The 72089-nt window shown below is 37.3% G+C and overlaps 1 long non-coding RNA gene across 1 annotated transcript; it reads left to right on the plus strand.

Annotated features, from left to right (window-relative positions):
• The first annotated feature begins 13932 nt into the window (after positions 1-13932).
• LOC121674056 lies at positions 13933-60110 on the plus strand. Its single transcript, XR_006019429.1, has 3 exons — positions 13933-14118; positions 16625-16697; positions 57851-60110. It is a non-coding gene; the product is annotated as an uncharacterized LOC121674056 (long non-coding RNA).
• The last annotated feature ends 11979 nt before the right edge of the window (positions 60111-72089 follow it).

A 72089-nucleotide genomic window follows, 5' to 3' on the forward strand; every position in this document is an offset into this window, starting at 1 on the left:
GACAAGAGTGTCTTTGTCACATGTCTAGGAGAACACAAAGCTCATTTCCTTTTGCCAGGGGCAAGTGTGCTAAGAAAAGATGAAGAAATGCCTGAGACACATTTATTTTGTACAAACCAGCTGGGTCTGGTCAAGGTTTGCCAGCTTAGGTGGGGCACCAGGCTGATGCAGCCAGCCCCCAGCTAGGCTGGGCTAGTTCCTGCCTTGTATTTCTAGTTTCTTGTGCACATAGAGTCTGGCTGTACTAGCAAAATACACATGAATATGACTCTGATTCCTGACAGTGAAATACCATGGGGGCTTTTGCTTGTTTGCATGCAAACTGAATCAGCAGAATTACTGAACTTGGTTGAGCATGGGACTCACCCATTTTGACTCCAGGGCCCACAACAGTCAATGCCACTTTGTATGGACTCCAAATCTTGTGGTTCCTTTTTAACTTGGAGTTTAAATGAGCTCAATATTCAAGCAAAACACTAAGAAAGACATCGAGTGTCACATGGTTTCATGTGGTTTTGATAAAACTCTCTCAACAGGACCAGGCTTACTCAAAACTTACACAAGGATTTTCCTTAAGGTTTTTCTAATGGCAGCTGAGTTTTGAATTCATGACTAATTCAAGGCCAACCTAGTTTCACAGATGCTTAGAGTCTGCAAAGAAATTTTCTGAAGCTGTGATTCCAATCTCTGTTAATTTATTATGAGAAAACTGATGACAGTGGCAATGGTCAGTTGTGGATAAGGTTTCAATATGGAGAAGAGGCTGCTGTTTTGCAGAATGTGCTGTTGGTCAAAAGTGCATTTTCAGTCCCATTTTGCAACTTAGCACATCCTTCCTTTCTCTTCTGTCTTGATGCTTCCTGTACAGAAATAGGCTGATACTGAACAGTTCTCCCTACCTGCTGAAGTGGACAGCTCTGTTTTGACTTTGTGCAATCACAGGTGGAGAGACTGCTTTAATTAATGAGCCAACTTTCTCATGAGGCAAGCAGCTATCTGATTCATGATTTTATCTAAACTCAGGTCAGTCTGTACCTATATGTGAAAGTAGTTTTAGTCTTGGTTTCTGTCTCTCCTTATCAGTTCCTTTCTCTATCTCTCCCAAAACTGGATTATGGTTTAGACTTGAGGTGTTAATTTCATCCATTATAGAGCAATTATGCTTAGGAGTGACCTCTGATGCTGTTTCGGTAAGGGAGGGTAGAGGACAGCTCAGGATAGACTGCAGAGGGATGCAAATAAACACCTGAAAGGATTACTTTTCCCTCCTACATTGAGGAAGAATGATGATAGGAATTGTAAGTGCCCTGTTTACTAGTACTCTTAAATTATATTTGTTTTAGTGTTTCAGTTATAGCTTCCCTTCCTCCTTCCCTCTCACAAACCTACTCCAAACTGCCCAACATGGAATTAACACATGTAGAAAGCTCCTCTTTCACAAGAGTCAGCCAAAATCCTACTAGCGACCTGTACCACTAGGTGTATTCCCTCCACTCCTTCAGCTCTCTAATGAGTCATCACGTCCTGCTGAGACTGTGCTCAGTGACTGGCAGCAGTGACTGGTCTGCCAGAGAGCCACTGTAGAAGCCCATGTCTGTCATTAAGCTATTCTTAAAATAAAAAGAGATTTTGTTGTTGTTCCTTATTGTATGTTACGCTTACATAGCTCTTGCCCTAAGCTTAGATTTCAAAATAGTAAATAGACAAAACAACTTTTAAACTGCTGTTTGCTCTTGCCCTGGGAAAAAAGGTTATGCTACTGCCTGACAGAGAACAAGAAGCCTAAACATTGTTCACAGAGGCTTTAAAGCTGCTTAAATAAGCAAAACCAGTTTTAATATCTTTTTCTTAAGCTATCTGATTTTCACTAAAATTCTCCAGGACGTGATGATCTTGTTGGTATACTTTCAAGATTTGGCAATTGAATAGTTTTAAACAGTTTTAAACTGTTATTACTGCTTTCCATTTACAGTAGCAATACATCAATTTTCTTAGAGGTTTTAAGACAGATTTGTTAGCCAGCCATATTTTATAGATTGCTTTTCACTGAGAAAATCTCATCATATTTTGGGGGAGAATTACAAATTTGGAAGAAAATTGAAATAAGAAGAAAACATTTTTTTCCTATATATGCAATGCATTTGATTGTAATCTATGGGTTTAAGCCAGGGGTTTATGACTTTTCCTGTTTTTGTTCCAATCCTTTGCTAACACCAAATTTCGGATTTTGCTGGTAGGCCTAAAGAGTATATTTAATTCTCATGTCACCAGTGAGCATAGGAATTAGGGAGGAACATTAAGCCCACTGTTGCCCACCAGAGAGACTTGAAGATTCCTTCTCTAGAAGAATATTTAAAAGTCACAGATCACTGAAAAATCAAGACAGAGATTGACAGACACCTTGACATTAGCATAATTATTATGGCATTCTGAAGCAAATGAATAAATAAATTTTTGCCATTTAGCTTCTATGGAGTTTTCCGTGTAGACGGGCAAGCTCAGAGCTCCTTATTTTCAATAGGAAAGTGAGGTTCTCACTGAAGACATTTAAATCCAGAAGGTATGGGTTTTGTACAAATGCCAGATATTATGTAACTTTACAGTAAAGTGATGAGTCAGTGACATCATTGACATGTGTTTTAAAAATAGTGTCTAATTCATAGAAAGTGAGCTACTGAAGTCTCTAATCACTCGTCAAATCCTTGTCATTTTTGTAGACTACTGAAAATTGATTTCTTTGCAGCTTGTGCTATCTTGACTTACTACAAGAGAAATGTCATTTGATATATTTGCGTACGCATTATAAGCAATTATATCTCCTCATGGTTAGTGGGGACAATAAGGAAAGAGGTCAAATGCACTTCAGGTGCATATATAGCACTGTAATTAAAACATTTTTCAATTCTGGTGATTAGAATAGAGAAGGCAGACTTCTAAAATGCTGTAAACCATAACTGGTGTCAAGTAGATAATTTGGAAGCATATGAAGCAGTTCAGATTTACCTCATCATACAACTGCTATTTTTCTTCAGTGCTTTTGCATTTTCAGTTAATACATAATTCTTTTTTTAAATGAAGAAGCAAAATGATGGACAGGAGATGATCAAGAACTTTTAAAATTTTCTGAGGAAAATTCAAGTACATAGTATTTTTGCTTAGATGAAAGAAAGCAGATTTGAGATAAGAATTCAAAAAAGGTAAATGGGACATATAAAAAGCAGATGATCTCTGTGGAGTAGAAGTGGTTAGAAGGCAATTTCTATGGGTTTCACAGAATGCCAGGATGTCCAGGAAGCTTATGTAGGTGACAGGGCAAATTACCTCATGTGTGGGTAGGACAGTCTGACCAGAATCCAAAACTAACCAACCTTAAAGCTTACTGTCCTTCAAATTCGACTTACTATGTAATGTTTACTCTACTGAAAGTCATTAAGACCTACAGTCTTTTTCATTATTCAAATAAGTAACTCTTATAAGCAGCTCTATGAGCAGCTATTCATAGGCTATGGAAAGTATGTTCTGAAATCAAACCTGAATTTGCCCTTAAGAAATATTCAAAGCCTCACCACTTTGTCATAAAGAACTGGACTGACGCCTTCTGAGTCCATGTTTATTGACAAGTCAGGTGATAACTTTGTTTAGATGGCCCATCATGGACTTTTCAAAACACTTTTATGTTTCAAACATTAATGTAGCAATCAACATCATCAACCAAGTCATTTCAAGTTAATAAGACTGAGGGTCTCAGAAAATATTTAGGAGTACCAATGAATAAAACAGGACCCACAGAAAAGAGGAGATACCAGATGAAAAGCTTTATCTCAAATTGGGATTTTTGTTTAGAGACAGTGTGCTTAAAAGATGTGTCCAGGATGCCAGAGGTCTGTTGGTCATGAAAATGGTGTTGCCACTCCTGCTTTTCATGCCTGGTATCTTCTGGCTGAATGAAACACAATCAGGATCCAAAATTAAAACAAAGCTGCATATTATAAAAAAGTACATTATTGGTTTTGTTCTTTGTTTTTGGATCTAGAGATTAGCTTTTTGTCAACCCTTTCCTGGAACTAAAAGTAATTTCATGAAGGTTGAGCAAATACAGGGTGCTTTTCTGCAAAAATGGTATGTAATTACAAAATATTATATCATTTTCCACACAGGTTTAAAAGCCCCTGTGAGGCTTCAGTTTTCACTAAAATGCAATGGTCTAGTTGTAAGCTAGGATACAAAATACAAATTAAAAGAAAAATCTTGAGGCAAACATTAACCAAGGCCTCTGTAAGGGGCATGAAGTCCAGGACTCAGGTTTCACTCCAGACTTGTCATTCAGAGACTCATTACTTATTTTTTTGTTTAGAATCCTCAAAACCAAATTGCAGGTCTGTGCTGTTGGGATACTGAGAAAATACTAGTGGAAAGAAACCACAAAAAGGTTGCATCCTAAAAATAAAGCATAGGTAAACAAGGCTTAAATACTGTCATAGGCTAGTGGTTGGTGACACCATGTGAATCCTTTCAGAATACAAAGTTTGTATTACTACTGAGTATTTAAATCCTAAATGTTTTGAATAAAAGGTCAGTGGGGTTTAGAAAAAAACATATGAATGGGGATGTTTCTCATGCCTTACTAATCTGAGAATATTACTACTTTGTTGGAGGTCAAAAACTGTCTGGGGATGATTTCGGAGCAAAGTGGGTGCTACAGGGCACTGGAAGCAGAGGAGTACTTTATCCAGTCCCTCTTCCTCATTCAGTCCTTGTCTGTGACTCACATATCCCATATATGTGGCAACTCTAAAGGAGTGCTGATTGACAGAGGAAGGGAAATAGAGCATGACCAAACTGGTTCCTTTCCCTCTCAGTGCTATAAAACCACATGAGTAACATTGGGGATCTCTGGATGTGATAGAGAACAAAAACAGAATTAGAGCAGGGTGCAGAGTAGATTCACTGCTTGCCACTGTGGGGAGAAAATTCATATGGCTAAAGCTCAACTGAAGTTGAAGCTGGCCAGAATTGTGGGGGACAATAAAATGAGGTATTTTCAAGTATATTAATGGCAATAGGCAGTGTAAAAATAGTATTGTCCCATTACAGGATGATGATGGTCACCTCACAAACAGGGACTTGAACAAGGCAGAGGTGTTTAACACATTCTTTGCCTTTGTCTTCAACATGGATGATGGACCAAAGGGCTCTCAGAGCCCTGAACTGGCTGACCATGACCACAAGAATCATTAACTCCCAGTCAACCCTGAAATTGTGTGGGATCTGCTGCTCCAGCTAGATCCCGACAAATCTATGGGGCCTAATGGGGTTCATCCAAGAGTCCTCAAAGAGCTAGCTGATGTCATTGCAAAACTTCTCTTGATGATTTTTTTAGCAGCCTTGGGAATTCGGAGTTGTCCCAGGTAACTGGAAGCTGGCAAACATCCTGATTTTCAAGAAGGGCAAGAATAAGAAGCCCAGAAACTACAGACCCGTCAGTCTCACTTCAGTGCCTGAAGAAGTTATGAAGAAGATTATTCTGGGAGGTATTGAAAAACACCTGAAAGACAAAGTGGTCATCGGTCACAGCCAGCACAGCTTCATGAGAAGAAAGTCCTGCTTATCAAACCTGATTTCTTTTTATGACAAGACAACCCACCTAGCTGATCAAGGGATGCCAGCTGATGTAATCTTTTTAGATTTAAGTAAAGCTTTCAATACTGTCTCTCACAGTATCCTTTTGGATAGAATGTCCAGCACACAGCTGGATAAACACATCAAATGACGGGTGAGCAGCTGGTTCATGGGTTGGGTGAAAAGGGTTATAGTGAATGGGGTGACATCAGACTGGGGACCAGTCATTACTGGGGTTCTGCAGGGCTCTATCCTAGGCCCTGTGCTCTTCAGCATCTTCCTTAATGACCTGGATGCAGGACTAGAAGGGATACTAAGCAAATTAATGGATGATACAAAACTGGGAGGAGCTGTTGGCTCTCTCAAAGGCCTGGAGGCCCTACAGAGAGACCTCAACAAATTGAGGCTCGGCAATCACCAGTGGTATGAAATTCACCAAGGGAAAGTGTTGGATTCTGCACCTGGGATGGGCAACCCTGGATGTACGGACAGACTGGGGGATGAGAGGCTGGGAAACACTGACATGGAAAGGGACCTGGGGATCCCGGCTGACAGAAAGTTGAAAATGAATCAGCAGTGCTCTGGCAGCCAGGGGGGACAACCGTGTCCTGGGAGGCATTGGGCACAGCTTCACCAGCCGGGCAAGGGAGGGGATTGTCCCACTCTGCTCTGCACTTGGGCAGCCTCAACTTGGATACTGGGGGCAGTTTTGAAAGCCACAGTATAAGAAAGATAGTAAACTATTAGGGACTGTCCAAAGGAGAGCAACAAAGATGGTGACGGGCCTTGAGGGGCACCTGTATGAGGAGCAGCTGAGGTCTGTTTGGCCTGGAAAAGAGGAGACTGAGAGGAGACTTCATTGCTGTCTACAACTTCTTCATGAGGGGAACAGGAAGGGCAGGCACTGATCTCTTCACTGTGGTAACCAGTGACAGTATCCAAGGGAATGGCATGAAGTTGTGTCAAGGAACGTTTTGTTTGGATATTAGAAAAAGCTTTTCCACCCAGAGGGTGGTTGGGCACTGGAACAAGCTCCCCGGGGAAGTGGTCACAGCCCCAAGCCTGACAGAGCTCAAGAAGCCTTTGGAGAATATCCTCAGGCACGTGTGATATTCTGTGATACTGGGATTCTGTGAAAAGTGAATGCCGTGGCTAACTCCATTAATTACAACACCGGTATCGACACATTATGTATGATATGGTATATATCTTCAGAATCACAGAAGAGGGTGTTTTATGGGTATGCAATCCATCCCTGTGCTTGGCCCAAGAGTGACTATTTCAGTACTATAGGGACCCATCAGTAGCCACAGACTACACTACAATGAGCAAATGTGCTTAAACTGGGTGAAAATTCAAGTTGGCTCTATGGTTCATGGTGCCATTCAGGAACAGACAGCAACTTAGAAATCCAACTTGATAAAGTGTTCTAGCTTCCTTAAATTAAAATTTTTGTACGGAAAAATGTGAAGATATAAAGCACATTTTGAAAAGTTTTTTGTCCAGCACTGATTTAAGTTTTGAAGTTACCAAACTGAACATTTTATTTAAGTAAAATGAATGTGCTTCAGAGATCTAAAATAATAGAGTATTTGCTTAATAGGCTTCCCTGACTCTCTTACTCATCATGTTAAGTCTCCTGTCAATAGCTGTTTTTATTCCTAGAAACAGTGATTTTAGTTAATGGTATCCATTTTCCATTTGATATTACTTGTCTTTTACAGAATATAACATAAAAATGGAAGCTCAACTAGCCCCAAAATGCACGTTCATCTGCATGCTCATCTGCATGCTACAGAAAAGATTATATATGTAGAAATCTGTAAAGTCAGAAATTCTTCCATAATCACTTAAAGGTATAAATAAAAGATATTAATAATTACCAGTATAGAAGTCCAAACAAGGAAAGAAATAAAAAACATTACATCTAAAACTTTTATTTAAAAGTAATTATTTTTAAAAAACCTATTTTCATCTACCCTGATTAACTTACACCCTTAGTAGCCACCGGCCACATGTATACAGAAGCTCTGCAGTAACTTTTCTCATACCAAATATACACACTTCCTCAAAAAATGGAGAAATGACTACTGATAGAAGTCAGAAAAAGTTTAAAATGCAGAAATATTTTCAGGCTCAGAAGTAGCTTACAGCCATGCAGTTAATAAATGAGAAGCTTGCAATTTCTTTACACTGTCTGAATTAGCAGGTGCAGAGGGAGTCAGATGGAATGGTAGATTTTTTAGAATCAGAGACAATCTAGCAAATAATACTACTCAAAATGCTGTAATCCAGTCATATTGTTTTAATTGGGCAACATGGTATTGTGATAACAGATGGCAACCCATGTGAACAGATTCAGCCAGACTGATAGCATTCTGCCCCAGCTCCTCTGAATGAACAGCTATGTGCTTCCAGTTTATTTTGCAATAGCTTCATTCAGATTTCACACTTGCATAGACACTGTGCCATTATGAAAGCAAATACCATTTAAGGCTCTATGCATTAGTGTATGGAGATTTCACGGTAGCTTCCATTACTGAAATTTCAAGTTGGTTGGAGCTGTAATAGTCACTCAAGACATGACTGGTATCTGTCTACCCCTGGCCAAAGGTTACTATTACTGGGTTCCCTGCTGGCTCCGTGGCTCACATGCATGAGCACACAGACACAGGGATGGCTTCAGTAATATTAAGCCAACAGCAAGGATTTGAGAAGGGTCCTTGCTTAGAGTTCCACAGAAAGCAGTTTATTGCTGTAACTTGCAAAGGGTTCTAGAGGCAAATGACCCCGACCACATGACAGCTCAAGCTTAAGTACAGGGGTGTGGCTAACACCAGGAGCCAACCGGGGAATCAGAACTGGGGTACATTACCATAACTGAACAAGGCATCCTGAGAGAGGCTTCTGTCCCTCACCATAACCAGTAAGTCTTTGGCACCAGAGACTGTCTTACCAAGAACTCTCTCTGTCTCTTGTACCACAGGTCAATCGACCACCGCAGGTTACAGTTCCTGGCTTGAAGTTAGCAGAAACAACATATCTAAATCTTAACTACTCCATCTAGATGGTGCCAGCTGACATCTGTCTTCCACAGTGGTTTATCCTAGGACACCAGGCATTTTCAGTGGAAGTGCTACACATGTTCCCCTCTACTGACTCTGTGGTAACTCCTGGCAGAGAAATGGGATGGACAGCTGGAGGCAGAAACATCTTTAATTTCAGAGGAAGGATTTGCCAGAACTTGCTTCTCAAAATTCTAAATGTTAATAGCTTCCTTCTACAGAGATAAGAGCAGTTTCTAGGTCAGTGGACAGCTAATGTAGTGCTGCCACTTTGGAGAGGGAAATATGTTAATGGGGCACTTTGTCAAAAGATGCAGAAGCATCAGCTACTATGTTCTCCATAACACTCTTCATATCTGTGCACTACACAAAGCAGCAAAATATGGGAGGGGTGGAACACAAGTCAATTGTCTTACCCAACCCGTAGGGCATTACATCCTTTGGGATATGAGAGCCTCAGCCATTTGCTTCCTTCTATCAGTAATGTTCCAGGGGTGGGGGAGGAGAAAGAAACCAAATGTGAACAGACTCTGGCTGGCTCCTGTGCTCTGTGTGCTTTCTCACTCCCTGCAAACTCTCTCAAGAACAATTGTAATCCAGCTGAAGTTTTTCCTGGCTCTTGCCCGATTTAACAGATGTTTAATAATGGTTCTGGATCACTATTTACATGCTGAACAGTTTTCTGTTAATCTGAAAAATTTTTAGTGAAAAAAGACTATGTTGGGGAGGTGGTTGGAAAAAAACCCCAACAAAACAAACAAGAGGAACCCCAAAAATATAAAAAATATTTTATTTCTCAGGATGTATATATCTGATCAGCAACAATTTAGCTGCTTCCAGAGTGACTTTCTTAATGCCCCAGTACTTGAAATGATTTTGTAGTACATTTGGCAAGCAATCCTACGAGAAGATCATGATGTACAAAACCATATTAATTCCAAACAGCAGGCTTTATCTATCTCAGCTGGCCCTTATATGACCTGTCACATTATAGTAGCTAAGCTCCTCACAATCTTTCGGGTATTTCTCCTTAATGCTTTAATGAAACACAGAAGTGCTATCTTCTGCATGTTCTATAAGAATGGTCTCAAGCATTGCTATGAACATGACACTCACCCTTTTCCCATATCTTCAGAGCTAACTTGTAAAGCTGTGAAGCTTCAGGCAGCTGCTGACAGCTTTGTTGGCTGTAACAAGCCACAGAATTAAAGCAGTTAGGTGACACACCATGTACTTTTAAAGTGACTATCCAGGTATTCCAGGAGCCACACTTTCAGACCTGCTGCCCACAGCCTCTTATCCAGCTAGAGGTGACTATACTGAAGACTGGAGTTCCTTACTAGACAAAGGAGAGTCATAGACAATTTTAGGACATGAATCATCTGCTTGAAGAACAGATGAATCACACTCTTCAGTGCCCGTGTCTCTTCATTTGCCATAGAAAACCCAGACAATTATTGGGCTAGAGAACTCTACATTTGTTCAGACATTCTCATGCCCTAATCTGGTCATGAAAACTGTCATTGCAAGATCCACTGAGGTTGTCAGTCACCTGAAGTAAACTACAGTCAGTAGGTATGCCTAGGTATTTGTGAAGGTATCTATGTCAAAGTGATTTGTTTGAGGTCTCACACAGTACAGACACAAAGTCTGCATCTCACAAGCCTCGGATCAAAATGTTGTCTATTGATCTGTCTTACCAGTCGGGTGGAAATGAATAACCATTATAATGGCCACAAATTCAAAAGTTGCATATAGAAGGTCTTTTTGTTCAATAAAAAATGTCTTAATGATTAATTGCAGGAAGGAAGTGAAATCATGCATGTCTCTACCCTATGGAGCAGTCTGAAAAGAGTTTGAGCTATCCTTGTGTTTCACTGTCCTATGAAAACATCTTTAAAACTTCCTTAAAGATTACTCTCCTAATGAGAGGAGGCCATATGTAGGCTAGTGGAGACACAAATGTAGGTTTTACTCCGCTTCTCATTTTGTGTGTCTTATACTTTGTTTGAAATGGGGATTTCATTGGGTTGTTATGGGACATCTCAGATGTCTTCCCCATTGAACATAGAGTTTTTCCACTTGAAGCTCATAAACTACCATACCTCCTTTTTTTTTTTTTATTTGCAAAGGTGCAAGGAAGGCACATACACGAGAAACAAGGAAAAAAAATACTTTTATGACATAAGGAAAAAAGAAAAAATTTAAACTGCTATTTAGACACTCAGTTTTCACTTAAAGAAGAAAATAATCCTCCAAAAGCTGTGGTCTTGAGGAAGATCATCAAAATGTGAAGGGAGTGTTACAGATGCAGAAATGCTTGTATTTACTTAAAGCCTGGAGCTCCAGCTCTGAGAGATTAACTGTCCCATTTGCTCTTGCCTCATGCTGAAGAAAAGGTTTTTAAAGGATTGTTATTTCATCACTTATCAAAGTAACAAAAGCAACAACAGCAACAACAACAAAAGAAAGAAAAAGAAAAGGAATAATTTATTACTGTGGTGACATGTCAGAAATATTCCTGGGCACCAAGAGTGGGAAGGAGGAAGAGATGAGAGTGAGATAGAGTACAAAGACAGATTGCCAGAGCTGGATCTGAGCATGTTCTTAGTTAGGAGAGATCAATGTATTGCTGACTTAAATGTTATGAAACAGTCAAAAGAAAATCAGTTTGATTCCTATTTCATAGTTTCTAATTCTCATTCAGCTAGTTTTCCATTGTGGATCTTCTACCAGTTCAGCTCAAAAGAAAAGAACTTCACCTGGACTTTTAGGCCCTTTTGGCTTTGGCACAACCTTTGGCACAACCACGAAGAGCCAGGAAGATGCAGTTGGATATGAGCTCATAGGCAGCCCTATATCTATTACAGGTAATTGTAAAAAGGCCAGAAAAAAAATAAAGCCAATAATTAAACATTGCAGGATCGTAAGGTAAAAGCGGGGCTTTCACCCTTTATAACACCCTAAAGATTGCAGCTACCAGCTTGTAGAGAACAGTTAAATGTTTGACTCAAACACCTGAAGGGGTCTCAGGCCCAAAGGTGGGAGCCTGGCATTTAGAACACCAGGTCCTGTGAACTCTTTGCTGAACTCTTCCTAGAAGATGCCATGTTTTTGAAATAAGGAAAAGGAGATGCATTTTACTACATATCACATCCAGCTTACGTTTGTAGGAAAGGATATTAACTCTTCCTCCTTAATTGACAATGTAGTTATACAGTAAAATGGAGAACATTTTTAAGCTTTTGTTGGTATCTCCATTCAGTTGGTTAAATTTACTTCAGACTAAGAAAAAAGGCCCCCCTATCTTTCTTTGCTGGTTAGCAGAAAATGAAATATTAATTAATTTTTCCTCAGATTTATCCCAGTGAAAGTAGAATCTAGACATCATATATTAGGCACCTAAAACCCAAAGAGATTACATAAAACTGACATGAACTTATTTTTTGTTGTTTTAATTTTTCTGACTCCAGAAAATATTCATGGAGGTAGAAGGGAAGAGGATCAGTCTTCTCCTTAAAATGCGAGAAAATAACAGTGCATGAATTGTAATTTGCACTACCTAAAATTAACCATAAACAACTATATACTTTTCTAAAATATGCAAGAAAGAACAAGTTTAGCTTCTCTGTTGTAAAAAAAAAATGAAAGTCAATTAATTTTCCATCCTACTCTTTCGAAAGAAAATATTAAAGGTCTATGGAAAAAAATGAACAGGCATTTGGCAAAACCTGGCTTCTAACTGGCAGCAGTTATTGCATTACTGAAACCCATTCATAAATGCTGGCTGCTTCTTCCCTGGAAGAATGCCAGGGAATTACCCACCCTGGTGTCTCTCTTTCCAGATACACCAATCCGTACTCTTAAGTCTTGCTGACATGCATCAAAATTCATTCTAAAGTAGGCCTTTTGTGCCACTCCAACTAACTCTAAAACAGGGCAAGTAAGGACCACACCAGTCCATCTAGCTTGTATCTGTGGCTTAAGGTATCGGACAGATATATTTTGGTCTTCAGCTATGTTTGCAGCATATATTAAAAAAGCACAAGGCAGTAAAGCACAGTAAACACTAGCATTTGTCAAATGCATATCATCTGAAGAGCTCAGTATTTCTTTACAATCAGGGGGAGCAGCCTCTATTCCTTAACTAGTTAATTTTACTTCAATGCATTCGTGTTATTCCAATCATATGCTCATGTAAATTACAGCAAATTTAAAGCTTTAGTAAAGACAGGCAATAATGTGAATTTCCATAAGCCTAATTCTAATCCTTTCTAGTACTCTAATGTATCAGTAAACATGGACAGCTGTTGATACATATAGACTCATTCCACCCACACTCTGAGCAAATCAGATGTTGAGTAGCTCCCATTTGGGAGTTCAAGCTAACAGGCACAATGCCTAAGTTAACAAACTTTGCTTCTCTTTCTGGCATGTATGCTCTCCTCACTACCACATCCTGATGTATTTTCCCCACCCCCTTTAGGAGTTTATCCTGAACAAGCAGGAGTTTGTGTGGTGTAAGAAATTCATAAAGCTTTGCACCTTCACCAAGTACTTTTTCTGTTGGAAAGAATGATCGTTGTTGTTGTTGTTGTTATTCTTGTTGTTATTGCTGATTTTGCAGTAAGGTTTGGTAGACCCACTAAGAATCATGGCCGTGGCATAGGGCGGCTTTATGTTATAAAGAAACAAAGCTACATACCCGGGAATTCTTAGGGTACATCGACATCTCGTGGACAAAAAGAATATAGCACATCAATTCCAGGCAGGATATGGCAATTTTAACACTATATTTGAGAACATATATAAGCTCAAGATACCTATCTTGACATTGAGAAGATTGAATAATATGCACATCTTCTGAAGGAAAACTTCTGTGTATTTATCTCTCGAGTTTGTTTGGATACCTTTGCAGTCTGCAATGATTTCTGTGCTGCTGCAGTTACACTGCTACTGGTACCTCTAAGTTGTACACTATTATACAAGATGGTTCCAGTACTAGTGGAAGTATACAGGTGAAATATATAGCATAAAGTGTGCAGGAGCCCAAGAAAATGCACAATTGTGGCATCTTCATGATGGAATAGCCAGATAAGGCAAAGACCTCAGTTCAACCCCTGTGGAAGGGCAGACTACTATTGCTGTTTACAAATAAGTCATTTTACTTACAGAAATTAGGTTTTTTCCCTGTCATTATTATTTCTTTCCTCTGATGCATCCATTCCTTTCCTCTCTGTGAAGGATATCTCCAGGAAATAGAAGGGGACAGTGCAAAGCAGATTCCTGTGGCTCCACATTGGCTGCATTTGCACGTCTTCACTTTAAAGAATCACCAGAATGACTTATCTGATCTCACGATTAGCAAGCCAGCCTTGAGTTGCTGTATGAAGATAGTGGAGCTTCTGAATCTTCTGCCATGACAGAACCTAGAGTAAGAATTTTTTAAATTTTTATTTTTTCCAGATGACTGGTTGACAATCTGTGGCCTGGGAGAAAATGTTACACAGTGATGGCTCTTTGTTTCTCTTTGCATCTCTAGATTAAAAATAACTAAAACTAAGTTTAGTGCTTTCTTAACAAAACCTCTCCATAGGATTAATTGCTGGAGTGGTAAACAATTGGTGGGAAAAGCAGATTGCAGCGTCACCAGAGAACCTCTGTAAGAACAATTGTATCATAAGATCGTAAGATTTGTTTGTATGAAAACCAAGAGGAAAACATAGGTCTTGCATACAGCTTTCACTGGCAAAAAAAATTATCTCAAAACATTTTGATCCACAGCATTTTATCAGGGTTATTACTGAGACCACCATTGAGTTATAGATCTCGAGAGTAAACATAGAGACATGGTGATTTGCCTAGAATCATCCAGAACATTTGTGTCGAAGAGAAATATCATCCACAGCATCTCATGGCGTCTAAGTGCTCTTTTATACTTGTTGATGGCCTTTCAATGCCACGTCTTGCATGGGAAGCATAAATTACTTGTTTTGGCCCCCACATGATACTTCACAACCATTGCACCTGCATTTTACATATTTGCGGTGTATCTCACTGTAGTCTGAGTTCTCATAGGCCAAGCACAAATAGCCAGCAGATCTATGATTCTCAGTAGAAGACTGGTGTTGGCAGCTGGGGAACATGATAAATTCCATGTGCTAGCATCTTAATCAGGTTTTTTTGTATTATATAATCTGAAAGTCCAGAGCCATATTTATCCAAGACTTTAGCATCCTTATAATCTCCCCTCTGTCCTGTGATCTGATGCTGTCACACCATACAGTGAAGATGCCTTCATCACAACAGAAATGTATTCAGTTGTGTTCTGAAGTGCTCATGTTTTCATGAACTTTACATGAGTTTTGCTGAGTAACCATTTTTGGTGCTGTTTTCACTGAATTACTGACACTGTTGGGGCTGCCCAAGGCAGCACCGCGTCCAGCTGCAAACGTCCTTGGCTTCAGCTGCTGCAGGCAGGGGTTGGCTGCAGCAAGGAGGGAAAGCTGTCAGCTGCAGCTTGCAGGGAAAGCTGGCTCCTTCGCAAGGAGCGAGCTCCGAACAAAGGTGGTGTAAAAGCATCGGCATAGGCAAAGGACGAGAGAGGGGTCTTTGTGCAGGTTCCCACTCGTTTGTTGCCTGCAGAGGGTCCAGGAACAAAGACTAAGAAATGAGAGAGAGCGCAGTGTTTTATACGGGGGTGGAACTAGGGGAAACAACCAATGGGGATCGACTGAGAAGGAGGGGACAACAGGGGAATATCCAATAGGGATAAGTTAAAGGAAGGAGTTACATGAACCAACCAATGGGGCATCGAAGAAGGGAGAACTTTCCAGAACTAATACATAGGCAATTAAGGGAAATGCATAAACATGAACTTATACATAAAACTGGGTGGAGAACTCCTGAACATGTAACTTAGAATATGTAAACTAAGAACCACTAGGTACGTGGGCACTCACCGTAACCAGTGAGAGTCAGACCTCTGTGTTCTGGAGGCCTGTCCACCAGTCCTCTGAATGCTCTGCTGCAGTGGCCACTGCTACATGCGCTGCAATAAATTGCTAAGTTAACTCAGATACTAAAATTGAAGGAAAGCTTGAGAACATAGCATAGTGTGGAATGTAAGTTTCAAAGGTTTGCTGAGTCATGAAAGCTACATAGTTTTTTTGCAAAGCAAAATTTCAGAATTTCCAACTCTATTGTACAAAACCTGGGGAAAAAGGAAACTAACCCCCAAATAAACTAGCTTTTAAGGGTTCAAAATAAGAATCGTATTTCTTGGTCGCTGCTGGTTACTATTGCATTGTCTGTATGACTAAAACAAACAGAAATATTTACCAAAAGAGGCTGAAGTTAACATTATACCAAAAAGGCTGAATTAGACTATATTAGGTCAAGGTTTATTACAGAGTTACTAAATTTATTTTTAACATTATTATGGCTAATTAATCTATGCATAATACTAAACTGATAAATTACTTTTAGGATCTGAAATTATGTCTTTTAATGGTGCTAGAGCATACCACATAGCAAAACAAAATGCTACTAAAGTGTTTTCTACTGTGGGGAATGAACAAGTTTTTAAGATGTTATAGTAACTAGCAACTATCTGAGTAGTTCCCACCAAAAATCAACCTACTGTAATTCTGAGATTACTTTTGGAACATGCCACTGCCTCAATCACCAGCATGTTTTTGATTTTTATGTTTGTTTGTTTGTTTGTCTGTAAAGGTTTTAAGTGTTTTTCAGTTTGGATTTGAAGATTTTGGTAGGAGACTTGTAAAACACCTGTTATGCTAATTTGCAAAAGCACAGGAACAGTCAAATAGTTATTTAAAGCATTTTTTAAACATTAAACCAATTAATTTAAAACACCTTTTATTGTCTTTTGCATCTTTCACTGTTCAATTTTTTTAATTTTTATTTTTAATCTCCAGGTGGGAAAGCTAAGAGCTGGCAATATCATAATTGTCCATGGTGTACAGAAGCTGTCCTGGAATAATAGCAAAGGTAGGACAAGTCCTTTGGGGTAAGGATGATACAACAGGACAGATGCTCACTTTAAGAACACTGCCTGATGTTCATATCTTTTGGGGCTGGGTCTGCACTCTCCATGACAGTGACTTCCCCCCAAGCTGTTGGTGTTTGGTAAGCAGTTTAGCTTTCTAAACAAATGAGGCCGATGTGATAACACACTGCACCCATCTGCAAGGTTTTCTTCTTCCAGCAACTTTGTAAAGGCATAATGACACAAGGCCATGCAGCTGAATGGAGCAGTAGAGGAACGAGACCTAAACCAGTGCATCCACTGAGAGAAAGGCAGGCAGAATCCAGTCCATTGTAGAGAGTATCAGCAGCTATACAATGCACACTTACAGGGAGCTTTGAAACAACATTAATAGATGTGGCTATTAGAATCCCTCAGAAGGAGCTCAGTAGGGCAGGAGGTGAACAAATACCATGGGAAGTGGAAGGAGCTGAGAAGAGGGCAGATCTCATATGAGTGGTACAGACTGTGAGGAAGCAAGGCTTCTTTTGTTTCCCTGATTGAATAACTGACTGGTTTTGCTTCCACTCCATATAAATGATGTGAAGTTTTGTGGCCTGTGCTACTGCTGAGATCAGAGGTGACCAGAGGTGATGATGGCTTTCCCTGCTGTTAAAAGCTCATGAATTGTGGCTGTTTGGTCTTTTGCAGTTGCATGGAAGACATAAGAAAGCAAAACTTGATTTTTGCTTGGATTAGTCTTTGCTTGTACTTCCATAATAGTGAAAGATGTTATGTCAGAGCGAGTGCTTTGGGGTAATTTGTTTTTTGCTTGCTCTAGAAGGCCTCACTAGTGTACCTTAGCGACAATGTTCTTTGCAAAGGAAAGGCAATGCTAACACCATGATGTTAGCCTTACTAGAACTGACAGGCATGCCAGTTAGCACCATATGGGATTTTGTGAGGAAGACAGCTGTTATCACTGAGAAGTGTATTGAGATTACTAAACTCTCCTCCAAACAACCATCAGTGAGTAAAGACTATTGGCACTCAAACTTGCATGGACAACTGGATTTTTATTGGATAGAGCAAGACAGACATAATGATAAGGAATAATTCATCCTTAATTTCTCACTTTCAAATGTCCAACCTTTTGTCTCACAACCAATCACACTAATTATTAAAAAAGAAGTGGCATTTTAAGTAAAACAGAACCATTATCTGATAGGCAATTTTAGGCACTCTTAATGACTGCAGTCTGTATATGTCCAGTCTGTACCAAATGTAAATAGATTTTGAACTGATCCAAGCTGCAAATTTCAGCTAACATACTCTGATTTCAAATGAGAAACTTATTGATACTCATTGTCTAAGAGTCAAGAATCAGACTTAGATCAGCCTTTCTACCTTATAGAAGGTTCATGTCATGAGCAGCTGAATGTAGTGCCTCTGTCCGCTACCTGGATGCATGTCTGAAAGTAAGGGAATCCTGAAATGCTAAGTCAGCCCTCCAGCAAGTAAATAAGAATACAACCCTACATCAGAGATTAAAGAAAGATCCAGGAAGTCATATGCCTATCAGTCTTACTTCAGTCCTGGGGAAAGTTATGGAACAAATCCTGCTGGGTCCTACCACAAGTTGGTTGAAGCATGTGGTTAGGAAACACCACATGGGTTAGGGTTCACCAAGGGCAAATCCTGCTTGCCAAACCTTTTTGCATTCTGCAACAAAGTAACCTGCTTGGCTAATGTGGGGTGAGCAGTGGACACCGTCTACCTGGATTTCTCCAAGGCTTTTGGTACAGTCTCCCACAGCCTCCTTCTAGAGAAACAGATGTGTTAGGGTTCTGGACAGGTGGTATCTGTGGTGGGTGGGGAATTGACTGACAGAGCCACCCTGCAGGAAGACCTGGATAGGCTGAAAGAGTGGACTAGCAAGAACCTTAAGAATTTTAACAAGGACAAGTGTAAGTTCTTGTACCTAGAAAAACATGGTACAGGAATTTAGCAGAGGCTGGGATCTACTTGGCTAGGGAGCAGCTCTGTGGAAAGGGACCTGGAGGTCCTAGTGGGTAGCAAGCTCACTATGAGTGAACAGTGTGCTGCTGAGGCAAAGAAAGGCAACTGGATGCTGGCTTGCATCAATAAGGGCATCACCAGCAGAGATAAAGAAGTCACTAGCCCACTCTCTTCCACACCTGAAATGTTGCATGCAGCTTGGGTCCCCACTATGCAAAAAAGCTGTGGACAGGCTGAAGAAGGTTCAGAGAAGGGCCACAAAGATGATCCAAGGACTGGGAAGCCTGCTGTATGGGGAATGGCTGAGAGAACTGGGTTTGTTCAGCCTTGAGAAAAGAAGGCTTAGGGGACACCTCATCACTGTGTTCCAGTATTAGAAGGATGACTACATAGAAGATGGAGACTCCCTTTCATATAAGGAGTCACACAGAAAAGGCAAGGGGTAATGGGTACAAGTTACTCCTGGGGAGATTCTGATGGACCCAAAAAAACCCTTTTCACACCGAGAACAAAAAGAATAATCTCCCAAGAGAAGGGGTGGTTTCCCCACCATTTTAATATTTGGCTAGACAAGGCATTGGTCCATCTTGTCTAGACAGTGCTTTTGCCAAGAAAGGTTGGACCAGATGATTCTTGAGGTCCCTTCCAATATGGTATTCTATGATTCTGTGATTATGTTTTGTATTTCTGGACATTAAGGTGGGTATGTCCATAGTCTCCCTAAATTTCTGCTCTAGCCTCAAGTCTCTGGAAGGAAAATTGGTCTGCTGCTATGTAAAAATGCAAAACAGTTTAGAGTCAAAGTTTATTCCTGGCATTAACACAAACTCCGTACTTAACCCATATCTAGCAAATCAGGTATTTATTTCTTTTTGCCTCAACTTCCCTGCCTATGAAAATAAAGCTACTATCTCCTTACCCATTATCAAAGTACCTACAGAACTAATTTACATCTAAAGTGCTTTGAGCTCCTGTGACAGGAATCATTACAGAAATATGAAATGTTCTTGTTATTTTTCCCGGGGAATAAAAGTATCCAGTCAGTCAGCCAATTTACAAGATGCTTCAGATGCTTTTCACTGTGGGTATCTCTGTTTTCCAGGCTTCAGGAGAGTATGTCCAACACCTGATAGGTTTGGTTTCCCTTCTCTAAAATGAATGATAGCTGTATTTTGAAACAGAGATAAGGGAAAAGGGGACAGTGAAGGATAATGGCAGCAGTTTGGGCTGTCTCTTTTGGCATGGCCTCAATCCTCTTATCTCACCTAATGGCAGAGTGAGTGCCAATGTTTATTTGGCCATTCTCATTCACCAGCTGCTCCTGTACCATGGTGTTTTTCTTCCCAGATGGCAGCACGATGTTCCATGATAAAACTGACACAAAAAACAATGCAAAATTTGTCTAAGAGAGGTTCAGCAAGGATGAGAAAAACAGCTGATATCTTTCAGAGCTAGCCAAGTTTCCTGACCTTGATGCCAGAGCAATTAAGGTTTGATTTGAACAGGGGGTAAGAAAAGAAAGGCCACCACCAGATTTATCAGGTATGTTTTGGGAAGAGGGAAAAAATATTACTACTCTTCTCCACTTTCTGGCTCTGTGACAAAATCAATTGCTGCAGTCTGAAAAAGCTCCCAGAAGTCCTGTATATTAGCAGGTCTTGTAAACTATTACATGCTCCCTAATTAATGCCCTTCTAGATACATATATTGTGATATAATTCAAGTCAACACTGTGATGATATAAACAGCTGTATTTTCCTGAGTTTAATATTTCATTAGTCAATATTTAGTAGTATTAAATAGAGATATAATATTCAAATGATATTTATGATTTTTAAAACATATTATCTCCGAACTTTTATTTAAATTATTGCAGAAAAGATGTAATGAAATTGTTTTGTTTATTACTCTAATCTCTATGAAAGCAATATTTTTTCCCTACAGACTGTACACATATGTTTACAGTATTTTTTGTTCTGCCTTAAGATCTAATAATTTAAAAATCTAGTAAGTTTAGAATTGCACCATTTAATGGTCCTTTAAAATACCCAAAAATATTACTTCACTTATATGATGAATCCTTTCAAAAGTCTCCATCTTCCATCTTGCAGTGGCAATTACAAATTACAAGATTTTTTTTTTCTTGTGGATTTCTAGTTTTCTTGTGTCCTGTGTTCTGATCTTAAAGCCAAGTAAATAATGTTAAATTCTGAATATCTATAGATATACATCAGAGGATCCATCTGTGAGCCTAGGATTTTTGATTAAGTTTCTACACATGTGAGACATCCTCATGCCAGATGCTAAGCCACTTCACTCATGCTGCTTCCTGCAGGAGCCGGCACTTGGGATACACTGTTCCTATCTCAGAAGTTAGAATCGTAAACTCATAAAATATCCTGAGTTGGAAGGGACCCACAAGGATCATCGAAGTCCAGCTTCTGGCCCTGCACAGGACACCTCAAGAATCACACCATGTGCCTGAGACCACTGTCCAAACATTCCTTGAGCTCTTGCACTGAGGTTCTTGCTGGCTCTGGCAGCTGGCAGCATGGGTGGGGGCACCTACACCCTGCTCTGAGTCCAGTAGCTGTCACCAAATCCACTCTAAGGTCTGTTTCACCAGTAGCTGCCCCTTAGCCTTTACAGCACACACACACCCTCACAGGTCACAGAGTGCTACTAAACAGAGAGATAGTTTAAAAAGTATTTAATACTTTTTAAAGGACAGACTAACAGAGCAGCAACAATTTTCATGTGGCAGTCCCCTTTTATACCCATTTTGGTCTACTTTGTTTTTCTCTAGACCTCTTCCCTTAAACTTTCTTGCATTAATTTTGCATAGTCTCAGAAAACCCTCTCAAACATCCCAAATCCTCGTGGTCATCTTTTTTCCTCCTCCTCCTCAGCTGCAACATCCAGGTTGTCTCTTTCTAATGTGATACCTGGTAGATGCTTAATAGCCCTCAATTAGTGACCGGACAATTTCTGTCTTTGGTACTGCCTTGTTAGACCTTGTCTACTAGGTCTGTGTCTCTTTGAGTTCTTGTTATATCTTTTTGCATTGAAAAGTACTGAATAATCTTAATGAAGCAGATGCTCTCACATAAACCCCAGTTATTCTGGTAACTTAAAGACCCTCACTCAGTTTTTACATAATGTAGTCCAAACCCCTCAAGTTTATACTATTAACCTCTTCTGCTTTACCTACAAATCAGTAATGAGGTATGCTGAAGAGGACTGCGCAAGTAGCAAGCCTGCAGAAGACCAAGATCACGCTCTGCCAATCACTCCACGGGTGCTTGTCAGACAGCAGTGGAGTGGTTCAGTGTTTTGGTTTCTGCTCATGGCAGGTTGCAGTTTAGTGGCTACAGACAGCGCAGCTAAATGTCATGTGCTCATGTTTGGTTCACAGGTGGTGCCTGAGCTAGGCATCTCTAAATGAGAAACTCCAATGTTGTTTGAGTGAAAGAGCCAGAATTTTTGTTGTGGAATTGATAGCAGTTGCACAACTTCTGGTGTAGCCTAACCTTCATGAGAATGACAGAGAAGCTTGTACCATGTCTTCTGCTAGAAAAAGAAATGGTCATTCCCACCTGATAATCACTGCCCTCCCCTGATGACCCCCATCATCAGATCTGCCAAGAGGGTACTCTAGAGCACCTGCTGTTCCCCTTAGAACGAGTTAGCTAATCCTGGCATGTGAGGGAATCCTCATATGAGTAATTTAAATGAGAGATCCGAGGGACAGGTAACATGCAATATGAGATAATAATGAAGAGACTGTATCACTCTTCTACTGACACTTGGAAAAGATTGGTTTTGTCAGTGTGGGTTGCAGGAAGACTGCATTTACTGTTATGGCAAAGGGGATGAGGTTACCTCAGCTGTGCAAAAGCTTTCAGCATTGTACGGCCCAGAGCTAGGTACTGAATATATCAAACCCTTAGCAAAAGTTTTCGTAAGGCACTAGGGTAACAGTTCCTGGTTCTTGGCTTTTCAATTTATTGAATGTTCCCTGGGCTGGAAAGAAGTATGTGGGAAATCATTATTCTCTCTCTTTCAGTCTTCTCCAGTCCGTTTATTTGCAGCAAATGCCAATCAAACCACAAAAATTACCACATGAACCTCTTTACCATTCCAAATCTGAGCTTTCATGAAGAGAAGCAGCACAGATAGATCACTGCAGAAATCACCCTCCCTGCAGCATGGTTTCTCTACATTCCCTTTAAAAAAAAGCATTCACTTTGCAGATACTTTCCTTACAACCTCTGTACCATTAACTCTTACAAAATTTCTCTTAAGAATCGGCAAAACCATTCCAGGACCTGACTGGAGCACTGCTAGCCTCAGTCAGGTGTGTTTGAGCACAGCCACCCTGTTATGTACCACTTTGATCACTAACACCTAAGTAAAATGGTATGGATAGAAAATACTGAATATTTACAGAAATCTGTGATTCAAGTACAGAGATAGGGAAGAAAATTAAGATAAAATCTGTGAAATAATTGGATCATCACATAAATTTGTGTGTCACCTTATATAGTAAAGATCAATGTACTAGTAAGGAAAAAGACTAAATTCATTAGATAGATTATATGTTTTTTCTTCCATTCTGTTGCAGGGCTCTTTATGGTTTGGTGACATGTAAGAGCAAATTCTTGGCAAAAAGAAAAATCTCCTTTATACATTCTCTAGCTGTACTATTTCAACATAATGGTGATATAAGCCAATGTTAATGTTTTGGACAACTTTTTGCCTAGACTCTGGACAGAATATTTTTAGCAAGACATTGCAAGCTTTTAATCTTGGATATCTTCATCAAGGGAACACAATAAAATAATGCAGTGTCAGCAGAGGAACTGAAGAGCAGTTTCAGACCATTTGATGTACAACAGTCTTTCCTGGCTTACTATCCTCAAGTAGAGGTGTTTTACCATGTGGTAAAGTCTATATCAACTCTCTCTCTAAAAGCAAATTCTTCTTTGGAGGGCTGACAAAGATCACTTATCTCGTGCTATAATTCTGTATGTACTGTATTCATAAATGAAGTGATATTTCACTGAGTGAGGGAGCTACATGTACTTTCCTGGAAGAAAATAAAATATCCTAAAGCAATGAAAGAGTTAAGAAGGTCACAGGATTTGCCAAGTATCATGATGTAATTCTTTGAGTCTACTCATCTCAGAATAACTTAAGACTCTGGACAATGTCCTTTTACTTGAGATTCCAAAAGGATCAGAAGACTGTCTCTATAAACAAGTGGTAGCTGACTGAATGAAAACTTGGTGCTTAGTCAGGAAGTCATTCTAAATTACTGTGGATTACCTAGATTCCGATTTTCTTCCAATACAAATGAAAATATTTTAACTAATATTGTGGCTTAGAGCACATTTAGGCTTAAAAAACCCACTGTGTAAAAACAATTTCTTAATTGATCTACTCACTGGAGTGCTGAAAATACAGTTTTCCCCTCTTTTGAAGCCTCTTTCAAAAGTGCTCAGGAAAGGAAAAGAATCATAGCAGCTATTGTGTCTCGTGCATCATTGGAATTGTCAAGCAGGACCTGAATTTAACTGGCATATTAAAAAAATGCCTACTAATAATAACATTTAAATAATCTTTAAAAATGCATATAAAGCAAAGACCATTTTCTAGACTGGTCAGACAAAAGATTTCTTTCATATCAACATTAATAAACATTGATTTTTAAAAAAAAAATACATCAAATTAATCACTTTTCTGTTAAATTCAGATACGTAACAAAGGAGATTCCCTTCTAAACAAGATTTCCTTTTCCCTTTTTCTGGAAGACCTTTCCTGACTTATATTGCATTAGCACCTTTTGTCATAAGATGTGCTGAGGAAAAGAGTTTATATATAGAAATAATTATTTTTATATTTTTATACTCTTTTGTGTTCACACATGAATGCCCACTGTAAATGCAGTCCCATATTTTGAAGGTAAAATTACTGATTATGCAAGCAGGAAGTTATTATAAAGACAGTTCAAGGTCCAGAAATATCTGGTAGTTTATCTTAACCCCACATGGGTGTTTTTGTCTTAATTTTTACATCTCCACTTTGATTCCATGCAAAAGGGCTTTCTTTTGTTTTTTTTTGTTTTTTTTTTTAATTTCACAAGGAGCACTTAACTGGCTAGAACTGCAAATAATCTCAGACCCCTGTAGGAATCCAAAAATCTTGAAATACTCCCTTAGGTCAACTTCTGAATGTGTAACTCACAACTCCTGGACTTTTCATCATGCACAGTATATACTCACAGAAACTTAATTCAGTTGTCAGAGATCAGGATTTCTGAGTCATGGTAGTAATTACCTTTCTGAGCCCATATAGCAAAATGAATGAGACATAACATCTGTTTTCTGGTTTCTTAAGTAAACATCTATTGAGTGAATTCAATCATTGATTAACTGTTCAAGCCAATGAGACATCACATTTTTCAAAGTCAGAAATTATTACAATTTCCATTGAGCCTATGATGTAATTAGAACTGAGTGGAAAACAATTTACTCAGCCTGTTAAAATGTTTGAGATTTCGAGAATTTTCCTCATATCAAGGAAACCTGTAACACCTTCCCAGTGGCTGGAACCTCCAATCTACTGTATGAGAGGTCAAAACTCTGCTACCCTTAATTCAAAACAAGAATGTGCGTTTCTCACATCTTTTTAAAAGCCAAACCACTAGGAGGTTGGCTATGACTCTGCTGGTTTTGATCTGAAATGGCATCATAATGATAGGAATGAGTCATGACTGATGTGGGGTCTGGGAAGCAGGATTCATTTTGAGGTTTGAAGGTGGAGCAATACTAATAACTGGACAAGATTATTCAAATCACTGTACTAATTTACTATAGGGATATATGAAGGGACTAAAGTGATTACATCTTTGCTGAAAATAAGGGTTTGTAACAAAGCCACTATTTCTGTGTTATAACTACCACACATCTATATTTTCTAGGAATCATTCATTCCTAGCTCCAACATAGTTTTCTAGAGATGGATTTCTGATACATACATCCCAATTCTTTAAGAAACCCCTGCAAAAAACATTCTGATTCCACAGGATGATCTTGCATCTCATTGCAGATGAATTAGAGAGGTAACGTTGGAAGAATGGGGAAGGTCTACAGGATGAATTAGAGGCTCAGAAACCATAGACAGGAAAGAGTAGAAGTCAAATGTGGAAAGACTGGGGACTAAGAAAGATGTAGGATGTATCAAATAAAGTAAGTGTGTAGGAGAGGCTGGTAAAGGGTAGGGGCAGTATGACAGCAGAACAACTTTGGATGCATGATTTCTGTTGAGTAGGTAAAATCTAAACTGGGAATATTGATATAGTATTGCTAAGTACTGGGGATCTCTGAAGCTCTGATCCAGGATAGTTAGAGTTGCAAAGGAGGACTGTTGCATTACAATACCATCAGCCCTGACTGAGACGTGTGACTGATGCCTTCTCACTTCCATCATTTTCCTTCTTAGGTTGTATTGCACTGTTCTCTTTCTTGACTTGATAAAATACTAAGTACAGTTTTCTCTCACTCTCTCATCATTACGAGATAAAACAGAACAAATTCAGAGTATTGAGTCCTCCTGTTTCCTCTTAAGTGTCCCTCCTTCCTTCTTGTCATCAGATCCTTTATAATCCCTGCTGCAGGTAGCAGTATCCTTTCTTAGGATGCATAAAACCTGTAGTCCCGCTTGGATGAACCCTGAAGTCAGGTATTTAGGTATGTCATTCTCTTGCCTGGCTAGAAATCTTTCTCAATACAAGGTAAAATATCTTCCCAGCTAATGCTATATAACAAATACATATTCACTCTCTAAGACATGCTCACCTCTAGGTAAATCTATTGCTCTCTTTAGAATTTACACCAGATGAGAATTCTGCTCTTCATTAGTAATTCACTGAAATACATTACAGAACCCCAAGAACCCCGTGCTTCAATGCAGGCAACTGAGTCATAGAAACTGCAGAGAACAGCAACTAATCTGCCTTTAACCCCAAACTTTTATCTTCAGTCAGTTTTTCCAGTTTTGTAAATTCCTCACAATTCTGATGGGCTAATTCTGATGGTCTCTTGTCCAGTGAGACATTAGTGTCAAATTCCTCCTGGACTTCACCAAAATCAAAATTTCATTTTATTGTTTTATTAAAAGGTCTGATTCTGGAAACTGTGATTTAAATGAGATTCTTGGCTTTCATTCACTCCAACAAAAATTTTTTAGGCTTCACAGTTGCCAAAATAGATTGAGAATGTGAAGTCTTAAAACTCTGAACCAGAAGGTAAGTAACCCTCCAAATATAGTGTAAATGTAATTCCCAATTTTGTGAGTGACTCATCGAGACATTTAAATTTTTGGAGTAGCCAACACTGGCAAATTAATTGCAAAGGGCAAGAAGAACGGGTGATGTATCTAAACACTCAGTACTAATCATGACTTAGTCTTTTGAGAATATTAACCAGTGTAGATGAAACTAATACTGCTTCCAAAAGAGTGAATATAAGTTTTGCTAGCTTCACAAAATCAGCAGATTTGACCCCCAAACCTTGTAATTTTGGCAGACACTCAGGAAAATTTGCGATATACTTCTATCTGTGGGATCCAATGAGTCAGGTCTCTGACACTGAATTGGAAACTATCAAGAATTTTGCATTTTCTGAAATATAGAAGGAAGCACATCTAGTCCACCTAGCTTTAAGTTGTCAATTCTAGATTATTTCTCATTTCAGGGTAACAATTTATAGATAAATACAGATTCTTCTGAACAACTTCATGCTCTTCCTCACAGGAAGAAGTAATTTGAAAAATACTAATGAGAAATGGGATTATAATTCTGAATGGCTAAATGAAATAAACTCACAATGAAAACATGTATGCTTAAAAAATTTTCAGTTGATGTTAGACTAAAACTCGGGACCACCTTTATTCCTGTTTTTTTTGTCTTCACAGTTAGTGGCTGAAACATGCTGGTCTTGGTCTGCAGGCAAATATTCCTGTTATTATCATTTTTAATGGCTGAAGTCTGTTGAGAATACAGATCTAAACTAGTAGCCAACATATCTAAAAAATTCATGCTAGTCTCTTAACTTTAGCATTTCTAGGGTGTTTTCGTTCTGAATAAAAGTATTTTTAAAATGCTAGTGTACTCATAAATAAATCTCTAGGTAGGCATCAGCAAATTTGACTTATCAAAACTACTATCTTTATTCTTTCCTAGTTTCTGCCTTGCTTGAGGAACTTTTAAGTCCCTGTCACATCCCTGATAGTATCATTACTTCTCTTTCCAGCTCTTGCCCATAATACGGAATGGTCATACTTAATATTTTCTGGTTTATCTAACACATGATAATGTTGCCATCTAATAGTCTTCTCATTCTCTGCTTAATTAGTGTGCAAAGCCAAGGAAGATTTTGAAAATTGGCAATATACTAACTACTTGGAAATAGTATGCTCCAAAATGTTATAAATAACTTTTGTTTAAAATAGAAAAAGCCATGTCACATCTAAATGACAGAAGGGGTATTGAAATTCCTTGCTATAATACAGTATGATATAATACTTCTTGCTTAGCTAAAAATGATATTACAAATGACTCCTCTGTCTCCTACCTGCTTACAAAACTCTACCTTTTTTTACTCCATACTACCTGACTCTTCATTATATTATGAATAATACATTGCATCCCACATTATAGGAAATGTATTTACAAATGGAGCCTAACTGCATCATCAGATGTGCAGTTTGGAACTTTGCATTTTAGAAAGAGCTAAATGATTGAGAGCACTTGAAAGCAGCTTCCATTATTTATGTTACAGTCATCCTGAATTTGGCTATCCTCTAAATCTGTCGATTTGAGCCAAGTACCAAGCTTTAGTGTATTATTGACTTTTAAACAGTACAGTCCATTGATTTAATTGGAGAATCCTGATTAAAAATTGATGTGACAATTTGCCCTATTGCCCTCAGTCTGCACATAAAGCTAGTACTGATGTAAGTCTGTAAAGTTATAGTCATTCATATTCAACTGCTGTTCAGCTAGTTCTAGGTAAAATTGCAGCTCATGCTTTTAGAGATAATACCAACAGCAGTAACTAGATACAAAGACAGTTTCTTTTATGAGGAAGGGCTGGAAAATGATGTTGTGAGCCATACTCACTTCCTACTAAAATCTTCATATCTGTTTGAAAAAGATTTTTGATTCAAACGTCTCTCACAAGAACAGAAATTGGTACTCCATAGGGTCATCTGCTAAGGTTGAATCATCTGTCTCTGCATCAGTGCTGATGTGATCAGAGAAACAGAGGTTGCCCTCTGTAGAAGGATATAAGACTATCTGTGAAGAATGTCTAGGGCCCAGTACAAAACTCATAAAGCACTCCCTTGTAGTTTCTTGCTGTATTTGTTGAGCATGTACTTTCAGTGCACCTGTTCTTTCCTTCAGTAACAGTGTTCCTTTAGCTGAAAGGTAAAATTTAAAGATAAGACAATTGCCCTACTGATGCCATCTAAATCAACAATTTCTACTGATTTTCTTATTGAACTTGATAGAAAATTTAAACATTACTTAAAACTGAAATTAACTACATTTTTAACTACGTCTGAGATTCATTCTCAGCACAAATTTGGAGTTAACTGCCAGCAATAACTGAATATATTTCAAATTATCATAATAGGAAGTGTTATGGAGGAAGAGCAGTTGAGAAGATGTATTTTTTTTTTTGGTTTTAAGAATTATTTTAACAGATTAAGGACCCAAAATAAAACCAAAGAGAACCAATGGAAAGGAAATTTGCACAGATTAAAGTATGACTGGTCTAGACGGTCACCTGGATAGAATATTACATATAGCAAGATGGCCCAACACAGACATATCAGCTAAACTTGTACAATCTCCACATTTTTAACTGTATATAACATATAAAAGAAATGAATTTGACCTTTTACTGCATTGTAGATGTTGGAACGAGAACTTAGCTGGTGTTACTTGAGTCTCCGTGCCACTGAAAGCCACAGAGAGAGTATGATATAACTAAAATGTTCAGTTCAGCAGAAATTATTCTGTGAACTATAATTCTTCTTTCCCTGTGCATATACATTCCAGGTATAATGCCTTTAAGTATAAATACTTCTTGAGGCATCACAATTGAAGCCCAGCATTTTGAGAATTTAATGTCAAGGCATGAATGGGTTGTACACACAATATGAATACTGAAGCAAACCATATACTAGGATCTCATACGAAATAAAATGCGGTTTTGTTTTGTTTGTTTGTTTGTTTGTTTTTGGTGGGGAAATTAAGTTTGTATAACATTCAACACAGGATTCCTGTAAGTGGAGATTTGTGCTTCCCCAAAAGGTTATTTGGTTTAAAAAAGCCTGCATGCAATTCCTGCGGCATACCAAAAGAGGGCACCTAAAGCTTTCGGTATAAAGCCCAGGAAATCTGCCGGAACTTGGATTACTTTCCAACAATATTGAAGGAATCTTCTCCCACTTTACAGCATACTAAGCAGAAATATAAAGTCTGTCGCTATACAATGAAATATAACATGCAAAATTTATACAGCTACTTTTAAGGGAAAACAACATTTCGATATATTCACATATCCACAAAAAATAATGTAAATCATGGAAGAAGAGCAAACATGCAGTTTATGAAAACTGCGATAAAATTCACTAGAAGTAATTGGTGCCAGGAGACAGAAGAGGTGACTGAACGCCATAGCTGTGCAGACTTTTTCCTAGCAGAGAAGAGTGGACTGTCGGGAGGCAGCAGATCCCCATTGCAGTTAGCGCTGCTGTGGAGTCAGGCTTAAACATGAAAGGCTGTGTGATGAGCCCACAAGTTTGAGTTGGCAAACAGAAAGTACATTCTAGAGGTGCATATCTTGTGCTTGCACATAGATAGCAAAAGACTCATTTCAGAGGAGGCATTAGGCACAGGCACTTGCTCACAAATCTTTCTTGAGTCAGATTCCAAACTTTGATATGATTCCGTAATTGTCCTCTGAGAGTTGTGTGTTTGATGAGTTTCAGCAATTATTTTTTTACCTACCTGTCTATGATACATATTTTCCTATTTTCTAAAATTAAGAACACTTGAATAATAAACTTCCTTAAGTCGTAACAAAGATGTTTGAAGTGCAACAATTTCATTTGCAACAATGTATAATAGCAAACATTACCAAGGTACAAGAGTGTATTTGTTGTAATTGTATATACATTAGTTACAAGAATTTGCATTTAACAGAAGTCCTCAGTTATAAGTAGCTTTTCACCAGCTCTGGTCTACCAGGGGATTGTGAAGGTATTTCTGCTTCACAGAGATGTTTATTTCAGATGCAAAAAAAAAAAAGCAAACCAAAAACCAACCAAAAAACCTCCAACTTAATTCAAAGGCAAAAAATTAAATTAAAAACCCCAGACATTTTATTTTCCACTTGCCTTTAATATGTACAAATGTGTATATATCTCAGGAAACATGGACACAGCAAATATTCAACTGTTGCTTTAGTGTAGATGTTTAAATGTCTCACCATTTGCTTCTATAATTGCCTTCCTATGCCTGCTTTATGAGTAACAGAAAGGAGATTTTCAACTGTAAAAATGTGAAATTGAATCCCCTATTTAATGATTGTACATATTCTCTGTTCTTTGGAATGTGATTAGTGATAATTGACTGCATGACAGGGAATGAAAGAAAGAAAATAATTGTACCCCTTAAATATTTATTTAATCCAACCAGAGTTATTTGCCCTAAAATATCAAGCAAGAGCTCCAAAAAGAACATAAAGGAGTCTAGAAGATACGTGATTAGAAAAGGGGAATAAAATCCAGTTGCTTTTGACATTTCTAATTTCATATGTCTTGGGTATTTTTACTGTTGTTTTTTTTTTTTTCTGTAGCTTAAGAGTCTGTCTGCTGGACACTGCTGTATGTTTTTCAGTTTATTTTTAAAAATTCGAGAATGTATGAAGGTATTTCATAAAGTTGCAGTGATAGTTTTGCTTTGTTACTTTTATAGCTCAGGTGGATTATACTGTTACATTCAGTGAATGAAGATGTGAGTAGGAAAATTGAGAAATAGATAATTTTAAAGTAAAATATTTTGTTATTAGTTCTTCCAGATATATTCAGAATAAAATATCTTATTATTACTGCTTATGCAGTTTGACAAGGATTTTTTGCATTTCCTTTCAGTGCCAGTACCCTTTGCAGGTAAGCAGCTATGGCATGCTCAGGGGATTCACAATGCTGAAAGGTGGGCTACTCTGGAGGCTACAGACTTGACCATCTAATTTTTCAGCTACAGGAATAAAAAGAACTTTTCATTTGGGTTACCTGAAATCTAGATTGTGTTCACAGACCTAAATGGAGCAGAACAGAGGGAGGAGCGTAGGAGGGTTGCAGGGAATGTATGCCTTTCAGCAGTGCCAGGGAGTGCATATATAGTGGTGCAACATGCTCAAACATATGGGCCTACATTTGGATGCATCTGTTTTGGGCACCCAAGCTGAGAGACCTAGAGAGCTGAAACTTCAGCAGACCTTGGGAACTAGCCTCTGAATATCAGGCCTTTCTATGCTGTCTCAACTCTTGTAAAAGTAGTCACTAATAATCACCAATCATGTTTGAAAATACATGTTGGGGAATATTCTCCACTCTGCACTTAGAAAAATAAATGACTAAAAAACCAGAGGTTAGAGTTCTAGGTTTTCTTCGAATCTCACGCAAAGTCTGAAAAGAAATACTTAGTAACTGGAATAGCTGTATCTCAAAGGTTTAACCTGGCTTTGGTTCGGTATGCTGAAGAGTATTGTGCTTTAATGGCAAGGGACAGATACAGAGGAATTTTTAATGCTTTTCTTTGCTAGTTTTGATTACCTCTAACAAAATGCTCAAGATAAAAACTTTCTCCCTTGCAAGCCATTTCATATGTTAATTAAACCAGTTCATAAACCACAATCATATTAACTAGAATACTGTTCCAGTACAAGATATGTATGATCCTAAGAGCAGCTGTCTGAACACCCTTCTAATACAGCCATATACGATAGCTCAAGTAATATAAAACTGTTCCAGATTTTTCCTCAGTGATGTGTGCTCAATATAAATTAGTTTGCTATGAAAAATAAAATGACAGCTTTAGCTAGATTCAGGATTTCTTTCCCACAGATTCAGTTCTTTGATCAAAAACTACAGTAGATTGAAGTTTGCTATTGTCAACATATTGTACATACACAGTGTGTTTATTTTTGTGCACTTTTAATGTATTTAACCTTACTGTCTGTTCCTTTAAAGCAAAGAAACTGTGGCTCAGCATCTTGAATTGTCAAAGCAACCTATTGCAGATTTCTTTTTATAGATGAAAAGAAGCGTCCAGATGATGAATGCTATTCACAAAGTGATTGCTGTGGCAGTCATATCATGTCTCAAAGTACACATGGCTGTGTAAATAGAAACTACTGAAACTTGTTCTGACATGTAAAACTTTTTCAATGGCATATGAACTTTTATGTCATCTAAGCAGATTCAGCTGGAGCTCTTACTAAAAATGCAAGTGCTTTTATTTGCTTTTTAAATGTTGTTTTTTTTTTTTTTTTTTTATTTTAATATCACTTCATTGGATGGGCCAAAAGTCAGATATTCCTCTCCCCCATGAGACCCTCAAGTTTAACATTAGAAGAAGTTTTGTGACAGTCTAGTAAACCTTTAATGAGAATTCTTTTTGTGACAGACAGATGTAAATGTATCCCTCTAATCCTATTCTTTCAGGATTTGTCTGCAGATGAATGTTAATAATTAGTAGTTGCTTTCTCCCTCCTCCTTCCTTCATAAAATTGTATTCTTCATAAATTCATCGTCTTTTTTTCCCCCTGTTTTCTCAAAGTACCAGCAGCTCTGACAGCCTCCCTTTGTTCTTATGTTTATAAATAATTTATAATGTAGAAATATCTCTTCTTAGTCTTAAAAAATAAACTAATGGTTGAACATAACATACTGCCAGGAGCAGATCTACCACTAGCTTTAGAAAAAAAATAAAAAAGGAAGGAGAATAAGCTTCATAATTAACAAAGACAGAAAGAAGAAACGTCACATGGAAATCTATTTATCTGAGTGAATGCTGATTTTTGTTTGCAGATGCTAAATGCATCTGAGCTACCCTCATTTTATGCTCTGTTTCTTTTCTTTTCCAGACTGCACACCTCAATTCATTCCTTAAAAACATAGCTTCTTTTAAATGTTCTGAACAAACAAAAGGCTACAACATGGACTAAGTTATCAGCATAAATGTGTTTACACTGGTGTAGGTGGTTCTCTTGAGGAATATACCAGCCCTTATACTGACACTTCGTTGACTACTGCTGTCCATGTTGTAGATGCACTGCTAACAAAAGTCACACATTTAGCCAAGACATTCAGTCTATTGTCAGCTGCATATGAAACAGCTGTTGGTGTTGGGATTCTTGCAAAAGAATTCCAAAGGCTGTACTGCAGTAGCCTATACTTTGTCAAGAACACTCTCACATGCAACCTCAAACTACAAAGAACCAGCACTCAAATTAGAATTGAAATATACTGAGTTTCAACACCTACTGAACACAGAGGAGTGATCCTGTTTCCAAATGTTTGCATGGCTCTATTATTGTTGTTTTATGCAGTCACAGCAGGAGCAGTGACCACAGAAATGACTAGAATTATTGTTAATTAAGGTAAATACGAGTGAACTTGATATTGCATTGTCTAGCCTAATTCTAGGAAGGAATCTTTATTTTGCTGCAGGTTAGCATATCTCAAAGGAGATGGCTTAAAAGTCACTATGTGATAAAGTGGATATATATTCAAGTAATTTTAAAAACAATCCTAGCACACAATTTAGATAGGGATCTCGACATTACCTCTCAATGGCTGCCAAGATTTTTAACCAAAAGTGAGGTACCATATAATGTCCTGCCTCAAAATGCTCCACATGGTGGTGACATCAGTGAGTACATGACTTACTATTAAACTACAGAACCTATATCCAGACTCCATAATTACACAGGAAAGTAATTTGGGTGCTATGTTGCTGTACAAGAAGTGAGTGTAGATCTATTTTAACATACTTCATTTTAAATTCCCCACCAGGTGCTAATTCGAGTCTTGTGTGCAGGCTACACTCAGTATTCACCTACTCTTCAAGCATATTATCCCAAATAGCTATAATTGAATCAATAGCACTACATAATTTAAGGATAGGAAGTGAGAGGAAAAAGAATGCCTTACCTAAGGTACACACACAGTAGAAGGTGGGGAATTTAGGCAGATATGCAAACCCAGTGTAGAAATAGTTATGACCTGCAGGGCTTAGCTTTGGATCTGAAGGAGGGTTGGAGCCAAGACTAGTTTGATTTTGCAAGAACCAGGCCAGCTGCCCTTTGTAAATTATTCATTCTTGCTTTTGGCTTGTTTCTGACTTTGGAGAGTGGAGTGAGTTTTGGCCATAAAGAACACTCATGTAAAATCTTTTGAAATAACTGGTATGGGAGCTTTCTGAATAAAAGAAGACGTCACTCCAAGCAACTCAGACATGAATCTGTTTGCACAAAAACGGCTTGGAAAGAGTGAGTTTAAATCTCCGTCAGGTGTTCAAAATCAATCTGAACCCCCTTTTAAGGAGTTTGATCTTCTAATCCTCTACCTTTTCTCACCCCTTGCCTTTAACACTACATAACAGGATTCTCAGCTTCTGTTAAAATACATTTTGTGATAGTCTGTAAATCTCTGCTGAGATTGTGGATGCTTTCAGATCTTACAGGGTGTGATGCGAGGATTCAATGTTTTTCAGGAACTCTACATTCAGAACAGAATCCTGCTTGAAAATCCCTGGGTGCACACATTGTAAAGAAAGCAGGAAGACAGACCTAAAATAGAGTATGCATCAAGACCAGAATTTCATCCAAAGGTAGCATGCTTCTGAGGAGACATTTGAAAGCTCAGTGCAATCTTTTAAAGGAAACTTTTTCAGGTTCCCAAAGGCTGCTCAGGATCAAGAGAGAAACAAGTGTCATGGGAAGGGAGGATGACGTTGGAGGGAATGAAACATTTGATTGCAAAGAAGAGGAAAACAGAGAATGAGACTGGTATAAAAGCATCTCAGACAAGCATTTGACAGTGGTAACTTCATCTTTTCAATACTGTGATGCCAGCACACAAATTAACCCTTAAATGCTTTTGCATTTAGCTTTCACCTATCACGTCTTCATGGTAAAATGTCTGCCTAATGACGCTAACACATTACTTTTCAAATTTTCACTAAACATCTTTCATGACTATATAAAGCATTGTAGTTGCAACACTACTTTCTCATATAAATATAAATATAAATATAAATATAAATATAAATGTAAATATGTATAAATTATTCCCTAGTACACAGGTAAACCCACTTCCAATGCATTCATAACCTCTGCTTTGTTCCACTCCAAACCTTAGCTTGAATGAACACCTTGAGACCCTAATGCCGGAAAAAGAGATCAGGACCCAAACATATATCCAAATCTATTTCTCTCCCTGCTCAGATTATAAAATGGACTAATCAAAACTTTAGCTGAACACCCCTGATTTTTGTTGGTGTCAATTCTTGATCAAAAATTTTTAGCTGAGACCCTTTGCTGCCTACAGCAATGTGTCTTTATAGAACAGAAACAGCCTGGCTCCCTGGCATTATTAAGAAAATACAGTATACAAAAGCTTTAAGCTTCAAACCATACAGCATGATTATTATGATAGCAGGAGATGTCAGGTGGAGACAAAGACACATGGATAGAATTGACTTAAGGCACGTCATCAGAAAGTAAGGGTGATGTGATCACAGTACTTATAGCATATGCAGCAGCTGTACAATTCTACATGGCAGCTTCCATCATACCCTTCACATGAAAAAAAAAACCAGAGAAGATTCTGAGTAAATGATGGTTGAATACACAATAAATTGTAGTGTATGACAAGACACTTTCTTTTTTGTTTAATATATAAATCAGGAGCACTTATGAATTAATATCAATTAAAATAATGTATTTGCTTTCTTTCGACAGTTATGTCAGCCTCATTAAAAGCCAAGTGCTAAATCTTCATTAGATTTTTCAATATTAAAATACTTCCATGAAATATAAATTAACATTTAACTTGTTGCTGGTCATATTAAGAAAAAAGGAGGGAGCAAAACCCTTTGGGATTGAAATCCTGACTCAGTTAAATCAATGGGACTTTTGTTTCTGAACTCAGTGGGGCCAAATAATTCCCTCCCTGTTGACAAGCGGCAATACCTTTAAATCTGGCAGAGAAGCAGGCCTCAGGAAGTATTCTGTTTCGGTCTATATTCCTGACTAACATGATGATGGTTAAAATTTTCAGAGTATCCTTGGTGACATAGGGAGAACATGTGCCTGAATAAGAGTAAAAATGTTTAGATTCCTGGGTAGCTTCAGTGTTTTAGGAAACCTTATGGTGTGCCTAGAATTTTAACAATTCTACCTCATAAAACGACACAGTGGTGTTCTCCCTAGAATGATGCAAAATCTACTTCTCAGTAGATGAAACCCGCAAAGCAATGAGCAGTTCACATGTGAACACTGGAATTTCTATCAGAGAGCAGACTGTCACTGGTGCGCATCTGGAGGGACGTGCCCTGTCTGATGAACACCCCAGAGCACTGAGTGGTGTGTGAGGCTGTCTCACAGCTCCGTGTTGTGAATCTTCCCAGGTCTCAGCTCACTACGCAGCTTGTGCAAGATTTCCCAGCGGATATGAAGCTTAGGAAGACGGATAGGTCAGGAAGGGAGAGAAGCTGAGTAGCTGCAATCAAGTTGAAAGAAACCACCATAATGTGCATATTTTCATAGCTGTGATAAGTGACTACCCCTCCTTTTCCAATAGCTGGAGTCTTGAATCAGAGCAAACCTACCTGGAAAACTGGCCAAGAATCCTTTGAAATTGCCAGGCCACCTTTCAGAGGTATAGTGCTTGCTGAAGAAGCTGGCGAGCTTTTCGCCGTTCAAAAAGAAAGGAGATATATTAACTGTGCTTCATCTGAGTGTAGCGTGTGTGGAACTGGGAGCGCAGCGCTCTCCTCCCTGGGCCTCTGCATCACCAAGCCACAAGGTGGTGGTATGGTGTCACTTTTTTTTAGGCGACAAAAAGAGGTTTTGTTTAATGAGCTTGAACTCACAAGCCTGCTCATCTAGTGAACTGTGACTTTTCAAATACCAACCTATTAATGTCAAAGGCAATACTGAAGGGAACAGTTCTGTTTGATTTAAAAAATACAGACAATGTGAAGTCCACTATGCTCTAATATCTATCACCTATGGGGCTCCATTCATGCCTAATGCTTTATTCAAGCTAAGACCTAGTTTTTATATATCAGATTAATACATATCTACAGCTTTGCACCTTTCTATTTTGATTTTTTTATTATCAGGGCTCGCCGGGGCCATTTTCATTCCCTTACTATAGCATCTGCAAGCAGGTGGATTAGAGATAACTCTCATTGTGCTTTGTTTTCTCCTGACACTGTCATTAATCATTCCTTAAGCCACACTTCAACTTATAGTAATCAGGACTGGCTGTTCCCAAGCTGCACAAGAATTGCCTTTCACAATGTAATGTGAAATTGGAAGCGAATGGCTGAAGCCAGACGCTTCTTCTGCATTCCCCATCTATCTCATCATTTAGGTATTTATCCATCTCAGGCTTGTACAGGGAGCATCTCTCTCCTTCCCATGAGGACACAGATTGCAACAGAGGATCAGATTTGTTACCCAGGCTTTGGGCTTTGATTGTCCTCTTATAAGTTTGGGATTAAAGTGAAATTTCCCACAGGGCTATGCAGGATTTGCTAGCATTTAACTGTTTAACCTGGCTGTTTGTGAATGAGAATCCTGTGGTCAACTATTCCATAGAGAATATTATGGTAAGCCAGCTCTGAATGGCAGATATTTTGGTAAATTCCTGTAAAGACTGCTACAGTTGATTCCAATTAAGTTCATACCTGATAACAATTGTTTTCTTGTACATGATGAACAGTAATCTTATGATAAAAAAAAAATTGTCTAGTCTCTTGTGAAATACTCTTGTCAGCTTCAGAAAAAATGCAGACCTTCAAAAAGTTGCAGTCATCTATTTATGCTTCTAGAATCACTGTGCACTAATTTGTCTTGAACTAGGTCATATCACTCACTATGTAAAAGAGCTGTATTCCCTTCTTTTTATCCAATTTTAGTAATAAGTATAAGGTAATAATATCTGTAGTAGCACAGCAGTGGAATGGACAAACATTTTAAGCAAACTGCACTTGATGTATTAATAAAGACAAATTGATGGTTCTGGAAAGCATGCTGTTAAATATGTAGCCAAAACAGATGTATTTTTCCTGGCATTTGATGTGATTCTTGCACAAAGGGAACTACCTATAATGTGCTATTCTCCACAAAACTGAAAGCAAGGGGAAAATTTTTCAGTCCACGTTATCTATCTTTCAGTCTTAGGTTTAGAGCCATTTAAGGAAAAAGATTTTAAAACAAGTCAAAATCATTTTGTTATCTAGTTTAAAAAGACTGTATGCTCAACCACTGTATATGTATTCTATTTAATGTGGATGTGTTTTTAAAATGCCTAGGAGGATAGTGCTCATTTCATGTGCTTCTCCAAGAGAGACATAACACCCAAGCAACTGAAGTACATAATTTAACAAAACATTTTTGCTTGCAGTGAAATCAGTTCCCTTGGAGGGAATGGACTGAATCATTAAACTCAATTTTAACCCCACTCCCTGAGAAATTTTTACATCTTATTCAAAATTTTGCTTTTTTTTTTTTGTTGTTGTCTAAAAATGAACTGAATATCCAAAATAAGCTTTCATGGGATTTAGTTTGGGGATAAAAATCATAAATATTTTTAGTCATCCTTTTAAAAATAAAGAGTCACAGAGACCTCAAGGAAAAGGCTCATGGATATTGTCAATTACAAATCTATAAATTCTATTGCAGATTCTAATTGACAAATATAAAAGACAAATATATTACTTTTCTTGTTCACCCTTCAACTACATGATGAACCTGTACTTATGACATTGTTCTCATGTTAACCAGTGTCTCAGTGAAAAGGAGCAGTGTTTGGTTGTATAACGGTACCTGTGAAAGCCTCACTGCCTGAGTGAAAATTACTAAATATCTTTGCCATCGTTTACTCTTTCTCTCGTAGCATTAAATGATTACTGAAAATCCTTTCTATTTATATGAAATATCCTCTAGATTCACATGAGTAATTTTCAGCTGTGTATAATGCTCCCAAAGTAACCTCTTCATTTCCATTGTTTTAGTGTGAAATCATTTCCTCAGGAGATAATTAGAGTTGCTCCATTTATTGCATTAAATGATTAGCATGCACTTGAAATGATTCAGTATATTTTCCTTTATTGCTGATGACTCTTAAATATGGGCCTACATTTTTAATGGATAAATTAAGATTATCTTGACATTTTGTGGCTGCCTCAGCAGCAAAACAAGGCAGACTTTCTTTTCCAAATACACACAGGTGTGTGTTGAACAACACACATTAGTTGAAGGGCTTCTATTCACCTGACTATCCCACCTGTCTCAGCTTAAAGACCAGTAATTTTGAAGGTAAAATGGGGGTTTAAATGTACCAAAATTGCTACTGCTTCTGTTGCATGTGTGGTTAGTAATTATTCTTAAGTGTCATGGGATCAGAATCCCAGCATCTCAGCTAAAGTGTCTGCTTCGTCTGAACAACCAGCATCTCCTTCCAAATGCATATAAAATTATTTCTTACAGTGGCAGACTTGCACTTTTTTCATTTCATATTAATTAATCTAAATGAATAAAAGAGTTTTTCTGTATGCTAACTAGTGAACTATCATCCTCTCATTTATGAGAATAAATTACCCTAGAATCGGTGAAAATATATCCCAATTAATACTCCTTATTAAAACTGAGTAAGTTTTAATGTCAAGCTGCAGCAACAGCTTTAAGATTTTCTTTTAAGAATGGAAGTCTGTAGTACTAAGCAGATTGGCTGCAGGCCTGAGTTGGGACCAGGTATTTGTGTAACCAACACTGTGACAAGGACTCCTACAGCAGTTGCCAACACTGACCTGGATGTGGTGGATACGAACAGTGACAGAGGTCAGCAGAATTAAAAAGGCTCCATTTTCCCAAGACCGTGCCATGTCATTCCCAAAAGAAAGCCAAGGAGATATTTAACTGGATTTGAAAGCTTGGTTCATTGGAGTTAAATAACCTACCGCACTCGAACTACATTAGTGGATGTGAAACTGATGTCATTATTAAAGGATACATTCTCTTGTGGTGGGATACATTCACCTATCTCTCATTTCTCAAACTTCACTATGGTGCAAAGACTCCTTACACATCCAGTCAATTTAAATTCAAGCATATTTTGTATTTAATATGTCCTAAATATAATCTATTAGAGATTTTAATGGTAAGGAATGTTTTTATTCTCTTGGCAAGATTTTATTAGAAATTTTACTTTTGAAGAGGAAATATACAGGTTAAGTGTGGCCAGACAATGTATCTCATGTTTTATCTGAAAATCCACTTTGCTATTTCAGTGAGTAAAGTCGCTTTTTGAAAAAATATACAAACTGTGACTGTACAGAATATGAAAGAGAACTGAATACTGAAAAAACCAGTATTATAAACACTTTTGTAGGTGTGTAATGCAGTATAAAAAACCACTTTCATAAAACTGCATCTTAGGTCAGAAAATAATATTCTAAATGAAGTGCTCCGTACTACAAAGAGAAAATGTGTATTTTTTTGCCTTACTCATTAAGCACACACAACTAATCTTTCTACTGGCCTATTTTCCATCCAGAAAGCCACTCCAGATATTTCTGTCTTACAGAACACTCTAAGTAAAAGAAATATTTCTTCATGAATTCAGAAAAATTGCTCATGTTGCATGAACAGGAAGCAAACATATTTGGGATAGTAGATCTCACCAAATCCAGTGAACTGTGCCCTCACAAGCAATGTTACTGTTTCAGGTAGTGCTGCTGCATGGAAACAGCAATGGCATGCATGGCTCCATATGCCTGGAAACAAGCACTTTTCCTCTTTATTTCTTAGTTGATCCCCACTTGAGTCAGATTCTCACCTGTGTCTAAGCAGCAAATTGGACCACAGTGTGGTCATACAGGACAGCCTTCCTAAATTTAACTATAAAAGTCCAAGAAAATACTTAATTTGGTTGTTCCTTGGACAATGGTAAGAGGAGTGGGGGTGCCTGCTGGAATTAATCCCAAACAGTGAATAGCTCTATGCTCCTAAATGAAAATTGGGCAAACCCAGCGCTGTTCAGCCAAGTTCTTATAGCACATGATTATGTTCCACCAGTAAACAGCTGGTTTATATATATAAACAGGAGGTTTGATAAAATGGGGCTCAGAGATTGCTTATGCTCTTACTAAAGTCATAAATGTGACTCTTCTTTCTATCTCAGTGATACTGGACCATCATAACTGGAGGTGAAAGTCTGCTCACCTCATTAACAGCAAGCAATCCTATTTACTAGCCCCAGGACTAGAACACGATGTAGGCACATTTATCCTTTAAAACTTCAGCAATATAAAAGCACACCATTAAATAATAGCACTACCATAGGAGTATTATACAGAAAGTGCCATAATGTTGTTTGTATATGACAGGCATTTTTAGTGTAAGAATGCTGAAATTCTACACTGATGTCATTAAAGCATAAATGACACAACCAAAAGATGGAGATACTAATGTATGGTGGTTAAAACTACACTTCTTTGTAGGCTTTAGAGTATTTTTAATAGATTCAAAGCATGTTTTTAATAGATGAAGTTATAACAATACCAACAGTAGTGGCATGAAAGGTTACAATGGATGAACACCATCTCTCTCAAACATTTATTCCATTTAAGTAAAAATACTTGATAGAGAGCATTTCTATTATTCGCAAGAAATCATGAAATATAATGGTTCCTAGCACTCCTTTTGTAATAGCTTATTTAAATACTTGGGGCTGCAATTCTGATTCCCACTTTGTTCAGACTTCACAGAAATACTTCTTACAATTGATCACATTTTTATTCTTTATTGTATTCTAAATAGCCTCTGATTTTTCAGAACCCAAGACTAAAAATTAGGTTTGCAGAAGTGAAAAGTACAGTCTTGAAAAAAAACCCTATACACTTTTCTTAACTGAGGAACAGCAGCTACCAAATTGAACAACAAAACTATGCTATGAATCATTTTGTGTACAGAAGTGCTTTAAGGAATTGTTCCTGAAGTCTAAATGGAGCTTGATGGGCCTTTTCTAAACCCTTAAAATCTGGAATGACCTGAAGGTATAAAGACCTCTTGACTTTGGATTTCTTTTCTTTGTAATATTTTCTTCAGCGCTTCCAGCTCAGACTACAGTAGTTTACGCAAAATTAAGAAACCCAGTCTGATAAGAAGTTATTAAAATTCTATTTATCATTTTATGTTTACTTATTGTAAAAAAAAAAAAGAAAAAAAAAAAAAAATTAATATGAGGAAGTAGGAATTGAACTTTTTAATGATGAGGTTTGATATCAGTAGTTTATAGATGCTATATTTCCAACCTTTCTCAAATTATTTAAGGACTTTAAATATATTTATTATGAGCCCAGGGTAATCTCTCTATTGATATAAAACAGTACAAAGTCATCAGAGCTCTTAACTTACATCTGATGAGGATAAATATCTTTTTTTCAGATTTTTTTTCAGAACAAATCATAGAATCATAGAATACCAGCTCAGAAGGGGGTCTCAAGGATCACCTGGTTCAGCCTTTTGTGGCAAAATCATGGTCCAGACAATAAAATAGTTATTTTAATTTCAGAAAAATTGGACTTCTATCTAAAGAGCAAATGAAAATGAAAATTTATAAACAAAGAACCAAAGGTGTATTTGCATTAAGTCCCTGTCAATTTACATTCAGACAGCAAGACTGGAAGATGTGATGTGACTTAGGTTGGTTGTGCTGTTTTGGGTCAACCACATTTTCCATGATAAAATGGCATACTTAGGTAGAATTATTATTAAGTATTAAATTTTAATTTTTAATATTTTAAGTAAGAATTAATTAAGAAAAAACCCAAAATAACTAGTATTTTAGTATAAACTGCATTATGCTACCATGTGAGGCAATTAATAGGTTCAGTACTGCAATCAACCACTGAATTATATAAATTTGTAGGTTATTGCTTTGCTATTTTTTTTATAAAACTTACTTACTTTTATGAGATCTCTGGATCATTATGATGTGCAAATGAGTGCATACAAGATTTTTAAAGGATGTATTAGCTAAATGATAAAGAGAAGCAACTCTTTTATGGGCATATAAGCTCTCTAATGTCAAAAAATGCCACATCTCCTAACTTTCAACTCATTCTAAAATGGTTTAATATGATAAACTTCATATGGCAGAAGTATTATCAGACTACAGCATGGGACTCTTAGAGCAGTCAACAGTGCTCTTTTAATATTGTTCCCATTTGCATTTTAAATAACCAAATGGTTTTCAGGCATTTAATAGAAAAACATTTTTTTTTAAATGAATACCAAGAGACATTTGTAAATAGCAGCACAAATTGCTCCTGGGCTATAAACCTGAGTGCCAAGTTTCTCTCCAGTATGAATACAGACAAGTGTTAAAAGTCTGAAAAATGGATTCCTTAATGGATATACTGGCAGACCTGTAACTGTAATAGAGCTAGAATGTTCCTCTTTAATAAAGATATCATATTTCATCTCCTAGATTACACATAGCTTTTCTATTCTAAATAAAATATTAGAACAAGAATTTTTTCCCCTGCATATCATATTTAAAAATGTACAAGGGAATGTCATCCAACAATTTGTAAGCATTGAAATTATTTCCTTGAAAACAATAAAAAGTAATCCCTAAAGATATGGTAAATATACAGTCCCTTTATTGGACAAGCAAAAATAGATTATGCATTGCTTTTTCAGAATCAAATACATCTGCTTTGACTGAGGCAAGGAGACACATCTGGGGGCTTGAATTTTACCACAGTCTCTGTGACTCTCTATATTGTCAGTGCACCAGTAACCTTGTATTTAACCAGATTATTTACAGTCAGAGCCTTATAAGATCACACCCATTGCTGCTGGTGTGAGGGAGGGAAGGAGACCTCTGAAATTGAATACAAATGTGATATTTATTGTTACATTTATTGGGCTATAACCATATATCAAATGTGCTAAATTCACAGAGATAAAATAATACAATCACATCAAGACTGAAAATTTAATACCAGACAGGGACCTACAAGTTCCTTTCCATCTCAGCTTGCTTTGTAGCTCATCTGAACAAACACTCTGCCCCGGAACTTACTGGAAAATTCTTGTCTGCTGCTTATTAAATGCAGGGGCTATTTATTTTCTAAAAGTTATGTTAAATGCATGTAAACCTACTTGTACACCTAACTTGTAAAACAAAACATCTGTTTGCTTGCTTTTGTCAGAAAAAAAAAAAAATTAATAATCTCCACAGATACATCAGTGTAATGGTAGGAGGACAGCAGATCTAAACTTTGCTATTAATATGAAAATACATATTGGTCTTTGGAAGAATTTTGACTGTGGGGTAAATTAGTTTAGATTTCACCTGACTATATTATCCCCAGTTGCTATGCTAAAAATGCAGCTAGAATGTAATGCATATTGGCAGTGTCAGACTTGAGAACCTGACACTGGTATGGCCAGAATGGTTAAGCTTTTCTTTTCACAAGTGCTACTTTTGGCTTTAGAGAAAGGGTTCAAGAAGTCACTGCATTCATAGATCCATTATAGTAGAAAAGCAGACAATATGTTTGGGAGGTGGAGCATGAGTTGTCTAGATTACACCATATTTCCTTTTGGTTAACCACACACCAAGCTCCAACTAGAGAAACAGCCTTCAGCTTGTGCCTTGCTTTCTTAGACTGAAATAATGATCCACTTCAGCGTATATGTTTTCTAATATACTTTAACTACTCATTCCGTACATACCCATATAACATGATTATGTTTCTGTCAAGACCTAAGTGGTGTGGATCGACAGCTATAGTAACCTGCTAGAAGAAAACTAAACAAGATTCAGCCCATATCACTCATTGATGCCTGTAGGTGGAACAGGCCCTTGTTACTGACAAGTGTTGCAGGCATATTCCACACTCCCTTAAAAATAGCAAATAAAAATAAAGGTGGATAGGAAAAAAAAGGCTTAGCTTGTTTTCAAATGGCTTTCTTAATTTCCCTAAGGAAGGTCTTAAAAACTTAAAGTTGGATGCAAGAGAAGTATTCATTAATAAATATTTTGGAGTGACTTTCAAATGCTCGGGGTAAGGCCTGGGTCTTCCATCTTTTGAACTGATGGTAATTTGAATGGCTTCTGTCTGTGGCAGAGGAATTATGACAGCTTTACACTCATGTAACAGGCAGAAGAATTCAACACTTGATATAGAGGATGGAACTTTATTCTGAATGGGAAAGTAAGGCTGTTGTTCTTTCCAGTAGGGTAACTCAAATTTATTTATAGCAACCTGGTTTTTGGGTTTGTTTGTTTGTTTGTTTGTTTGTTTTGGTTTTTTTTTTATTTTAAATTGTGGCAGTAGCTGAGATTTGAGCTTTATGAGTAAATTAACTACTTCTATGGGACAAAAAAAAATACAGGCAGCAACAGCACAGAACCAGATAATTCCTCTTAGACAAGAGAGATTGTGGTTACTTTTTCTGACAGCTGTGATTGTAGAATTTGCAAAATGATTTTGATATAGGTTTTAGGGATTTTTCTCCCAATTATCTTTTTTTACACAGAATACTTTCATAATACTTAAAAATGGTATCCTTTATTACAACTCTTATTACAGTAAAATCGATGGAAGCCTGAGTGGTGGGTGTATTGTTATGACACTTAAGCTATTTGTAAATATTGCTCAAAGCTTTCTTAGCATATTTTAGCAAGGCAACATTACAGCAAAGTATAATTTATTGCACATGATATAGGCTGTATGCTTCAAAGACAATCACACTGGAAAACAGACTCATGAGAAAGAAGCCACAAGTGTGTCTTGCTTTCCAGTAAAAGTATTTGTTTCAGTCTTTGGGTTTGGAGTATTGCTCTGAGATCACAAAACCCACAGAGGTGGGCAGGAGGCTGTTTTCACTTTGCTTTCAGTGCCCAGTCATAAACAGCCAGTACCCTGTTTGGTGAGATTTCTCTTGCTTCTGCAGCTCCCCTTTCCTACTTATGCTTTATACTGAAGCAAGCTCCTCTGATTGCAAGATTGGAGCCATGACACCAGCATGCTTTCATTACCTTCTCAACCCAGATACAAAAAGAATGCACTGGTTTACAGTAATATGACATTCAGCCAGGGCTTTGTTTAGACTCGCTTAAAATTCTTCAAAGAGACCCTGTAAGAGGAGTGTTAAAATTGTAAGGAAAACCTCAGTGAAGAGCCTTCCAGTCTGTACCAGCCAGCTTGTAAAAAAGAATGTAAACACCCCCTACACTTTCTGAAAAATAAAATGTTCTAGCTGCCAGCCTGAATGATAGGGTCTAACAACAACAAAAATATTTATATTGCCCCTGCTCTCTTTTATAATCACTTCCAGTATATAGTTTATGGAAGATGTTTTACACATTTTATATTTAACAGTGTGATCTTATAGTAATCTGTACTCAATAGCAAACAGGGAGTTTGACCACTGTCTGGCTGTTCAGTAGAGCCTTAACTGCTATAGCAAGTAATCCCCAGATACTGATCATGCATCATATATAATGAAGTTTTTATATTCTTATTATAGTAATAAAGGATGATTTTTTGACATTTACTGCCAGAGAGGCTGGCTCCACCACAGGTAAATGTTACAGGTTTCCACTGATGTCATGCTGGTGAGGAAAATACATGGTGACTTTAGTTCTGAAACCCCATATATTCTGAAAAAGTTCCAAAATTTGTTCCAATCTGGATTGCCTTACTTGGCCATTACTTATACCAAGAATGAATCAAAACATCTAAGTAACTATATAACCCCCACCACCTTTAAAGTCCATTCAAGTATATTTTTTGGCGTTTCTGGGTTTCAATTTAGATGTTTTCAATAAAATTTTTATTATTGTTTATACTATAATTTTGTGGGGGGGGTGTGTGTGTGTCAGTTTTTGGGCTATTTATGTCAAGTAAAATAACTGACTGGAATTACGGAGATTTTCACTAAAACATGAATTGGAAGATTTGACCTACTGTTAATAGGCTTGATATTCTTGTTTTCTACTTGTGTAAATCTACGCCTTACTTTATTTTTTTACCAAAATCTTGGTCTAAGAGTAAATAGAATATTTTAGAAATAATACTGTGACTTCACAGAAATGTTTAGATTAGTGATTTTCAGGGGGAGAGGGAAACAAAAGCATCTGAAATCAGTGTAGAGATACAAGAAGGTGAGAATTCAGTTCAGCCCATTATGACGTTAAATTAAGGCCATGCCTTGTTCTCCCTGAAGTCAATTAAGCTGTAATCTTTCATCATTGTATCATTTTACAATCACAGGGCAGTTTGCATTTCCTTCTACCTTAAAAAATAGATTCTGGATCATTATAATTATATGGACACATTGCACAAGGTATTACAATCGGTTTTCCAAATAAAACCCTCCACTTTGACAGTGCTCTGTGTTCTGACAGGCACCTCGCTACATACAAAATAAAACGTGTGTGCAGAATCTTGCATGTGCCTTGTACAGCGTGTGTGTTAAAGGAGGTGACAGTATGGAAGAGGATAACTGAAGCAGCTACTCCACACGGGACCCCTATGAATATTCATTTTGAAGCAGTCAGTCCTGTTAGGTTGCTACGCTACATTTTAAAGTAGTGATCAATAAACCTACTATAAATAAATAAACTACACATTTTTATTCCTGTTGAATATTCTAGTTGATTCAAGCAAATTAGTTACAGTGTGTGAAAACTCCCACCAGGAAAAGATGTTTAACTGGTTTTTTTTATTACAGTTTACTATATCTAGAAACATTTGTCACACTGATGATTTACCAGAACTTCAATTTACCTCTGAATTTTATACTTGCAAACTAAAAGGGACAGCAGGGTTCTACTTTTAGAATTTTAGCACCATTAAATACCAACTAAAATTACCACACTTGCAGAAAAGGAGGATAAAAACATAACAAACTCCTACTCTTAAATTCTGCTATACACTTAGAAAAGTAAATAAATACACTTTAAAAGATGGAAGCATTTCCAATTAAAAATAATATTTACATTAGGATTGTAATCACATTTCCTCTCCAGTGAAATAAGGAAACCTGAAGAGACATCAGATATATTATGAACATCCTTAAAAAACCCACCTACCTCAGGAAAACACGGGTGACTACAAAATAAGTTAATATATTTTACAGACCTTAATATTTGTGGTTCTGAATGTGAAAGCTGTAAGCTGAAGAATGAGAAACTCTGAAGATTTCATTTTATGAATTTTCGTTTTTTTAATGAGTTTTAGTTTTGTTTTTAAAATGCATGAAAAGAACATTATTTATACAGAACACATATTTTTATAAAGTGCAAAAAAACCCTGTGTGCTGTCTTAATTTTCATCTTAAATTTACAGACATGCTACATGGCAACAGTATTAAAGCAAAAAAAGGAGGGATACATTTTCCTATTCAATAAAAAGCCATGGAAGTTGCATGGGGTAGAGTCTCTAGGAAATCCACTCTTTCTTTGAAAAAATGTCAGTGGTGAGATAGGAGATTGGCATCACAATGAGCAAAATATAGTGAGGGCTGATACGGACTGTCAGCTAGAATTTGGGTTAAGACACTGACTTTTGTCTGCATGATGCCTACCTTCCAAAGAAGATGGAAGATGCAAAACTGAAAGTTACCTCTTTCTGGTTAATGTGGTCTATACAAGTGAATAATGTATAAGAAGATGTTCCCTTGATAATGTCACAATTATTCATTGTACAGCTATAAACTCAAATATTCACATTAACAGCTAGGTATTATTTTTCTTCTCTGAAATTAAGTGAGTGGCATCAGTGGTCATAAATGAGAGCATTCATCAAAGGCGTAGGCCATGGCAGAGGATTAAGTGAATGCTGATGAAGTGTCCAGATTCCCATAACTTGGAATGGGCTGCATTCAGCATTCCTTTATTATCCATCTGCCACATAACAAAAAGTCTCATATATTTAATGCAGGTTTGCCCTCGGCCACGTAATAGGATTAGGAATAATTTCTACAAATTTACAAAAACAAATCACATGGGAAGGCTTAGAATTTGCTAATAATTTCTCCATAGCTGGGAGATCAAAGGGATGTAAGAGTCCAGAGCCAGGCGGTAGTTTGACCCTGGCCAAGCTTTTTTAATGAAAGGGTTAATCTTCTCAGAGGTGACCATAGAGGAGCAAATAGTGTGACCAAAGGCAAATTCAGGCCTCCGAAAATAGGAAGAAAATCGTCTGCAAAGTATGACAGCAAGAAAACATGTACAGAACAACAGTACATTTTCTGTCTGAAAAAAGAAAATAAAACAGCAAACCACAACGAATTGTTTTTAAGCAAAGTGTGACTGGCAGGAGAGGGGGTTTTGGTGTAGAAGGAGGAATGCCATGTGGAGGAGAAGCAGCTTGCAGGGCGGACCAGAAATATTACTGTTTCTTTCTGAGTAACAGAGAATAGGCTGAATGCCTTCAGACTAAAACCACTCTCTATTGTCTTCAGGTGAAAACCATCTTCTCCAAATGTGTGTGAAAGCTTTGGTCAGTTGATTGTTTTTGCCATATGTTTGTCCTGTTGGTTTTTCTTCAGAGAAAATGCAGTGTAAACACACACTACCTCATAGGCAAGTTTGTGGGAGGACCTGAACAAGTTATCTAGTGACGATTTTTCAGAAATGTTCTTGGTTTGATGCAACTCTTGGTTAAAAATGTTGACTTCTTGGAAGCCAACTCCACCTCTCAAACCAAAGCAAGTATCCATATAAGAAAAGACAGGGGAATTAAAACAAACAAAAAAAAGAAAACAAAAAAAGGAAATGAAATGAAGGTATTGGGAGAGTGTGTGCCTGTGACTGTATTTTGGGAGTTTTTAACCCCTTAGCAATCACTAAGGCTGTCTACAAATTTTCACCCTGCTGGATTTCCTTTCCCACTCAATAAAGTGCAAAGGAAGAATGCTAACATCAGCTGCAGGTGGCAGGTATTTTAATGTTTGCATCCTAAGTGGTTTTAATGAATTTTGGAAAGTATAGCACAATGGAGTGCTAGCTTTTTCAATTTAATAGAAATCATGTAATCATTCTCATTTTTGGTTCCTGACCTGTTGTAACAAGTTTGAACACAATGCTTATCTGTGGTTTTCCTTACCTACTGGGCTACCCATCAAATAGCAGATCAAACAGTCTGATTGCAAGTAAAGCAGTGAATAATTTATTACAGCTGCACAAAAGCCCAAGCAGACATCTGAGCTTAAGCGAAGGTATTATTTCTCATGTTTCTCTTCTTGGAAGAGAATTTTAGGCCAAAAGTTTACTTCAGCCTCAAGATTAACTTAATATGAACCTGTATGTTCCACCATATTCTTACATTAAATAAGAAAGCAGGAGTACTGATGACAGGGAAATAAGGAGAAGATAATTCCCAGGAAAGAACAGAACATTTCCAGGCAGAGCATCTGTGTTTGAACGTGGGGACTGCTCTGCACTTAGTGTACAAAAAAAGCCCCCCAAAAGCTGAGGAAAAGGGTCAGATTAATATCACTGGGGAGAAAACTTTTTTTTACTTTTCACAGACAGACTCCTATCAAGGTGGATAGAAAAGAAGGGTGCACTTTCACATATTAGGCAGTTCAGCTCTTTCCAGGCTGTGACACAAGGAGATTTCCAAAAAGGATGCCAATGAGTATCTAAAATGAAAAAGGAACATTTTTTTGGCAGTATAAACTGGACGGAGGTCACCAGATTTATTTCACTCAGCTTTCTCGGAAGTCAGCAGTTTATAATAACTTGATATTGCTACCACTATGGACTGAAATTAAACGTGCTGTAGATATAAGAGACCGTAAATTCTTTTCTCTAGTTATCCTCACATTCTCTGTTTATTTTATATAGATTATGGTTCATTCCATCTCTCACATTTTAGGTAATTCCATTTAAGAGGTTGAAATCCAGACTAATTTTTTCTTTTTCATGCACAGCAGTGCAACTCAGCCTTCTGATAAAAAATTGGTTTTTGATACTTCCACAGTGTGTACAGGTATAAGTATCTTGTAAATAACTTTCAGGGAGGGCTTGAGGTCAGTATTTTGTGCCCCACAGTCTCAAGTTGTGATGGTCCTAACAAAAAAACCCCAACTACTATCATCCATCACAGATCAGAAACAGCAAATGCTCAACAATTCCTGTTTCTTCAGTGACAACACAGGTATATAGACTCATGTGTGTATCAGAGAGGCAAAAGTTCCAACTAGTGACACTTATCTTTAGTGGGTACTTAGACCATCTTTAGACTAAAACTCCTAGCAGTTAAACAAGTTTTAGGCATCTGGTTTCGCAGGCTATTGGCTGGTTGTTAACATTGCATGGTAAAGACATGAGTCCTCTGAAACCGTTGTGGAAATTAGAAGTTGGGTACCCTTGACTAACTCTTCTCTTTCAACTAAGGTTGCCAGCTACCTAAGTGAGGTAGCCAAGATAACTACCCAAATGTGAGTTGTGTGAAAGGACTCAGATTTTACACCACCAGTGCCCCACTTCACCTTATACCAAGTACAGATGTTATGACAGTGCTCTTTACTGATGAGCAGCACAAATGCAATAATGTCCCCTCTGCCTTAGGAGTAGAATACTCCACAAACATGTTACTTATGACTATTCTGGTAATTTTGAGCCACAAATTAGTTTTACTGTAGTTTATATAGTTTCATAAAAACAACAAAGTGTCTGGAAATTGAAAAATTTTGTTGAATTTTCACATTATAGGAGATTCAGTCGTATGACAAACCTGGATCTAACACGATTTTCAGGCTCCTATCACTTTTACGACAATTTTAGCACAGAACAGCATTTTTGATACTATGTAATATTAACCTGATAAGCTGTTTGAAACAGAATGCAGACATACAATGAGTATCTCAAACCAAACTGTTGGGATTCAGCATCTGATTAAGACCCTGTATTTCCTAGACATCAGGAATGTTCAGAGTTCTTGGTTACAGCCTTTTCCCAGCTGCATCTGGAAACCAGTTTTGCTTTTCAGTCTTAAGTAGCTGCTCGTTTAATGGTCACTAAGGCTGACCTTTATGTGTCACGGTGCCATTCAGCGGGATAAAGAATGAGATGCCTTTTTAGGAAATCATACTATGTGTTTACAAGCAGCTTCTTGACCTTAACCAAATGATGTGGGGAGCAGCAGATAACAATCTATTGTGCTTCCAACCGTCCTTCATGCCAGACCTTTGAGTGCTATACTGCCCTCAAATGTAAGGTCGTATCTCTGCCCTACACCTAAGGAACAATAGAGATTTTAATGGAGGTTCAGAAATACTTGGTGTCCCCGCTGCAAACCAGGACTGTAACCTTCCCTCTTACGCAATGGGACAGAAGAGATTTGTTGGCTTCCTTCTTGTGAGTTCACGTACCAAGTGGTAATACTTTCCTCTTGCTCCTTTCAATTGACAGATGACCTTATTGGCATTTTTTTATTATCTCCTCTGAGGAAGGGAAGAGTACCAGCACTGCAAGGAAACTAATGAGTTGAGAATTCTGTATTTTCATTGCATGTTGGAAATAAACATGATGAATAATGCCATCTTCCTTAATACAACTTGCTTGCACAGGTAAATGAATTGGATATGGGAATACCAAGATGTGCTCTTCAGCATCAGTATCGAAAAGCACTGTAGACCAGTTCTTATGTATCTTGGTATTTTTTCTCTATATATTTCCCCATGAAGACTACTGAGATATCTATTAAATAACTTCAGAATAAACATCACCATCTGCCACATCACCACCAAGCCCCTAAGACATTTTCACTTAATTCACGGTCATCACAAATGCATAGGAAATAAATAAGGGTAAAGAAAAGCAATTTGGAAAAAGATGTTTAGAAACATTTTCAAGAAAAGTCTGTGAGAACTTATAAGTGATAAGTAGACAGTTTTAAGACATGTAATTTGCATAATGAGCATGGAAACAAGGAGGGAGATTTAAACATAATTTCATTACCATTTTATCATGAAGTCATTCCCAGAGCCTTCGTACTGTATGCAACAGCAACAGGTTTACAACACAGAAAATCTAGATGTTATAGAGAACTGGTAATGAGAGGAACAAGCATTTAATCTTTGCTAATTCAAATCCAGACTTGAGGTCCTCAGATATCATTAAGATCTGGCAGCTGTCTCAGCTTATGGACTAGACGATAACAATTTACATAACAAAAAAGCCCTGTCAGAGCTTAGAGAAAAAAAAAGAGTAGTCCTGCTCTTCTTAAGGTATTCTCTGGACAGAGAGGTACAGTTGCTTCATACTTCAATCATGAGTGAAAAACACATTTCTAAAATTAAAGAAAAAATAACTTCAAACTTAAACCTTTTCTGAGACCTACTGTTCATTTGTGGACACTTTAAATGTTAATGAAACTTCTAATACAATCTAATACTATCCATTGGTTTAGGAAATAATACTACATGTCCCTAGAAATTCTATCTCTCTTATAGTCTAAAATAGTTCATACCTTTTTAAAAGGCACGAGTAGAAAGGAAGACACAAAATTAGTACAAGGTTTACAGAAGACGTAACCAGGACTAGCACCTAATAATCAGTGACATCACCTTCAGGCCAGCTTTAGCAAGAGAGCAGGACTCCCCTCTCTCCAGTACCAATATACCACAGCTTCGTCATGCAGTCACTCACTTTGCAATCATGCCAAACAGCACTGAAATTCATACGGCAGTGTATGCAGTTTACTGCTCACAGTTCCCTTTTACTATCTAAAGTGCTCAAAGCATTTTTTCCTGTTAGCAATAATACATGTTCAGTTTTGAATTCTCAATTTAATCCTATTAGTCCAATCTAATTTACTCAAAATCAGTCCCTTTTTAACAGTTTTCAGACTGAATAACACTGACTAAAACTATGAAACAGAAGATTTTCTTTCTTGGAGAAGTTTAACAGTGGAGTGATCACTGCCTAATGGCTGTGAATTTTTCTATTTCTCTTTTTCCATGACATTTTACATTTTGCATAAAGTGCAAACCATCCATCTCTCACAAATATAGTGCAATGTAACACTGCATGAATTACACTGCACAAACTACAACCCCATAGTGTTCCACTGCACAAGGCTGTGCTCTCCAGTCATCTGCTTGAAAAGGCTGGGAGCTGCTGGAAGCATGTGAGATGGAGAAATACAAGCAGTGCATAAATGTTGCCTATCCAATAACTATAGCTCATCTTCTGTAAACTTGGGTGCCTTAAAGCAGCCAGTGGGAGTGCCTTAAGTGAATGTGGCTAGCTCCCATATAAGTACAGTCTCCATTTTCCTGGTTAATGGAGCAACTGTAATAGATGCATATGCAGTGTTCTAACTGTTCATGAGTTAGCCAGAGCTATGATAAACTCACCCTGTGCTGTGTTGGGGTGGCTTTGCCTGGTGCTTCCTGTTACTGGAATGTGTCGAAGAGCAATATAGGCTGGATTTCCATGCTTTAGCATGGTACCAAGGGTTGAAGGGTTCACTAGGTTTATCCCTGTGTGGTATGAGAACAACCATGCTATTTCTAGTGACAAGCTGTCCCTGGAAGTAATACAGTAATACAGTAGTATGACACCTGACATCATAAACTCCTGCAAAGTTGCATCTGCAATTCTAACACTATCTGCAAGACAGATAATCCCAGTACTGTTAATTAAGAGTTAATAATACTGAAAGCCTGTAAGAGGCTGAATACATTTACATTGGATTTTAAAACTGCCAAAATGCCTTAGGAACATAAGCCTCACTGATCATTCAGCTCCCTGTTTTTGTAGCAGTTTTTGACTGGTATGTGCGGGCGTACCAGATCAAACCCCCACTGTTATGTCAGAAAAGAAAGCACTAACTGACATCAGTGAGACACGAGGAGAGAATATCACAGCAGAGATGAGTGTACTGCTTCTCCTCTGACATCAAACTTTCACTAGCTTCATACTGACTACACTGAAATTACTCCAGTTCCACACCAATATGCGTAATATGATGATCTGGAACCACACAAATGATGCAAATTAGGAGAGGAAAATAACATGGGGGAAAAGGGACCAATTTGAACACAACACTAAACCCTGCATTTTTATCTCGGGAGAGGCTTAAGGAGGGCTGGTCATCCATTTCTTTGATAGCTGGTTACTTAGGTCCTCTCATAGCTGACAGCTGCACTGCAGATTTTGCACAGACTCTAAAACCTTTGTGATATTTCAGCCATTCTAGCAAATTCACAATTTCGATAATAAATAATGTACCCCTATAAAGTCACCTGAACACCCTGAGAGAATTATAGCCTTTATTATGTACAATTGGGGGTATATTAATCCTTACATTGAAAGATTTTTTTAGTGACCTGTCGGAAAGTTAGATAAATTATCAGAAATAGCCAAGTAAAATTACACTAAATGTCCTTTAGTGGAACCATTGAAATGCCCTCTGCAAAATATAGGATTGTTTAGTTAGAGGAGGAGAATCCAGGGACAGACAGACATGATCATTTTTTGTGACATAGCTCTGAGGCTGATTACTTGAGTCAAGTGACCAATCTGGGAACTGTGAACCTCTGGACAGTCATTTTTTTGCTATTACTAGTGGCTGTTTTAACCTACTCACCTATTAATCTACCATGTATTTTCACTTGATTTATGGAACTTTCTTTATGAGTAACATTTGGTAGAATAGTACCTTTAGTCATTCAAAACAAGTCCTTTGCCTAAATCCATCAGAACATTTGGGTAATGGCTTCCAAGCAACAGAAAAAAAAGGAGGAGGGGAGGAAGCTCATTTAACACAAATATTGCAATATAATTGAAATTATATTAAAAAAATTAAATTACTTTTGTGAACTTGTTTAAAAGGGTCAAAAATGTGTTTGAGCTGTACAAGATTAACCTTTACTCGTTTGGGAAAATGCAGACTTCAACAGCATTCCTCTGCAGTGGTTGCACTTGCTAAAAGTTTAAAACAGTAATTTTTTCCCAAGAAAGGTCATCTTGAGCTAAAATGTCAAATAAATTATTTAGATTACTGAATTAGAAAAGTGAGGATCTGACAGGCTGAATTTTTTATGCACATTAGCCACAGTCAGGGTCTCTATATGCTCTTTCTATTAAGTGAACCCTCTCTTCCCTTATTAAGAATCTCTCAATTTATTTCAATATATTCTCCTTAAGATGTATCTTTGCATCTAAATAGCTGGTCCAATTTGCTTCTTACTTATATAAAACAGGAAGCACTTTATTTGACTGTTGCTCAGCATTTCTCCAGTATAAAACTGATGTAAGAAAGAAATTCTTGCCACTAGTTTGTAGGGGAAATTAAGTGTCCAAAAATTAATCTTCAAAGCCTCCATGTAAGTATTAAATCCTAGATTCTAGCCAAAGAAATATTTTAAGGAGAAGGAATATTTTGAAGGATAGAAAATTAAAGGACTGAAATGGAAAGGGAGTAACTTTTAAGTAGATAGTATTCACAATTATGTCCCTATCTTGAAGAAAGTTATCTTTGCATGTAGCTGCTCATACACAGGTTTCCCCCACAGGTTCATATCCATGTTTCCCATTTTTCCTAGCACTCATATTACTGATAATTACTGGAGGAAGTAAAAGACCCTCTGTCCAAACATGGTCCCATATAATTCAGTCAAATGACAATAAAACTTCCAACTTCATTTTCCAAACCCAGTATTTGCTCAGCACTATATAAAACAATTATTCATTATTAAGCTCCTCCTAATTTGACTTCTGCCACATTTTTTTTCCTCCACAGACTATGTATGCTGTGGATCAGTTTAAGTTCTCTTCCTGAGTAGCCAGTCCAAATGCTGGAGGTGCAGAGCCTGAAAAAAGGTAAGACACTTTCAACTTGCCAGCAAATATAGCCTCCCTCAGTCCTTTCAAAGTCCAGCACACAAGGTGCCTAACCTCGCTGCCCACTTTGTTAATATGCAAGTACTCCTGAGTTGTATGATCTCAGAGCAAGCTCCTGTGTAAGCCTGACAGTGCATGCAGTTAAGGTTTGTAACTATGTGTGAGTACAGAGGCAGCGCAGCTGCATGGGAACCCACAAGGCCATACTGGGGCCTCAGCAGTGATCCACTCAGGAGCCTCATCTCGTTCCTTTCCTGGCTGTGAGGCACACCTTGCATCACTGCATAGGGGAGAACCCTGGCAAAGCACAGCTGCACATCCTGGAAAGAACTGAAAGAACGCCTGTGTTAATGCACATCAGAAGTACAGGTAAAACAAGCGTGTCCGTGCGAGGAATGTTGTCGTGTACAATTGCACGTAGTCAAATGACTTTAAACAAGATGACAGTAGGCAGAGCTGCCCTCATGCACTTATGTCTTACATACTTTTTTATTTTTAAATGCCTGAGAGTTTTGTGTTTGTTTTGCATATAAAACACCTGGCATGTACAGGACAAGCTTCCTATCACCCTAACCTGAGTCTGACCTGTTTTAACTTTCTGTCTTGAAAAGGCACCAAAAGTACTTAGTCATTTGTGCATCATTGAGAAGAGGGATTTAGTGATAAGACAGCCATAGACCTTACTCCTTGGTGATTCCTTCTTTGACAGGGTAAATCCCAGAGAAAAACAGTGTTAATAGAGCATGACATTTTGAAGAACAGAGCTCTAACTGTGAACATTTCTGTTGTCAAGCCAGGTATTATGCTATGATAAAGAAAAAGAAATATTAAAAGAATTGTGAAAAGCTCTTGGAATTAAGTTTCTTGCTGCTGCATTACTGTAAAGGCCATTAGCACCTCTCCCACTCAGGGGTCTTTCATCTTTCCTGCTATGAGTTCTTCTTTCCTGGACTTGTTCATAATTTACCTTTGTCAGGTCAACAAAGTGAAAACTGTGATTTGTTATATAGTCTAAAATACTCAAGGTTCCTTTAAAGGTCTAAATTTAGGCACAAACCATTTCTTTTTTGAAAATATTGCACACTCTACTCACCTCTGATTACAGCGTTTGCAATATGAGATAAAACACAATGGGGAGAAGTAGAAATAATAAATTTGATTTAAACTTTAATTTGCAAATAAACAGAAGAAAGATTTTTAAAGAGTTCTTAAAAAGGTAGAGCAAGCTGGAAAGCTGAATCTTGAAAAGATGAGGTAGGCCAGTAAATCATCTTTGTAAGGGTTTTCACAAGCAGCTTGAACAGATCTTGATGTCATAACTTTTGATCATCTTTGTTGTGTGAAATACCCATCATTTGTACAGTTTAATTTTTCATGTATTTCCTAAGGTAAAATTAAGTAGGATCATGACTATTGCCGCAATCAAAATAAGCATACTAGGTTTTTTTGTTGCTTTTTGCTTCTTCTCTCCCCCCACCCCCCTGCCACCCCTTTCATTCATAATAGTTATGGATATGTTCTGATCTAAAGTATTTGAGAACATTTCTTTGCTTCCTCTTCTCAGTGATTTATGTGCTTCTTGATGCTAACATTTTGGGACTAAAATGATTCTGCAAAAAGAAGTCATACTGATAAAAGCCTTGTGATAGAAATGTATTTTGCCCTATTTGCAGCACAGTGCAACACTGGTGAAGCATTTCCCTAGTTGTTTTCAGGAGAAGCTTTATGTCCAAAGGGCGCCTCAGTTTCATCTGTGTAACAAGGCTGCTTCCAAAGAGACTGAACTGAGACCTGATTTATTGACTTACTAAGATGGTCATTTTTGCTCTAAGGAAAAATCTGCCTAAGAGAACTGACTTGATAGATTGCTATTTTATTTTGCTTCAACAATTTAAATTGAACTAGTACCAAAGTTCTACGTGTCAGTTCTCTAAATTCCTTTTCAAATTAACACTGAAAAGAAAATCCATCTATCCATATATATGTAAATATGCAAAGCCAGCTGCCAAACAGTGACATTATCCATGGGTTCCTGTGGGCTTGCAATAGAAATGAATGGGAAACTCTTCTAATAGTGCCAGGCTTGTATGATATTTTTGCAATAGGTGAGAAAAAGCAGCATCGTTCCAGAAAAAAAGGAAGAGCATTTACCAATTGGAACATGGGCAGATGTCACTGATAGCAGATGGTTTTAAAACTCGCATTTTAAGACAGCAGCTGCCTGTCTGTGTTATATTTAAAAGGGCTACCCTTGGTTGGAATATTGGATTAAATGCTTTTGTAAGAAGGCAACCTCAGCAGTAAAAAATGCAAAAAATATCAGACAGATATAAAATCACATATTCTACTGCATCCCTCCCAAAGCTTTACTAGATAAAATACCAAAACGATAGAAAGACCATTTGTGTCAAAGTTTGTAGAAAGAGCAGAGACCTAATTGCTCTGAATATTTTTAATCCATATGACTCCACAATGCTGTCTTAATTCAAGGCTATTCTAGGACTCTTTCAAGAAAAAAATGGGTATATTACGGAAGAAGTCCTCACTGAAACCTTTTCCAGTCATATAAAGAAGAGGAAGAATACAAAATCCTTCCTGGGGTGGAATAACCCCATCCAACAGTATGCATTTCAGACTGACTAGCAATGCAGTAGTAGTGTGGGGGCTCTGATGGACAACACTTGGACATGAAACAGGCACATGCCCTTGAGGCAATACCACTAACCACAGGGTTTTGTGGGCAAGAATGCAGTCAGTGCACCGAAGAGGTAATTCCAGCATCCATGAGGCTGAACCTGGAGTGCAGTGTGCTGTTCTGTTTCCTTGAGAGTGAGAAACTGGAGAGAGTCCAGCTGAATGCCACCAAGACAGGTATGAGACTGGAGCACATGATATATACACGCATGTGAATGATTTGTACAAACATACTCAGAAGCTGAGGCAACTTTGTTCAGCTTGCAGGCGAGAGGCTGACTGGCTTATGTTTGCAGTCTTTTGTACCTTGTGGGGGGTTATGGAGAAAAGGAAGTAAATCTCTTCTCAGAGGAGAGACGTGTGCATGCAAAGGTAAATCACAGCAACTGGAAGCAGTAGCAAGATGAATTCAGTTTGGATATTAGGGGGAAATAAAATAAACCCTCAGTAAGAAAAGTGAAGCACTGAAACACGTCATACAGGGAGGTTCAGCAAATCCCATCCTTGGGGATGTTCAAAACTTGACTTTTAAAAATGCTTTTAATAATCTGTATGTAATTGACTTTCCAGATCAGAAGGAATTACCATCTTTAAATACTTGGATCTTCACTATACCAGGTGATGATTTTAACCTCTATCTGGGCCTTCTATTTTTTACTCGCCTTCTGTCCTTGTCTAACTTCTTTCCCCATTCGTTTTCTTTTGAAGTAGTCTAAAATTTTTTTAACCAGATCACAAGACAGAATTCCCATGTAATTGACTTTGACATTTGTTTATCATGAAGTATGGTTAATAAACATAATAAATCTTGAACTCAGACAGACAGGTTTGGTTATCCAAAGCAGGACTTCCACACAGTTCCAGCAAGACCCTGTAGCAAAATATGCAGAAAAAATACTGGGATCAGAGTTTCTGAACCATTAGAAGTGGAAATAATTGTTTAAGCATAAGTGCAATAAATTTAATAAGTGTTTCAGTATTCTTCTGAATAACAATGATATTTCAATGAGAAATATCTTACTAGTTTGTCTCTCCTATTGCAATTCAGAACATTTTCTTCATTTTAACACTTGCACTGTCTTGTATTTTTAAAAGAAGTTTTTTGAAATCTTCACTTGGAAACCTAAAATTCTTTAAGCTTAGTTGTGTATGTCAGAATTCTTAATGTTGTACTCCATGTGGTCAGATTATCCAAATACCTGTAGATCAGCAAGAAAAGTTGATGCTTATTCAGCTTTTGATGTCAACATTTTTGTACCTAAAAATGCACATCATTTAGCCAGAGAAAAGCATTTGCATGGGAATTTGCTTGTTGTCCTCACAGGCTACTAAAAAAATTAAAATACATAAAGCATCTGGCTTTGGTTTCTGGATCTGGCATGATATATCAGTCAACAACTTGCTTTCTGATTTGTATTTTTCAGCAGGGAATGGACCTTATTTTAAGAATATCTCAACCATATTTTCGTAGAATGCTCATATGCATTGATGCAGGCATGTTTAACATATGATGCAGACAAATGTCCTTCATCTCTGAAAAAAATCCCTATAGTCCTTTTGAACCTTGCACTGGAGAACAGAATTTGGCCTCTGCTTTTGTGTCTGTTTCTTGGTTACAATTATAATCATAATTAAATCACTACCTAGATAGATATGCTGTAAGGGAACATATCCCTTACATTTTTCTATTAAATGGTTAGTACATTTCTGAACACAGACATGGGTCCCTAATGTCCTGTTAGCTGTATAAACCTCTTACACAGCTTGGCTGGCATATGACTTGAACAATGCATTTTGAATTCTACATAATTCCTTTTTTTCCAAAGGCTAATTAAAATCAATTCCATGGCATTTCTCTGCTGTTAGAAAAGATGCCGCTGGTAGATGTTTCAATCATTAGCAATATGGTGCTGCTGGATTAAAAACAAATTTCCAAATAACATAGCAATGACAGTTAGTCTATGATAGTCCATGGAAGTGTTAATGAAGAAAACCTCTTCTGTCTCTATACCTGAATATTTGTTGATGCCATCTGAAAATAGGCATGTCAAAAAGCAGTATTTTTTTTTCTATTTTAAGGTGATGTTCACTGCTTTTAGTTATGCAAATTTAATAATTTTCTGAATGTCACAAAGGATTCAGACTTTAAAAATATGGGCTTTCATAATTGTTATAAATATGAGATATTTCAGAATTTAGTTCTAAAGGTAAAATACTCTCATACACTCTGGCTACATCTAGAGACACTCAAACTTTGTTTGAACATAGGTCCAATGATCAGCTCTTGAGTATTTTAAGTTAGGCTGACTGACTGAAATTCTACACTTACTTTACACAATGTAGTCTGAGCCTAGTCTGAGGTCAGCATCAAAACATTTCTGAGAGCTTATAGAACCCAATGCACAACCATTAGACCAAATGGAGCCAAAATCCAGTCTTCATTGAAGGTCAATGAGCTTTGTGACTGAAATAGTCAAAGTGAGGATTTTACTTCAGAAATTTGAAAAACAGCGATGTTAATGAAAAGTAAGCAAGAAGACTTTAATAAGCATTTGGAGAGAAGAAGCCTGATCAGTAGAAAGGGTTATTTGTAATTGAACAAGAGTCAGTGCAGCACAGATATCACAGCCTAAACTCACTTTCCCTTTGTGCCTTTTTTTGCAGTAGGGTTGCTTTTTGCCTAGCCTTTGAGAAGGAGCTGCCATTACCTTTCATGTGGAATTATTGTAGTTAGAAACACAGCTGAAACAAAATCTTATTTTTTCTGAGTTAAACAACTGTAAACGTACTTGGTGCACACATAGAAGTAAATGTCTTTGTTCTGACAGATTTGTCACAAGAACTTGTATCTGAGTCCCTTACTCCTTAAATAACTGGTCTATTGGTTATTATGAGTTGTTGCACCTTATCTCCATCTAAAGAAGCCTTCCCAAGCAAATCATAATTAAATTTGATGGATTCCCATCAAATCTACTTGAGATACATCAGTGTTTTTCACTAAAAAGAAAAATATTGTCACATGATTCATAGCTAGCTCTTTTGATAAAAACAAACAAAAATATCTTGTCTTCTCCCAATATTTTCTTGCTGATTAGTATATTTGGTAGTATCTATATTCATGAATAGCATGAAAAATCCACAGCTTTTCATTAAAAATAAGAATAAAGAAGAAAAATTTTAGAAAAGTTTAACAAATTGTTTAGGTAGAGGTAATATATCAGTGATGGCATAGCTGAGACAAACTCATGGGTTTTACATCCTTTCTTAAATGGGTACTACCACTCTTTCCTGTGTGATAGACATAGTCCTTATAGACTAGGACCCATTTCATAGTGTAGTTTTCTAAATGACTTATGGAAGCTGTATCAAATGTATAGCTGAAACCAAGTCAGATGGAAATCTCCACTCTGCCCTCATCCACTGAGCAAGTTACTTCATCACTGATGGCAATCAGTTGATCATACATTTGCCACTGGCAAACCTACATTTTATCTTCCCAATTGTCTTGCCTTTCATGTTCATAGCAGCAGCTTCCATGAGGGCCTATTTCATAACGTGTCCTGGGATAATGTGGCCTGGGACTGACTTGAAGCAGACTCCTCTGTTGTTTCCCAGATCTTCTTTTTGGGAGGTAGGTATATATTTGTGCTTTTCCAATCATTGAGAACTTGACCTGTTCTCCACAACCTTTCAAAGGTGAAACAGAGGGACTTTGCTGTGCTTTTGGTCAACCTTCTGAGCACCCTCATACCCATCCCATCAGGTCGCATAGACTTACATATGTCCAAAAGCTGCAGACAGCTATTAACTCTCTTCTTCACTCACTGGTTCATGGTTTGCTCTGTTGTTGCTTCTTGGCACTGAGATTTGGGGGCTAACTTTACCCTTCAACACTAAAGCACAGAAAGCATTTAGTATTTCAGCTTTTTCTGTATCATATTTAATTGACCTGTCAGCTTATACTAACTTGTTCAGCTGTGGACCTGCATCTTGTACCTCTGTTTGCTTCTCACATACTAAGGCCTTCTTTGTTATTCCTGGCATCTTTTGCCAGTTCGAGTTCCAGCCAAACTTTTGCCTCTCCCACAACTTCAAGCAATATTTCTATGTTCCTCTCTGGGTGCCTGTCCCAGAGTCACTGCTCAATACCTTATATTGGTATCTATAACTGATACCTGTCTTTGATTTCTCATATTTTCAAAAATTTTAATAACGAGTAGAATTCATGGTAATGGTGTCAATTTGAAAATTGAAAACAGCAATAAGTGAGTTATTGCTGTGTCAATTATCTTTTAGGTTCCTTCCTGCGCAATTGATAAACTGTTTATCAGTTATTTTGACACTGTTAGTGAAGTTAAAAAGGAATACCTTGTAGCGTTATAGAGGTGTGTTTCAAAGTTCTATCTATAAAATTTTAAAATGAGTCCATGATTAATCAAGCTGCTACTACAAAAGATTGCATATGTACATAATGAATGCTGAAAGGATTGTGTGTGCTTGTGTATAGAAAGTATTTCTATGAATAGTACAAGCTATAGACATAAAGAAATGAGAGAATTTTTATATAGGCATCTTTGAAGAGACAGCATGAGAAAAAGGAACTAGAGGCATTTGATGTGGGCTGGCGAGGAACACAGAAAGTGTGCTCTGTGAAATGTGCACGTGCACATGCAAAGCATACATTTGTTAGGGACACAAGTGCGTATGCCTGGAGACATTTATAGAGAAGAGTATTTTTTTAGTGTGTATCTGTGTGAGGGAATTTGGGCATGGAGTTATAAGTCTGTTTATGTATAGATAAAAGGAGAATATATGTATTTATTTTTAAGTTAGGGCAGTGGATATAAGTGAGGTGATATCAATGTTCACTTCACATACATATTTACAATGTACGAACCTATAATTTTAATTGGAGGGATTCATCTGTAAGAAGCTTTGTTCAGTAGAAAAGTGAGAAAACAAAGTGGAAAAAAAGGAAGTGAAATAAAGATAATGAACTACACACTAAGATATAATAAGTAATTCCTTATGTTCCCATGATAAATATTTTCACGCTTTCAGTGTATCACTTGGAAATGTGTCATTATTTTCTCTATCGATAGAACTAAGTTTAGTCAGTATTTATATGCCCAGGAAGACAAAAAAACACTGGTTATGTTTCCTGTTGTTTACTTTAAATATTTTTAAACAATAGCCCCACTCTGCCAAACAATTATTTTCGAAAAATCTATCAGTTTCTAAGAAACTTTGCAGGGATGGAAGAGTAGGTATATTTTTCTTTTTGTGTGTTTCCTTGTAAAAATCTTATTCTGTCATAGACCTGTACTATTAAATAGCTTGCAGCACTGATTATTACTCCTGCTTTGAGTGGCACTTCCCACCCTGCCAGTCATTATCAAAAGAGACTTTGCTGCTAATTTCCTGGAAGATTCAAATGCTTCTATTTCAAGGTCATCTCGAAGGATAGTTTAAAGAGCTTTTTCTGTAAAATATGTATATTTACAAGAGCACGCATAAATGGTCACCAGGGAAGATAAGCTATCAGAGAGTAAAGAGATGTCTTTCCTTATACAGTTCACACACCAGTGAAGCAGATAAAATTGGTTTTGTACCCAGCCTATGAATACGCTGTTAGGAACTCTGTCCTGAAAATTGATCTACTGAGATAAAATTCAATGCATCTCTTTTCATAAATATCTAACGGTGGCATCAAAATTCTACTGCTCTTGCCTGAATAACCATCTACCTGTCGTTCCAGCAGGTAGCAGGAGTGACTTCATTCATGTGCTCAAGAGACACCGGAACAGGCTGCATCTGTAGGTAATTAGAGCCTTAGTTTTAGTGCACAAAGATGTAAGTCCAAGTTTACAGTTATTAAAGTCAGATGCATGACTGATTATGAAAAATTAAGATTAAATCTGTGTTTATTTTTAATAACAAAGTGATCCAGTATTCATTAAATTGTCTTTTTTCAAGTTCTTCCATGCAGCTTTGTATTCCTGGTCTTGTCTTCCCTCTCACTAGTGCATAAAAAATTCTGGCACACTACACCTCCTTAGAAACAACCAGGCTGTAACAATACCAAGGCTCACTTTTGCTCTGTTAGTTCCCTCTGTGGTCATGATCCACCTGCACAAGCTTAACATCAGTGTTGTATGACATTTTTATATGGGCATAAGTGTGCATATGGGCTTTAGTGTTCTCAAAATATATGGTCAGTTCAGTAACACAAAATCAGATGTGGGCATGAGCAGGCATATAAGGACAACTCACAGCTGGAAAGTGCTCAGAACCTTCTTAAATGATACACAACTATCAGCAATTTTAATGTATTGCTGGAAAGAAAGAACTCACATTGCAGTGGCTGTTAAGTGGCATCTCCTACAATTTTCCCCTAGAGATACTGTTCACTTCTCTTCACATTATGCTTTAGGTAATACAGAAACTCCTAAAGTAAAAGGCAAATATGTGAGAATTTGGAAGATGTACTAGCCAGTATAACTGAGCCAGTTGCTGCTAGATCAATAGCTAAAAATCCTGCTTACTTCAACAGGAATGAATGCAGACCCTTTATTTCACAAAAAATCATAACTAGATGTGATCATTATGATGAAGGCAGCTAAAAATCTCTGTTTACATGTAATTTAATATCCTATAAACAGCCAAGGTGCAACACATTCCTTTAGAAGAAATCCTAACTATTTTACCTTTGCTTTATTTTTTACAGTGTGTCACAAGTAAAAAAGAATTTAAAATATAGTTTTAATTCTATTTTATTTTTAGCTAGTGGACATCTCATGTCAAAACACAAGTTAAGTGAAAGTTCCCAAATCTAGTTCAAAGAAGATGATGTGCTGTAATGATTAAAACAAAGAAAAAAAAAAGAATAAAAAAAGCACTTCTTTTCTAATGCTGGTATAGTTAGCAATTTCGTGGAAAAACTCTATAGAAAACTTACTCAAGCTTTTGTGATAACACTGGACAAATCCAGCTTATCTGCTTCTTTGCTCAAACCACCTTAGGAATCAACTTACTGGAAGAGCTTTAAGAACACACTGCTGCATGGATGCTTGGGAAGGGCAAATTCAGTCCTTTATGCACCAGAGGGAATCGGTGTGGGGAATGAAAAGGTGATCCCACAGTCCTCCTGTTGATTGTGTGCTGGACTTGAGATGGGTCATATCAACAGAAATGCCTTCTAATGTGTAAAACCGAAGGATGGATGTTTCCTGGTGAGGAATCATTCCATTTCCTTTAATAACATGTTGATTAAAATTTCTGCCTAAATGCAGCAGAGCTGGAAATAAGGCATTTTATAAATTAGGCTTAAAAATTTGGAAAGTATATGAAATGATGAAATTGTATAGTAGTCACAGGGCTTTTTTCAAATTGTGATTTGTCCATTAATAAAACATGGCAAACACATGACCATCATCTCACATTCACTATGAGACATCTCTGTGTCAACTTTCAATATATCATTCCTCCATTTGACTGATTTTGAAAGATGATTCCTTTACAACACTGATTTCAGCTTCTAAACTATTCACATGCATTACTATTCCATTTAAAAAGGCCACTCTTTTTTCAAGAGGCCACTTCAAAAGTATGACAGAATTGGGCTCTTAGACAGCGCATGCATAGAAATATTTGTGTCCCTATGAAAACAAAAGATAAACCAATCCTTGAAAGAAAAGATATTTTTCCCTGATCAATGTTTCAAAATGCTTATTGGGAAAGATTTTAAAATTCTAAGTTTTTTAATCTGAATAATTGTATTAATTTTAATATGTTTGAAAAACACTTGCCTCCTTATAAGAACTTGTTTAGACATTTCCATTTGGTGCTTTGTTGAACAGAGGTACTCTAAAACAATTTATGGCTGATTCCTCATGTGTTGCTGATTCACTTCAGCATAGGAAGGAATTTAAAACTGATGCAAGCAATTCAGCTACAGAATAGGAAGACAGAGAAGAAACCTTAACTATCTTCTCTCATTTATATATCCACTAACTCTTGCATCTAGGTTCACTTAAACTTAAGACTTGTGATCTTGTTTAATATCAGCCAGTAATAAAGAGCTCTTCAGTGAAATACAGCTATATTCCTCTATTAACTGGAGCTCTTGAAGCAGTCATTGTGGAAAGGGAAGTCTAAACCCTTCAATGTCAAGGCATTTAGAGGCACTCTGGCATCAATCAAGGTCTGCGTCCAGTAAGTGCCTGCTTACATTTACATGAAATATTCATACAGCTTTCAGTTTTGTTTTTCTCTCTCCTAATCATCACTTTTAGGAAGAAACTACAATCATCACAGTTAAGGGAGGGTGTTATGGGACGTGTAGTACCTTTCAATGTCAGACTTCCCGCAGATAACTAGCTCTGTAATGAGGCAGCACACTGTACAGACTACCAAAGGTCTTCCTCACAAAGCCTAGCTTTGTTATCGTGCACTATTCATCTTCAAGTACACAACTTAAAGCAAATTAATTAATTGGCCATAACAGATGTGCCAAAAAGTGATTTCAAATCTTGAAAAATATTTAACGTTGCCTTTAGGTGAACAAGGTTTCCCCTCCCACACGCATGTGTCCTCCCAACACAGCGTTTGGGTCTTCCACTATGTTCTTTTAATTGTAGAAGCACATGAAATGCTTTTAGACTGAGAGTGATTTATTATTTTCATATTTTTCTGATGCTTTTCATATGACTATACAGAACTTTGGAAATGTCAGGTGCTATACCCTGTGAATTATTATTATCTATGTTTGGCTAGAGACCATCACTAGTCTTTCCCCCACCTTAAATATCACATCACCAAGTCTGTGGTAGTATATGTAACATCACTGATGGTTCAGAATACAGTAAATATATCATTTTTTGTTTTTAAGCAAAATAATAATGTTTGGAGTTCCTTAGGAGAGTGGGCCAAATGGAAACACTGCACATTGGCTTCTGAATGAAATACAAACAGCATTTCTCATTATTCTTTATTTAGCCTTAGAGTAAATTTGTTTACTTCACCACAGATGGTAGTAGAACCTATAGTTTTCTTTATTATCAGACTATTAATATGAGAAATTTATGTCTTATAAAACTACTAACATTTAATGTCTTTAGCTGCTGTGATTTTGCTGCAGAAATAAGAACAGGTCATACAATTCTAATAAAGTGGAAAAATATAGAATGTGATGCTGGAATTACACATGCAAAATGATGTTCAATCATTAACTTACAGTGTGTACAATTATATTAAAAAAAACCCCTTAGGATTTACCATAATGTTTAGTATTATATGTATTAAAAATCTAAGATTACCAAGGAGAATATGAAAAACAAATTTGCATGATTAGCACATCACATACTAAAATATTCAGGTTTTTTTCCCAGAATCTTCCTTTTCTCTCTCTTTAAATGCTCATACAGCAAAATAACAGCATTTGCATTATGCTCTCATGTTGAGTCTGCTGGCATCATCAGTTTTGATTTTTCTCACAGGAATCTGGATTCTCTAATAAATTACTATGCCAAAATTGAAGCTGATTGCCTAAAAATTGAATATAAATTTCAAAGTACTGAAACCTAGGAAAACATCCAAAAATGTCAATGTATTTGTTATTTTTAAGAAGCTCAACATATTTGTTTACTTTTAAAACAGTTAAAATCAAAGTTATCCTCTTTTATTATATTCCCTAAGTAATAATAAAAATAAAAAACCATGATCACATTGTGCACATGGGAAGAGAAAAAGGCAACTCTGAGTATCTGTTCATCTAAAGATTATAGCATAGGTAATCAAAAACAATTTGAAACAATTTGGGCCTATAATCTTCATTTACCTCAAATAAAGACAGTTATACTTAAAAAACAAAGAATACAATTGTACTGTTGTTGAACGTAAAAGCACCTACTACACAAACCCACAAGACATTCTTTTTCATTCCTCTGCCTCTCTGCTTGGGAAAACCCATATTATAAGAACAAACTAGACCTTGAAATACAGGTGTTCTTTCAGTTTTCCTTGATTTGGAATGAAATACACTCCAATTTTTGTTCATTTTAAGAAAAGGGGAAAGACAGAATCTACTGACATGAAGCTGTGTAGGCAAGACACATTCACAGCTAATTTATAACAGTGAGTAAAGATTGCACGGTATCTGACTCAGAACAGAAAGAGAAAAATCTTCCCTGAGGAAGCCTTGCTGAGTTTTAAGAAGTAATTCATGGTAAACTTCTGGAAGATATTGTGAGCAGTATAAGCAGCCCTGTTTTATAAGACACTTTTCTAACTTACAATGTTTCTGGACTAGGATCAGATGCTGTGGTGTGCAAAGATCCTCCTAGGAGCTGCTGATGGCCCTTGATTACTACCAAATTTAGTGAAATCAAAGATACTCATCACATTCCTAGTTTCAAGCTGCTAATGTATGAAGCATTCTTTTTCTGCCATTTTCTTATCAGCATTGCAAAATATTAGTTATGATAGTAATCTAAAGTGTATTCTTGTATGTACACTATTGCAATAAAATCTTGTCATTAGATGCAGCATTTTGTGCTTTCTAATTCTGTTTTATGTCAATAGTATTTCCAAATGTTCAAGGTCTTGATAGATAAGATAATAAGAAAAAAAGTCTGTGTTGAATGGTATAAATAGAACATAGACAAACGAAAATTATCCAGAGGCTATTTGGGATTCAAACATCCTTTAAACAGAATTTAGAATTAAATTGCCACTTTTAGTGAACTTTAAAAAACCCCAAACAAACCCCTGAATTTAATATAAGCTACTTACAAACCCAGTTGTATTCATCTCTAGTACTACCCACCTTGATTAAATCAAGTCCTCAGGATGGAAATGCAGTATTTCTCTAAGTTTGACTCACAGAGTGGCATAATCCATTAGTCACCTCTTTGCATGTAAGCTTGGGTAGATGTTCAAAGCTGAGTTCTGGTTTTTGGTCTGACAATATCTACTGAATTTTTTTTTGAACATTTCAAATGACTGATAGATTTCTGCTGCTTTTTGGAGGGTTTTTGGGTTCTCTGAGGTGATTTCAGAATGGTATGCGATCAGTTGTGGTTTGGTTCATATTTCAAGCTATGCTGAAACCTGCTGAAATTTGAAGAGTTTGAACCAGGCGTAGTCCATCATACCTGTGGGGTATCTTTAATGCCACAAGTTGTGGGAACTTAAGTGTAGTGTTACCTTTGATCTCACTGCAATGATTCTGAACATAAGTGGCAAAAGCAATGTTAGCCAGACATAAAAGAATTGACTCTCTCCTGTTCTGCTTCCGTGTTCTCAGAGCACTGAATAACATTAGGCTCTTCTTTGTGTGCATGTGCATTGCAATGATTTCTACTGTAGACTTTTGCCAGATGCACAAATGTAGAAAGGCTACCGAACACGGAATGCTTTGGAAAAATTACCTCCACAACAAACAT

Source organism: Corvus kubaryi, unplaced genomic scaffold, assembly GCF_017639235.1.
Source record: "Corvus kubaryi isolate FWS band 111438036 unplaced genomic scaffold, C.kubaryi_AGA036_p1.0 66, whole genome shotgun sequence".
Lineage (NCBI taxonomy): Eukaryota > Metazoa > Chordata > Aves > Passeriformes > Corvidae > Corvus > Corvus kubaryi.